Source organism: Schistocerca nitens, chromosome 1 (assembly GCF_023898315.1).
Source record: "Schistocerca nitens isolate TAMUIC-IGC-003100 chromosome 1, iqSchNite1.1, whole genome shotgun sequence".
In the NCBI taxonomy this organism is placed as follows: domain Eukaryota; kingdom Metazoa; phylum Arthropoda; class Insecta; order Orthoptera; family Acrididae; genus Schistocerca; species Schistocerca nitens.
The window spans coordinates 71,974,202-72,046,290 of NC_064614.1; positions in this window are offsets into that span (position 1 = coordinate 71,974,202).

Here is a 72,089-nt window from a genome sequence, read left to right on the forward strand (position 1 = left end):
TCGGAAGTCCTCGTCGCCAGTTTTGTGACGGCCTTCGTAGCGACAACACTTCGCTGTAGAAACGGCCTACGAAGTCACCGCCACACTTTTAATAGCGGGCCGACCGGTCCGCTGGAACAGTGAACAGAAAGATGAAAACCCAAACACTCGGATTAAATGAAAGTCGGTACTTATCTTTATTAACGACGATACAGAACACAGTGGTGAACATGGTCTACAGAAATCTGTCTAGTTCGAGTCGGAGCGGCTAGGTCAGCGTCGGCTGACGACAAACAACAACTCTGCTGCGATGAACACAATAGCAAGTACACAATTCGGTGGCGAGTATACAACTGAGCGGCGAATACAGAACTGTCCTAGCGCTCGCGACTCCAGCGCTTAAGAAGCCAGAAGCCAGCAGTGGCGCGCGCAGACTTGCGGCGATTTCCTGTATCGCGGGCGCTGCTTATGCGGACGGCGTCCGGACTTTGATGCTGCCAACCTTTTTGGCAGCGGGCTCGGTTGGCATTACTGGCTAGGATATAACAGTTTTAGTTGGGCCACTTATTTCGCTTTGTGATAGATGGCGCTCTAATAGTCACAAACGTAACAGTAAGTTGTATCACGTAACATTCTGCACTGCGGACGGTATTTGCTTCGTGATACATTACCCGTGTTAAAATGGACCGTTCACAATTGCGGAAAGATCGATATCCTGTTGATGTATGGCTATTGTGATCAAAATGCCCAACGGGCGTGTGCTGAGTATGCTGCTCGTTATCCTGGACGACGTCATCCAAGTGTCCGGACCGTTCGCCGGATAGTTACGTTAGTTAAGGAAACAGGAAGCGTTCAGCCACATGTGAAACGTCAACTACGACCTGTAACAAATGATGATGCTCAAGTAGGGGTTTTAACTGCTGTCGAGGCTAATCCGCACATCAGCAGCAGACAAACTGCGCGAGAATCGGGAATCTGAAAAACATCGGTGTTGAGAATGCTACATCAACATCGATTACACCCATACCATATTTCTATGCACCAGGAATTGCATGGCTACCACTTTGAACGGCATGTACACTTCTGCCACTGGGCACAAGAGAAATTACCGGACGTTGACAGATTTTTTGCACGCGTTCTCTTTAGCGACGAAGCGTCATTCTCCAACAGCGGTAACGTAAACCGGCATAATATGCACTATTGGGCAACGGAAAATCCACGATGACTGCGACAAGTGGAACATCAGTGACCTTGGCGGGTTAATGTATGGTGCGGCGTTATGGGAGGAAGGATAATTGACCCCCATTTTATCGGTGGCAATCTAAGTGGTGCAATGTGTGCTGATTTCCTACGTAATGTTCTACCGATGTTACTACAAGATGTTTCACTGCATGACAGAATGGCGATGTACTTCCAACATGATGTATGTCCGGCACATAGCTCGCGTGCGGTTGAAGCGGTATTTAATAGCGTATTTCACGACAGGTGGATTGGTCGTCGAAGCACCATACCGTGGACCACACGTTCACAGGGTCTGACGGCCCCGGATTTCTTTCTGTGGGGAAAGTTGAAGGATATTTGTTATCGTGATCCACCGACAACGTCTGACAACATGCGTCAGCGCATTGTCAATGCGTGTGCGAACATTACGGAAGGCGAACTACTCCCTGTTGAGAGGAATGTCGTTACATGTATTGCCAAATGCATTGAGATTGACGGACATCGTTTTGAGCATTCATTGCATTAACGTGGTATTTACAGGTAATCACTCTCTGACAGCATACGTTCTCAGAAATGATAAGTTCACAAAGGTACATGTACCACATTGGAACAACCGAAATAAAATGTTGAAACTACCTACGTTCTGTATTTTAATTTTAAACAACCTACCTGTTACCAAATGTTCGTCTAAAATTGTGAGCCATATGTTTGTGACTATTACAGCGCCATCCGTCACAAAGCGAAAAAATTGGTCCAACTAAAACATTCATATTTGTTTACGTTGAAAGGTGGCTACACTGAGCCACAGCGCCAGAGATCGCGCTAGAGAGTATTGTTCCGCCGCCTCCACTGGCAGTGATTATTGAGATGTCGTAGTGGGCAGTGGTTGTCGAGAACTCGTGGTAGTCTGTGCTCGCTGAGATGTCGTAATGAAAAGTGTTTGTTCCATGTTTTTTGCAGTTGTTTGATGGGATAGACAGCAGATGTTGTTCTAATTGAGATATTGTAATGATCAGAGTGCTATTCGTCAATATAGATGAAGGTAACATAATTTTCTGTTGTTTTTTCATTATTTTAATGTCGTAAATAATGCGGCATTACAGGTTCAGTCAACAAAGCATCTGGCTTGTGTTCTTGGATTGGAGTGTAATTCTGGTTTTCTTGAGTAATTATGGTATTTCTATTTTCTTTAATTAATGTAGAATAAATGATATTTAAAATTTCTTGTGTTATTGAAGAAGAACCGTGCCAGATGCGTACGTTGAGTTACACTTCCACACACAGAACAGTGACACTTGTGCTTTGGTTTCGTAGGTTTTATAGTTGCCAGGGACTTAATTAATTAATTGTGTTAACGAAAATTTTCATTTCATTCTTTGTTGTTGTTCTATGCAGTCAGATTGCGTAATAATACTAGTCAGGACCAACCGTTTACGAGACCTCGTAACCGGACAGACAGCTACTAAAAGCAAAAAAATTAAAAGTATTTGCATTTTATTTTAATTAAGCCCCCATGCACGTGGCGACCGCAGCTTCGGATCGTCCCTTGGAATTCTTCTGATTGTAAAAATAGTAGACAGGAGTATTGTTGTAGTAATTTGTAGTTTAGTAATTGTAGTCTATATTGAATGTGTAGATTTGGTAATTGTCATTCTTCTAATGGTATTTTTTTTCCAGAATTTAATTTTGTTGCCTTGTCTACGGATTTGACAATTTAGTGCAATTATTTCAATTGTTCGTTAATCGTGTTTGAGGGAAACATTTCGTGTGAATGGTATTGTTGGAGATAAAGTGTCATTGTGTGTAATTTTCATACAGTGACGAGTTTTGGACATTTTGTAAATGATTACGCGGTCGATGAAAAAGGCAAAAATGATGGACAGTGAGAATGACGAAATTGTTGACATGGCGAACTCGCCAACACAGGACAACAGTATGATGAATAATGAAGTTGAAAACAATTTAATAAACAGGGAAAATAGTCCAGAACCATTTCAAAATTTTTCACAATCACAAAATTTTCAGAATACGAGATTAACGACAGAAGATTCTGTAATAGTATCGAACACAGATAGCCTTACAGCTATGACGAAGGAAGCTGGTTTTGCGGGAAATGTTAGGGGCGAAAAGAATTTCGAACAAGTTAATATGGAGCAGTTGATGAGTGCAATATTAAATTTTCGATCTGAATTTAAAACTGAGATGGGAACAATGGGATCACAGTTACGATCTGAATTTAAAACAGAGATGGGAACTTTGGCAACACGGTTAGACTCACAAATGGAAACACGGTTAGACTCACTGGGATCACAGATGGGAACTTTGGCAACACGATTAGAAACTGATATGGGAACAATGGAAACACGGTTAGACTCACTGGGATCACAGTTGGGATCTGAATTAAAAACAGTGGGATCACAGTTACGATCTGAAATTAAAACAGAGATGGAAACAATGGAAACACGGTTAGACTCACTGGGATCACAGATGGGAACTTTGGCAACACGATTAGAAACTGATATGGGAACAATGGAAACACGGTTAGACTCACTAGGATCACAGTTGGGATCTGAATTAAAAACAGTGGGATCACAGTTACGATCTGAAATTAAAACAGAGATGGAAACAATGGAAACACGGTTAGATTCACGAATAGGGACATGTTTCAAAAACATGAAAGATGAATTAAAAAAAATAAATTAGAGAAGAAGTGCAACCGATTTTCAATTCTCACAATAATAGATTAATTGCAGTAGAGATTAGACAAAGGGAACAGGATAGAGAACAGGAAGAAAGAGATCGCGTGATAGTACAAAAATTTTCAGAGTTGAATTTACAACGTGTACACGATAAGGAAGAAATATTTGAGAAAATCGAGGAATCCGTACCAAATGACAGATTAAATAACCTAACACAACAGTATGAACAGTAACTACTAAATGTGTTAATACTGAAACCCGAGTCGCGACACTTACGGAAGACGTAAATAAACAGAAAGAAAAAATAGGTGACTTATCGGAAAGAGTTGAGGAGATTTCAGATAAATTGACAAATCTTAGTTTACATGGGGACAGAGATTCGGATGATACAGCTCCATTACCATTTGCAGAAACTGAAGAGTACCAGAACATAAATAAACATGTTGAAAATCAGGGAAAATTTAATGAACGCGTTAAAAGGGAAGTTGAGGCATTACGAAACCAAGTCAAACAAATTGAAGGCGAAATTGTAGGAAAAGACATCAAAAGAAATTTGGAATCACAGATAGCAGAGGGGTTTGAAGAAAATAATTTCTTTCATTTACGGGATGCAACAAGAGAGCGCCAGGCGCGCGAACTTGACGATAATCGACATTCAAACTGGGACAGACGCGGTAGGTCTTTGTGGCCACGAGGCGAAAACTTTGACTATAAACACTTTTTGACTGTTCGGAAATCTAAGATCTTCCGCAATTCTAAGAATGACATACATCCATGTTCATGGTTAGATCAATTTACGTACGTGCTTCCGCTAAATTTGCCACTAGGTCACAAACTGAAATTTATGTGCAGCTATTAAAGTCCTCAGGGGATTCACTATACTAAGTGAATATGTGCCGTAGCGTTCACAGGGCCCTGAGCTGTAGTGGTGCTATTTCCCTTTTAGTTTTCTGCACCGCTGCCTACTCTTTCACTATTCTTTGTGTCTATAAAAACAACTCTTCTACTATCAATCTATCTAGACAGTAGGTAAAGAATAACCGGATTTGACTATTTTACCCAAAAGTGACTTTGGAAATTACCGTTTGGACTTACTATATTTTCTGCAGCATTCATTCGTAACTTAAATGAAATTTTACCTGTTTATCTTCGTGACAATATTACTTCATATGTTGACGATATTCTTATTGCTAAACATTCTTGGAGTGAGCACAACAAAATTTTGGATTCATTATTACGTATTTTTGCAAGAGTTGGCATTACAGAGAACTTGGAAAAATCTGAATTTGGTCGTTCTCAGGTGAAATTTCTCGGTCACATTATTTCTACAGAAGGTATTCTTCCAGATCCAGAGAAGCTAGACGCAATTCGTAATTATGCTGTTCCTACCACAAAACGTGATGTTCGTAGTTTCCTTGGTGTCTGTAATTTTCTTAGACGCTTTGTTAGATTGGATGATTTGGCCACACCTCGTTTACACATTTCAGTTATGCACACTTTGGTCCCAGAAAATGCTTTCATAAATTACGAGAAAATTGCTACTTCAGTAATATGGAAAAACGTATTCGATCTGTTCTTGCCAAATGCAAATTATGTTAATAGGCTAAGCCGCCAACTGTTTCTCACAGAGCACCGTTGTTTCCTATCATTCCAGCGAAATTAAAGGACATGGCTGCAGTCGATTTGTTCGGTCCAGTGGTTCGTTCTACTAATGGTTTTGCGTACATTTTCGTAGCAGTGGAATTAACATCAAAATATGTGTGTTTTACACCATTACGCAAAGCAACAGCTCGTTCAGTATCTAACGCTTTCATCAAACATTTTCTTAAAGGAGTTGGTCATGTTGATAAGGTTATATCAGATAATGGATCACAGTTTCGCTCTAAAATTTGGCTTCGTACTCTACGGCGTCGTAAGATTAAACCAATTTTTATTTCACTTTTTCACCCTCAATCTAATGCTTCAGAGAGATGGATGAAGGAAATCAATAAATTGTGCCGTCTTTATTGTCATCAGAATCACAGAACGTGGGATCAGTACCTTCATATTTTTCAAAACATTCTGAATGAACTTCCTAATGATTCAACTTCTTTACCGCCTCGATTGATATTAAAAAATATAGCACCGACAAATCGCATTTCTCAAATCGTTCCTTTTCCGCCTTCACGAAAACTGCGGTATTCTGAAGTTGTGAACCTGGCTCTGCAAAATATTGCATCTGCGGCTGCTAGAAGAGAGAAATCAGCTAAGTGTCCTGGTCGTTTAAAAACTTTTTCAGTTGGCCAAAAGGTGTTAATTAAGTCTCATCGTTTATCTCACAAAGGAAAAGGCTTGTGTCGCAAATTTTTTCTGCTTTATAACGGTCCATATAGAGTTCGCAAAATTATTCATGCTAACACTGTTGAAGTAGAAACTCTTAAATCACGACGCTCTAAGGGAATACATCATATATCTAACGTTAAAATTTTTGTGGAATGACATACTTGTGAGAAACTAGCAGCTACGTAAACATGCGGAGAGTACAAGGATACCGCGCCGTGTTCCGGCGGCGGAGCGTACTCAAAGCAACAGTGAAGTCTGCGCGCCGCACAAGGCTGTCGTTGACCGCAAACAATCACTTCCTACGTCACGCGTCTACAGCTGATCGAGCGCTCAGTGCGAATGCACTGACATACGTAAACAAATACACAGTCTAATTTCTCGGATTAAATTCAGTATAAAGCTATGGTGACTTTATAAATTATGTTTTTAACGTTCAGTATTTTTCAGGATACGGTTGTATAAAATATTTAAGACCTTCAGGTAAATTCTGTGCGTGTCCGACGTTAAGACGACTTGCTATGGAGAAAATTTCAGGAAGAATGTAATTTCGAAAAAAAAAGTAATAAATTAAAAAGGGTAACTATTAATTGAGTTTATTTTTCAGGTAACATAATTCCACTTAGGTACGTATTTTAGATGTAATTTGCTGCTCGCGATTACGTGATTTATACTTTGTGCTAAATTTTATGTTCTATGAATTTACTTGTGAAGCGACGTGCTTGCGTACATTAACTGATCTTGACAATGTTTTATTAATGAACACTGTTATTACTTGCGTATACATCGCGTATACATCGCTTGGCTGCTATGACTTTTCACTGATGTCATATTTTTTTTATTATGTGCCTGTTGTGCTTATTTATTTAAATTGTAATTGTCAACTGATTAATTGTGCTGACTGTGGTTATGTATGTAAGTTATACTTTGTGATTTATCTGCTTGCGCCTTCATGTTTACTTATTAAGATTACGTATGAACATTTATTTGCTTATGCTGATATGATGATAATGACCTGTTTATTATGTAAGATACATATTTGCTGCTTTGCGTATGGATTGCATATTAACACATTTCCTTTTGTTGTCATAAGTACTCTTTAATTTGGTGTATAGAAATGCTGATATACTGTGTGCGAACATGGAGGTTAGGTCACACTATGGTATTAATTATAGATTGTTCGCTTGGCAGAGCCTTGTTGTAGGAATTGTGTTGCATCCACTTGTTGACATTCTGTTCTCTACTGGTATATTTACTCGCTATTGCATGTTTTGCTTACGCTCAGTGCCTTATATTTTTAAGATAAGAAAATGAACTGCTATAATTCTACGAACGACATTGGTACAAGAAACTGCATAGAAGTCACATGAGCTGGAGGTTTTATGGAAGCTGTATAAATTTATGCTAATAGGAAGGAAGCTAACGACATGACATACCAACACTAGGTTTAGACCATTGACAGTTATTACACTGCATTCTTTGTGAGCAACTGAAATAGGAAGTGATACTTGACACAAGAAATACTCCACATGTTTGCTTCTGTTTGCCATAATTTTTGAAGTGGTGTACACACTGAAATATCACGATCATTAACACTTCGTAATCGTACTTAATTACTGAGAGTTATTCGAACTAAGTCTGTTAGAGGTCAGGTATGCATTTCTTTTATTTAAAGATGGACAAGGAACCAAAATGTATCTTATAATTTATAATGAGTAGAAGATTTGGGTCAGATGGCTTATACAGAGGTTGTGTGTGGACACTGTGTCTTCGGATTGTATGGGATGATGAATTGAAGTTGCACTAGGATTTTGTCTGTACTTGTTCGAGGAGACTGGCTAGAGGAAAGAGTTGTTATGGAAGTGAAATGATATTGGTGCTGAGGTTTATATGTATCGACGTATTGAAGAGGTATTATTGAAGTATTAAGATTAAGTGATGATGATGATTATTGGAGTTTTCGTGGACAAGAGGTAAGGTAAATGATATTGATGATAAGGTTTATATGTATCGACGTATTGAAGAGGTATTATTGATGATATTGATGATAAGGTTTATATGTATCAACGTATGAGGTATTATTGAAGTATTGAGATTATGTGATGCTGATGATTTTTGGAGTTTGGTGGATAAGAGGTAGAGTAAGTGAGGAGCATATTTTTTTGTTGGTCTATATGGAACAAGGAGGATGAAGATGGCAGACTAGAACACTTAAGTAGAAGGAAGATTGTCTACACATACACTTTGTTAAATCACTAAGCAGTATATATATATATATATATATATATATATATATATTTTTTTTTTTTTTTTGGAGAGAGGAAGCATTTGCATATCTTGGCACACTGACAGTTGTTCAGCAACCGTACATTTTGATCTGGCTTGGCAAACATTGGTCTTGACATGATGACTATGACGTTGACTAACTATTATTGACTGTTATACATTGCTGCCACTACTACTTGATACACATGATGAACATAAAATTTTGACAGAATTGCATTTACACAGTTAACACTATTCAATTACACAGTAGCACTAAATGTGGATGAAAGATGAGTGAGTGTGTTTTGTGTGTTTTCCTTTTATAATCGCAGAGAAGTGATCCCAACCTATCTCCTAAATATTATTTTACTTGTTTGTTGTGGCTTGCACTGACACCCATAAATATTATAGGTTTACTGCTATTTGTGTCTTGTAATAGTTAATATGACAACTACCTGATATCATTTGTGCGTTTATTATGATTTGTATGTTTAGTGTAAGAGCATTGATAATAATTTTGTTAATTGTGTGTGCACTCAAACTATTGTTCATGACTGAACTGTCTCATTAGTGATAGTGAATATTATGGACTGTTACCTGCACTTGTTGAACATAATGGGTGCCACTTGGAAATGTTTAATTTGTGCTAATGAACTTTGATTAACTGACTGATTAGTGATAGGGAAATTATGGACTGTTATTTGCACTTTTTCTACATGATTGGTGCCACTAGGACATGTTTAATTTCTGCTGATGAACAGTGTGATTAGTGATAGTGAATTTTATGGACTGCGGTCAGCACCTGGTCAACATTACTGGGTGCCACTGATGGACTGCTTCTACTGAAAAGATGTCACCTGTTGCTGTGTGCACCTGCTCAACATTGCTGGTGCCACTAATGGAACTGCTTATACTGAAATGGTGTTACTTGTTGATGTCTGCACCTGCTCAACATTGCTGGGTGCCACTGATGGATTGCTTCTACTGAAAAGATGTCACCTGTTGATATCTGCACCTGTTCAACATTGCTGGTGCCACTAATGGAACTGCTTATACTGAAATGGTGTTACTTGTTGGTGTCTGCACCTGTTCAACATTACTGGGTGCCACTGATGGACTGCTTCTACTGAAAAGATGTCACCTGTTGCTGTGTGCACCTGCTCAACATTGCTGGTGCCACTAATGGAACTGCTTATACTGAAATGGTGTTACTTGTTGATGTCTGCACCTGCTCAACATTGCTGGGCGCCACTGATGGACTGCTTCTACTGAAAAGATGTTACTTGTGGGTGTCTGCACCTGTTCAACATTGCTGGGTGCCACTGATGGACTGTTTCTACTGAAAAGATGTTACTTGTTGGTGTCTGCACCTGTTCAACATTGCTGGGTGCCACTGATGGACTGCTTCTATTGAAATAATGTTACTTGTTGGTATTTGCACCTGTTGACCATTGCTGGGTGCTACTGCTGGAACTGTCAACTGCTTATTCTTGAGCTATGGACAGCGTTTATGTGAATATTTGTATAAACTGATTTTTTGTGTATTACTGTTTGTGAAAAGTTATGAGACTCTTACCTGCACATATTCGTCATTGCTGACGCTATTGATTGAATTGTTTAACCACATAATACTTGTGTAAACTATTATGTAAAGTCACATGTATGAAAGGATTTGTATTGCTTACTGTATTTTATATATTAGGTTATTGATAGGTCAGTGCAAAGCCAAAATTTTATCTAGTTATATGATATCTACGCATTAATATCATCTTTTATTTTTGTCTGTATTTTTTTTGACGAATTTGGTGGTATTTTCACCACCAATGCTGGCAAAAATACCATCAAATTCTAGCCTGTGGAGGAGGGGCATATGAAAGGTGGCTACACTTAGCCACAGCGCCAGAGATCGCGCTAGAGAGTATTGTTCCGCCGCCTCCACTGGCAGTGATTATTGAGATGTCGTAGTGGGCAGTGGTTGTCGAGAACTCGTGGTAGTCTGTGCTCGCTGAGATGTCGTAATGAAAAGTGTTTGTTCCATGTTTTATGCAGTTGTTTGATGGGATAGACAGCAGATGTTGTTCTAATTGAGATATTGTAATGATCAGAGTGCTATTCGTCAATATAGATGAAGGTAACATAATTTTCTGTTGTTTTTTCATTATTTTAATGTCGTTAATAATGCGGCATTACAGGTTCAGTCAACAAAGCATCTGGCTTGTGTTCTTGGATTAGAGTGTAATTCTGGTTTTCTTGAGTAATTATGGTATTTCTATTTTCTTTAATTAATTCAGTATAAATGATATTTAAAATTTCTTGTGTTATTGAAGAAGAACCGTGCCAGATGCGTACGTTGAGTTACACTTCCACACACAGAACAGTGACACTTGTGCTTTGGTTTCGTAGGTTTTATAGTTGCCGGGGACTTAATTAATTAATTGTGTTAACGAAAATTTTCATTTCATTCTTTGTTGTTGTTCTATGCAGTCAGATTGCGTAATAATACTAGTCAGGGCCAACCGGTACGAGACTTCGTAATCGGACATACAGCGACTAAAAAAAAAAATTAAAATTATTTGCATTATATTTTAATTAAGCCCCCATGCAACGTACTACACGAATATGTAATAACAAATCGGGGCTCCTATTTAAAAAAACACGAATTTGATATCCGTTTGACTTATGGCAGCGCCATCTAGCGGGCCAACCACAGCGCCATCTGGTTTCCCCCTTCAAGCTAGACAGGTTTCGTTCTTTGCAGTTTTTTCGTTTGTCGCTTATTTCGTGAGATATCTGGCGCCGTCACGATCAATGGACCACCCTGTATATCTCTCAACTGCTGTCCATACTATCTCTTTAAAAACATTCTACATCTTTTCTACACTTACATGATCAGATCGGAAGGAGTGAAGACTGTCTCTTGAAAAGCCATTAAGAGTATTTTTATCAGGTTTTTAAATTGATATACTTTGCGTTTCTTTTCGATGGCTGTAGGTGTTACGGTATTCAGCCTAGCAGCAACTGCCTTGTGGTCGCTAATCCCTGTATTCGTCATAATACTCACTATTTGTCCAGGATTATTTGTTGCTAAGAGGTCAAGTATGCTTTCGCAACCATTTACGTTTCGAGTGGGCTCATCAACTAATTGTTCAAAATAAATTTCTGTGAAAGCATTCAGTACAATTTCGGATGACGTTTTATGCCTGCCGCCGGCTTTAAACGTATAATTTTTCCATCATATCTAGGGTACATTGAAGTCACAACCTACTATAATTGTATGAGCGGGGTACTTGTTTGAAATGAGACTCAAGTTTTTCTTTGAACTGTTCAGCAACTTTATCTTCTGAGTCGGGGGTCGCTAAAACTATCCAATTAATAGTTTAGTCCGATTGTCAGGTATAACCTCTACCCATACTATTTCACACGAACTATCTACTTCAATTTCGCTACAAGGGAAACTACCTCTGATAGCAATAAATACTCTACCACCAACTGTATTTAATCTATTGTTTCTGAGCACTGTTAGATCATTTGAAAATTTCGGCTGAACTTATTAAATATGCTCTTCAAATTCCTATCATATGCCCGAAGAATCATGAAAGAAGGTTGTACACATGGAAGAAACCTGGAGATACTAAAAGGTATCAGATAGATTATATAATGGTAAGACAGAGATTTAGGAACCAGGTTTTAAATTGTAAGTCCTTTCCAGGGGCAAATGTGGACTCTGACCACAATCTATTGGTTATGACCTGTAGATTAAAACTGAAGAAACTGCAAAAAGGTGGGAATTTAAGGAGATGGGACCTGGATAAACTGAAAGAACCAGAGGTTGTACAGAGTTTCAGGGAGAGCATAAGGGAACAATTGACAGGAATGGGGGAAAGAAATACACTAGAAGAAGAATGGGTAGCTTTGAGGGGTGAAGTTGAAAGAAGGTTGTACACATGGAAGAAACCTGGAGATACTAAAAGGTATCAGATAGATTATATAATGGTAAGACAGAGATTTAGGAACCAGGTTTTAAATTGTAAGTCCTTTCCAGGGGCAAATGTGGACTCTGACCACAATCTATTGGTTATGACCTGTAGATTAAAACTGAAGAAACTGCAAAAAGGTGGGAATTTAAGGAGATGGGACCTGGATAAACTGAAAGAACCAGAGGTTGTACAGAGTTTCAGGGAGAGCATAAGGGAACAATTGACAGGAATGGGGGAAAGAAATACACTAGAAGAAGAATGGGTAGCTTTGAGGGGTGAAGTAGTGAAGGCAGCAGAGGATCAAGTAGGTAAAAAGACGAGGGCTAGTAGAAATCCTTGGGTAATAGAAGAAATATTGAATTTAATTGATGAAAGGAGAAAATATAAAAATACAGTAAATGAAGCAGGCAAAAAGGAATACAAACGTCTCAAAAATGAGATCGACAGGAAGTGCAAAATGGCTAAGCAGGGATGGCTAGAGGACAAATGAAAGGATGTAGAGGCTTATCTCACTAGGGGTAAGATAGATACTGCCTACAGGAAAATTAAAGAGACCTCTGGAGATAAGAGAACGACTTGTATGAATATCAAGAGCTCAGATGGAAACCCAGTTCTAAGCAAAGAAGGGAAAGCAGAAAGGTGGAAGGAGTATATAGAGGGTCTATACAAGGGCGATGTACTTGAGCACAATATTATGGAAATGGAAGAGGATGTAGATGAAGATGAAATGGGAGATACGATACTGCGTGAAGAGTTTGACAGAGCACTGAAAGACCTGAGTCGAAACAAGGCCCCCGGAGTAGACAACATTCCATTGGAACTACTGACTGCCTTGGGAGAGCCAGTCCAGACAAAACTCTACCATCTGGTGAGCAAGATGTATGAAACAGGCGAAATGCCCTCAGACTTCAAGAAGAATGTAATAATCCCAATCCCAAAGAAAGCAGGTGTTGACAGATGTGAAAATTACCGAACTATTAGTTTAATAAGTCACAGCTGCAAAATAATAACACGAATTCTTTACAGACAAATGGAAAAACTAGTAGAAGCCAACCTCGGGGAAGATCAGTTTGGATTCCGTAGGAACACTGGAACACGTGAGGCAATACTGACCTTACGACTTATCTTAGAAGAAAGATTAAGGAAAGGCAAACCTACGTTTCTAGCATTTGTAGACTTAGAGAAAGCTTTTGACAATGTTGACTGGAATACTCTCTTTCAAATTCTAAAGGTGGCAGGGGTAAAATACAGGGAGCGAAAGGCTATTTACAATTTGTACAGAAACCAGATGGCAGTTATAAGAGTCGAGGGACATGAAAGGGAAGCAGTGGTTGGGAAGGGAGTAAGACAGGGTTGTAGCCTCTCCCCAATGTTGTTCAATCTGTATATTGAGCAAGCAGTAAAGGAAACAAAAGAAAAATTCGTAGTAGGTATTAAAATCCATGGAGAAGAAATAAAAACTTTGAGGTTCGCCGATGACATTGTAATTCTGTCAGAGACAGCAAAGGACTTGGAACAGCAGTTGAATGGAATGGACAGTGTCTGAAAGGAGGATATAAGATGAACATCAACAACAGCAAAACGAGGATAGTGGAATGTTTTCGAATGAAGTCGGGTGATGCTGAGGGAAGTAGATTAGGAAATGAGGCACTTAAAGTAGTAAAGGAGTTTTGCTATTTGGGGAGCAAAATAACTGATGATGGTCGAAGTAGAGAGGATATAAAATGTAGACTGGCAATGGCAAGGAAAGCGTTTCTGAAGAAGAGAACTTTGTTAACATCGAGTATAGATTTAAGTGTCAGGAAGTCATTTCTGAAAGTATTGTATGGAGTGCAGCCATGTATGGAAGTGAAACATGGACGATAAATAGTTTGGACAAGAAGAGAATAGAAGCTTTCGAAATGTGGTGGTACAGAAGAATGCTGAAGATTAGATGGGTAGATCACATAACTAATGAGGAAGTATTGAATAGGATTGGGGAGAAGAGAAGTTTGTGGCACAACTTGACCAGAAGACGGGATCGGTTGGTAGGACATGTTCTGAGGCATCAAGGGATCACCAATTTAGTATTGGAGGGCAGCGTGGAGGGTTAAAATCGTAGAGGGAGACCAAGAGATGAATACACTAAGCAGATTCAGAAGGATGTAGGTTGCAGTAGGTACTGGGAGATGAAGAAGCTTGCACAGGATAGAGTAGCATGGAGAGCTGCATCAAACCAGTCTCAGGACTGAAGACCACAACAACAACATGCCCGAATACTGACCATTCCTATGTAACACTCTGTATGTGTTGACTGTGAAATTTGGACATAATATTGACTTGTCGGGGAAGAAAAAACTACATTTAGCTGGAATACAGTGTGCAGAATTGAAGATGGAAAACTATATCTTAAGTTCTTCAAAAAAACGGACGTTGTACATAATATATATATATATATATATATATATATATATATATATATATATATATATATATATATATATCCTAATTCTCAAACGTAGGTATTCACTTTCTGTGAACTATAGTTGCAAATAGGTCACTGTCACCCTCACATAATGCAATATGTGATTATTTCGCAAACAAGTATTCAGTTACTTCCTACTTGTATTCACATGAAGCTTCCAGAGGATCACATAGTTATTCTCAAAACAGGATGCTGGTCTTGGAAGCAGTTTCACAGTAAAAACAAATCGCAAAACCCTTAACTGAAGCACTTTGTATGTATTTCTCGTGTAAACTGTGTTGAAATTAGAACTTTTGTAGTAAGCGAAGTGCCTCAGGCAAAACTGGTGCATAAACGCATACCTCATCTTCATATGAACGGGAAAGTGCTGGAAAACCAATAGGGGAAACTAAAACTAAAAACACCAAACTTGTAAAACTTCAATCAAAACTGGAAGATTTACGCGTAGACTGTATCAGAACAGTAGTACATAGATCATCTCGCCTTAGTGTAGTGACTGTCATGTTGAAGGGTTTATCGTTCACTATATCTTAAAAGCAAGATCTGTAAAGTTCTGAGAAGAACTTTCTCCAGCTATGCTAAATGTATACACCACTGGTGGCGGATGAAGGAAGACAGAGCCTCTAAAGCGAAGCTATGCTCATGCGCCTCACAGATTAGCTTGCGTAGAACGTCGCGGTTCGTAATTTTCCCTGTTTGCTCTACGCACGCGCCGCAAAGCCTGTGTACTCAACATGTGGATGAACGAAAGCGCTTACAAATTCTCGCTTACAGAGAAAATTATCCAACCTTATAAAACGGTGTGCAAAGTTAAAGCCTAGTCCTCCGGCCTTTCATACGAGACGGTAGAGCAAATATGGGCGCTTACAAAGCTACAGCATTTCAGCAAACGCCGTTTGCGTCGCTGTGGGTTTACTAGATACATCGAATGCAGGTAGTGTTGCGATATACGTGGCTCACATTCCATTTTCACTAGATCAAACGGAGGTAGATATGTGAGATATGTGATGTTTCCATGCTCTGATTCGAATAACTGTTGCTACTTGGTGGAATTTATTTTTTAGGAAAAAGAGAGTGTGACATAAACTGTGAAATTACTTGAAAAGCAACAGTCAGCGCATTCCACGTATTTAACTGAAGCATAGTCTGCCGAAAATATGTTTCCTTGCAACTTCACTTAGCCCGGGCAACAGCATCGTAAAACTAATCCCCAAGCAACACCAGTTCGTTGCATTCTGACGAGTACAGGGCGTGCATATGAGCTTAGATTTTAACACGACACATAAAGTCAAAATGAGTTCCGCCATGCGCTGTTCCCTTCTGCACATATAAACGCACGAATTATTCACGAAACTCCTTAGCAGTATTAACAAACGAAATAATTAAGTAAATGAACATATGGATAGTGATAATTACAAGAAGAACTTTAATAAAATATCTCGTCGGATAATAATGTGGGCTACAACAGGCTATCCCTCATTGTAGCTTTATTCAGATAATGGCACACAAGAATGGTGATCTCACACAGATTATTATCTCATCACGATTAAATAAAAATATTGCAGAACGTTAAGTTTGTAACGTAAGCGGAGCATTTCGCAGTCAGCAGCAAGCGAGGTCTAATTGTAATGAAAGAGCAACCTAATCACAAAAATGTTTACAGCGATAACCAGAAAGTTGAACATCTGCATACAAGTCTGAAAGACTAACAAATTTTATAGCGGTCGAAATCTTTCAGTCATAGTTTAAGAACTAGTCTTAAAAACCAGAGTTTAATTGTAGTAAAATTAGTATTTAAAATAGAACTTCAGAGTTATTGAGAAACCTGACGAGCATATGTCATAATCTTAAAAATATAATATTTAAGAACGATAACTTTCCTCCGATAACGAACTTTGATGGTTTCGGTTTGCGGTCCTAGATAGTCTTGCCCAAATCTTGCAGTTATTAAAAGTCTACTTGGTTCCGTTACACATGCTGAGTAGTTACGTTATAATCTTGGTTGAACAACCAATCGTCTTCCCCGTGTACATATTGTCCGGAAAAGAACTGAGTATTCCCATTTTTGAAAGCCGTAGTTTCCCCCATTGCGAGATGGAACTGTGATAATTGGCTCAAAGGTGCCCACAACCTTTCTCTGCAATGCTACAAAAGCGTTCTGCCTTGCGACGTCATTCTAGGGTTCGGCGATGCTTCAAACTGAAAAACAAAAAAGAAGCAAACAAAACCAGCCTTAGATGTTCATGTGAATGCAGTGGGCTAAGGATGTCGCATTGGTACCAAATCAACATAATTCTGTACAACACCTCCGTGAACGTGTACGTGTCACACTATAGGAAAGTCGTTACACCCACCTTATCCTCATTTCATCCCTTCATTTGACTCCTTAGGCAGTGGAGGTCAGAACCGCGTCACCCAGCATTGAAATCAGACGGCTTTCTTATGGGTGACCAAGGGAAACGTTTCTTCACATCGCTGCTCAGAATCGACACGGACAAGGCCTTAGCGGATGTCATAAAGGATGTCGATGAAACTGCTCCTTTCCTTGGGGCGTTCATTTACACACATTTTGCACTCTAAGACGAAACTTCACAGTGTGATGTGAAAGAGAATAATCATCTTGACAACCTTTGATGGTCCTGACAACTCCCGGACGAATCAGCCCTTCTCTAAGAACATCTTGGTGCTGCAACCTCAGTGAGCGTCGTCTGACAGTTTGGGTCGTAATGCAATCGCAATTCTTCCCCTGATCTGTAGGGTGGACTTTTCAAAATTTTTCCGACGAAATCTGAACGTGTTATGAAGCAGCAAAGGGTATTTATGCTTTTTCAGCCCCTTTGTTTCGCCCTTTTCAGCAGTTTAGTTTATACCACAGTTAGCGATAACCTAGGATTTTACCTGAAATGGTTCAATAGTACACTATTGGCCACTAAAATTGCTACACCAAGAGGAAATACAGATCATAAATAGGTATTCATTGGACAAATACATTATACTAGAACTGACTTGTGATTACATTTTCACGCAATTTGGGCGCATAGATCCTGAGAAATCAGTACCCAGAACAAACACCTCTGGTCGTAATAACGGCCTTGATACGCCTGGGCATTGAGTCAAACAGAGCTTGGATGGCGTGTACAGGTACAGCTGCCCGTGCAGCTTCAACACGATACTACAGCTCATCAAGAGTAGTGACTGGCGTATTGTGACGAGCCAGTTGCTCGGCCACCATTGACCAGACCTTTTCGATTGGTGAGAGATCTGGAGAATGTGCTGGCCAGGGCAGCATTCGAACATTTTCTGTATCCAGAAAGGCCCGTAAAGGACCTGCCACATGCGGTCGTGCATTATCCTGCTGAAATGTGGGGTTTCCCAGGGATCGAATGAAGGGTAGAGCCATGGGTCGTGACACATCTGAAATGTAACGTCCACTGTTCAAAGTGCCGTCAATGCGTATAAGAAGTGACCGAGACGTGTAACCAATGGCACCCCATACCATCACGCCAGGTGATACGCCAGTATGGCGATGACGAATACACGCTTCCATGTGCGTTCACCGTGATGTCGCCAAACACGGATGCGACCATAATGATGCTGTAAACAGAACCTGGACTCATCCTAAAGAATGACGTTTTGCCATTCGTGCACCCAGGTTCGTCGTTGAGTACACCATCGCAGGCGCTCCTCTCTGTGATGCAGCGTCAAGGGTAACCGCAGTCGTGGTCTCTGAGCTGATACTCCATGCTGCTGCAAACGTCGTCGAACTGTTCGTGCGGTGGTCTCGCGGTTCAAGGCGCGCAGTCCGGAACCGTGCGACTGCTACGGTCGCAGGTTCGAATCCTGCCTCGGGAATGGATGTGTGTGATGTCCTTAGGTTAGTTAGGTTTAAGTAGTTCTAAGTTCTAGGGTACTGATAACCACACCAGTTGAGTCCCATAGTGCTCAGAGCCATTTGAACCATTTTTGAACTGTTCGTGCAGATGGTTGTTGTTTTGCTAACGTCTTCATCTGTTGACTCAGGGATCGAGACTTGGCTGCACGATCCGTTACAGCCATGCAGATAAGATGCCTGTCATCTCGACTGCTAGTGATACGAGGTCGCTGGGATCGAGCACGGCGTTACGTATTACCTTCCTGAACCCACCGATTCCATATTCTGCTAACAGTCATTGGATCTCGACCAATGCGATAAACCGCAATCGCGATAGGCTACAATCCGACCTTTAGCAAAGTCGGAAACGTGATGGTACCCATTTCTCCTTCTTATACGAGGCATCACAACAACGTTTCACCAGGCAACGCCGGTCAACTGCTGTTTGTGTATGAGAAATCGATTGGAAAGTTTCTTCATGTCAGTACGCTGTAGGTGTCGCCACCGGCGTCAACCTTGTGTGAATGCGCTGAAAAGCTTATCATTTGCATATCACAGCATCTTCTTCCTGTCGGTTAAATTTCGGGTCTGTAGCTCGTCATCTTCGTGGTGTAGCAATTTTAATTTCCAAAGTGTAACATGCCATGATGACTTTATTCGCTGAAGAATTTAATCTGATTACTTATCGCTAGTTCATTTGCGAAACAAGCTACAAACATATACTGTGAAATGAAACAGCTCCATGTCTCAGGCTATGTTAGGGCAGAATTAGTAAAAACATCAGTGTCTCATCGAAGCACTATATTTGTATGTATATTGTATTCACATTTACTTGCAAGCCACACAATTACTTACCTTACGCAAAATGTAAGAAACCTCAAACACAACTAAACACTCAACACCGATGAACCATACGTTCCAAAACTCCAATTGTGTATTCTTCGTGGCAGGACACTGTACCACCCCCACTGCTGACTTCACTGCATTGTGCACTCACTATTCACCACGAACTCCGCTCATAGAGAATTTCCTCCACGGGCCTCAGTTCGGCTAGATGTCACTCTTTCGCTAGAGGAAGGATACATCTAAGCCTCAGCGACACGAAGATCCACAATAGTGCTAACCCTGTTACGTAAACGAAATTAGTGCCACCAATAGGACATCATTCACATTGGTAGTTATTCTTTACACAGTTCCTGTCGCTAACACTACACACTGCAGGACCCTGAGACAGAAGGAAGAGTATCTTACACATAGTCCTATATAGTCGACTAGAGACTATGCAGTTCCATACATTCAAAAAGTTGTAATAACATAGAAATTTAGGACATTATTTCGCTGTCTTTGTAGTCACCTTACGGTGATTTAACAATGCCTCGAGTCCAAGATAGACGAAGGCCACTTACAGAAGAAGAAGAAGAAATATAGCTCCTTACTTCATCAAAATTGACTATGAATCCGATGATCCTTGTGATAATTTTGAACAAGCGGACAGTGATGGAGGTAATGTTAGGCTTTTCATATCGTACGGTATCTTGTAAGTTGTGTAGCCTAGACGCAAAGATCGCTAACTGCATGATAAGTGGCACTGAGATATTCACGAAATATGCGTCCCATCCAAACGACAATGCATTGGCAGCGACAATGTTATCGTTGCGTACGAATTTTGTTACCTAGCAGCCAACCTAAAAGTGAATAAGAAAAATATCCATTCGAATCGTAACTGAATGAAAGGTGGCTTTGAATGTCCAGATTGGTAAGTCTGATATCTGCTCATATGCTTTGCATCCGGACATGGCAGGACAACAGCCACGCCTATTGGGCATTTAGCGGGCTTTGCACCCGAAGACAACATGCAGTTAGCTACTCTTGAAACCGAACACGATTTTCGACAACCATTTTCGACGGTTTATAGCCAATTTTGCAACCTGAAACATTTTCCATCATGTAAGCACTGACAGAATCGATACAGCCGTGTGCCCACATCAAAATAGACATAAAATGAACTTAGCGGCATTTTCATCTGGGCTATTCAGACGTGCGTGTTTATGAGCATCTTTTACTATGGGTTCTGGGGACCCCATTACCGTCAGAATGAGGTATCCTAAAAATAAACCTCATGATTTGCTTCACTTTACGGCAAGTGAGGCTAAAGTACTGACAAAAATAGATACGCCATCTTCCAGGAAAAAGAGGTGTCACACTAGTGATAGTCCAATGCCATCTCTAAGTACTTCAAAACGAGCCAGTTCGGAAGTCGTCCAGAAGCTGATGTTCGTTTCGACAATGTTGGCCATCTTGCAGTGGTCAGCGACAAAATATCATTTGACAGGTGCAAGAAACCGGGTTGCAAAGGCAAAACCAAATTTTTTGTGTAAAATGTAACATTCACATTGAAAAAAAAATGTTTCTTTGATTATCATTCTTCTCAAGTATAAAACCACAGTTTATGCATATAATCATTAAGTAAGCTTTGCGTAATTTATGTATGTTGGTGACAAAAGAATAAAATGTTCTGTCGCACCTTGGGGAGCACCTCAGAATATTTTATACATTTGAAAAATCATAATTTATGTCGAAGAACTGGACAACAAAGCCATGATTTTTTTTTCAGGAAAAAAATAATTCGTGACCGAAATGGATAAAATTATATCAAATCCTCCTCCATCCTCGATTATTGGGTATGTGCTTAAGTTCATAGCGTTTGTGTTGTGTTTAATGAAATTATTTATTTATCGATGAATTTATTTATCGCTCGTCATTTTTTGTTAGTTTTATTCAATCGTGTGGTGATTTTATACAATATACAGTTGATACAAGGCAAATGATTTTATACAATATGCATATGATATTAGACAAGATTAAACCTTAAAGTCCGCGTTTTTAAACCAGTTAATTAAGCTGAGGGTGAGAGTGAACATGTCATCGGGAATTCCAGGGTATGAATGAAGTGGACAGCATTGGACTAAATGTTTCAGTTGTCTGTTCTTGTTCATTACATTCACACATTGGTGAACTGATCCAGCCCAATTTATACCTGAAGTACCTACAACAACCATGTCTAGTCCTTAACCTTTTGAGGCGGCACTAAAGGTTCCTCGTTAGGTCAAAACCTTTTGGCTTCCTTGTGGGATTAAGGTGATGGGCTCTTGTTCCCAATATTTTTGTTGACCATTCATGCTTCCAGCTTTCATTTAGATCAAAATCATCAGCGACGAGTTGCTGGTCTTCTTGATCGCAATCGTTGCTGTGGCGGATGACAGAATTCCTGGTGCAGTGGTAGGAAGGGTGATGCAGAGATTTTCTTGACCTCCCTCAGTCGAACTTGTTTCCGCCTTAAGTGAGGTTGTGGGATGTGACTCAGTACAAGTAACCAGTGGCATGGGGTTGATTTGATGGAACCAGTAATGCAGCGCATTGCGTCGTCAAGTTTTGTGTCTACCTTCTTCACATGTACACTTTCCAACCAGACAGGTGCACAGTACTCGGCAGCAGAGTAACAAGACTGATGCCAGCTAAACGCAGACAGTCAGCAGGGGTTCCCCAGGTGGTACCACTGAGCTTATGTAGTATGTTGTTCCTTGCAGCAACTTTATGAGAAAGCTTGGTGATGTGCTCTCTGTAGCTCAGGGTTCTATCTAGAGTGATTCCGAGATAAAAGGACTGTACCTCAACGTTTGTCCATTGAGCAGGACTCTTGGTTTGTAGTTCGCAGCACGATTCGCTAGATGCAAACAAGAGACTTCAGTTTTTGATTTGCTTGTGATCAATCTCCAGGTCTTAAAGAAAGTTGATATCTTCTCCAGATCCTCCGTAAGAATTCGTTCACCATCTTCGAAATTACTGCTCTGTGCTACTAGTGCGATGTCATCAGTATAGATGAATTTAGTAGATATTGTGGTAGGTAAATCAATAATGTATAAATTGAATAGTGATGGGGCTAAAACAGATCCCTGTGGTAGTCCATTGTTTAGTTTCCGTTTGTGACTTTTAGAGCTGCCTAGGAACACTTCCAATTGCCTTTCACGTTTTATTAGTACTTCAATATTGTTTTTTGAATCCACATATTGTCATTTTCTCATTTGCAGACAGTGAGTTGGTGTAGACGTTAGAAAATGGAGTGCCAGGTGGAGAGATCGGAATATTTTCGATATATTCTTCACTTTTCGTTCAGTTAAGCGCTGACTGCAGGGGAGGCAGCCAGAAATATGGGGATAATGTCACTGGACAGAGCATTGCAAGAAAATGTTATTTCGTTTTAAGGAGGATCGTGTTGACAATAGCTCACATGTTGACAACAGTTCACACAAATCATTTAAACGCATTAATCCACAATGATCCACGTAATTCACTCCAACATAATGCGACATTTGTATGCAATGGGGAAGGTTCAAAATCGGGTGTACAGGTACTGTATGCTGCAAGTGAAAACCACAAAAATCTGCGGGTGGCCGCATGTGCATCCCTCCTTGCTCGTTATCAACACCGACAACACCTATCCCGTACAGTGACTGGCGAGGAGATATGACGTCTTTATTCTAACTTAAGGAAAAGAAACGAATGGTTCGGCCCAAACGCTGCAGCGACTCCCTGTACAACGACCTGGCCACATCTATAAAAGATAATGCTATGCAACTGGCGGAACAGTGAGGTGCTGTGTACTACGAAAAGCTTCCCCGGGATGTAACCATCACTGCGGACATTTACTGTCGTCAACTGCGATGTCTGCAGACGCAATTCAAGAACAACACCTGCTCGCATTCCGCTACACTGGCACAAAAACTCTACACAGGAACTGGTTTGGCCAGTCTTTCCGGACCCACGTTATTGACCTGATTTTGCACCTACCGATTTTCATATCTTATGCTCCCTATCGAAGAACCTTCAAGGAACCTCCTTTCCGAACATGGCTTGACGAGTTCCTCGTCTCAAAACTACGTAATTTCTACAGTCGCAGAACTTAGGTGTTATCCCAGCGTTAGCACACTGTTGTAAATAGTGAACGACAATATACAACCGATGACTAAAAATCTCCATTATGGGTATCTATTATGTTTATTAATGTTATAAAGGGAAGGCAGAAAGGTGGAAGGAGTATATAGAGGGTTTATACAAGGGCGATGTACTTGAGCACAATATTATGGAAATGGAAGAGGATGTAGATGAAGATGAAATGGGAGATACGATACTGCGTGAAGAGTTTGACAGAGCACTGAAAGACCTGAGTCGAAACAAGGCCCCCGGAGTAGACAACATTCCATTGGAACTACTGACGGCCTTGGAGAGCCAGTCCTGACAAAACTCTACCATCTGGTGAGCAAGATGTATGAAACAGGCGAAATACCCTCAGACTTCAAGAAGAATATAATAATTCCAATCCCAAAGAAAGCAGGTGTTGACAGATGTGAGAATTACCGAACAGTCAGTTTAATAAGCCACAACTGCAAAATACTAACACGAATTCTTTACAGACGAGTGGAAAAACTAGTAGATGCCGACCTCGGGGAAGATCAGTTTGGATTCCGTAGAAATACTGGAACACGTGAGGAAATACTGACCTTACGACTTACCTTAGAAGAAAGATTAAGGAAAGGCAAACCTATGTTTCTAGCATTTTTAGACTTAGAGAAAGCTTTTGACAATGTTGACTGGAATACTCTCTTTCAAATTCTAAAGGTGGCAGGGGTAAAATACAGGGAGCGAAAGGCTATTTACAATTTGTACTGGAACCAGATGGCAGTTATAAGAGTCGAGGGGCATGAAAGGGAAGCAGTGGTTGGGAAAGGAGTGAGACAGGGTTGTAACCTCTCCCCGATGTTATTCAATCTGTATATTGAGCAAGCAGTAAAGGAAACAAAAGAAAAATTTGGAGTAGGTATTAAAATTCATGGAGAAGAAGTAAAAACTTTGAGGTTCGCCGATGACATTGTAATTCTGTCAGAGACAGCAAAGGACTTGGAAGAGCAGTTGAATGGAATCGACAGTGTCTTGAAAGGAGGATATAAGATGAACATCAACAAAAGCAAAACGAGGATAATGGAATGTAGTCAAATTAAATCGGGTGATGCTGAGGGAATTAAATTAGGAAATGAGACACTTGAAGTGGTAAAGGAGTTTTGCTATTTAGGGAGTAAAATAACTGATGATGGTCGAAGTAGAGAGGATATAAAATGTAGACTGGCAATGGCAAGGAAATCGTTTCTGAAGAAGAGAAATTTGTTAACATCAAGTATAGATTTAAGTGTCTGGAAGTCGTTTCTGAAAGTATTTGTATGGAGTGTAGCCATGTATGGAAGTGAAACATGGACGATAACTAGTTTGGACAAGAAGAGAATAGAAGCTTTCGAAATGTGGTGCTACAGAAGAATGCTGAAGATAAGGTGGGTAGATCAAGTAACTAATGAGGAGGTATTGAATAGGATTGGGGAGAAGAGACGTTTGTGGCACAACTTGACTAGAAGAAGGGATCGGTTGGTAGGGCATGTTTTGAGGCATCAAGGGATCATAAATTTAGCATTGGAGGGCAGCGTGGAGGGTAAAAATCGTAGAGGGAGACCAAGAGATGAATACACTAAGCAGATTCAGAAGGATGTAGATTGCAGTAGGTACTGGGAGACGAAGAAGCTTGCACAGGATAGAGTTGCATGGAGAGCTGCATCAAACCAGTCTCAGGACTGAAGACCACAACAACAACAACAATGTTATATAAAAACTCTACCAATTTTTGCACCAGCTTAATACATATCCTTAAATGAAAACGAAAATTCCTTCTTAGTGCGGCACGTCCGCAATCCGAACACCTCACTCTGCCCCGACACATCACTTTCTCTCGTTCTCTACGACTCGACGCCCACTGCCAACAACTGGAACATGATTATGCTCCATTCAGTACCACAATCTCTGGTAGCCAAAGAGTACGTCACTCCTGTGTTCTCTAATGTAAAGATAATCGTAGCTCCAACATTCCGAATAAACTGATATTTCTCACGGTATTTACTTTTTCACTACCGTTTCTGGTAACGAGTACACCTTTCGAAGTAAAGCATACACTGAAGTGTCGTACCTCCTTTTGCCCGGAGTAGTGCTGCCACTACATGTGGCATGGACTCAACAAGTTGTTCGAAGACTCTGAAGAAATATTGAGCCACGCCGCCTCTATAGCCGTCCATAATTGCGAGTGTTGTCGGTGAAGGGCTTTGTGCACCAATTAATCTTTCGATTAAGTCCTACAAAAGTTCGATGGCTTTATGTCGAACGATCTGGGTCACTAAATAATTTCCTCGAATTGTTCAGGAAACACTTCAAACCAACCGTGAACAACTGAGCACCAGGGAAGTGGCGCATGGTCGTCCATAAAAATGCCGTCGATGTTTGGGAACGTGAAGTTGCAAAAGCTCTCCAAGTAACCGAACATAACAAGGACCCAGTCCATTCTGGTGTAAACCACAGTGCCTTGTTGACAACTTGGGTGCCTGGCTGCGTGGGGTCTGCACCACAGTCGAATCCTACTATCAGCTTTTACCAACTGAAATCGGGGCTCATCTGACTAGGCCATGTTTTTTCAGTCGTTTACGGTCCAAACAGCGAAATTGCGATCCCAGGAGAGGCGCTGCAGGCGGTGTCGTGATATTAGCAAAGACTCGTGTCTGTCGTCTTCCACCAAAGCCTAAGAACGCGGAATTTCGTCGCACTTTCGTAACGGATATGTTCGTCGTACGTCGCCCATTGATTTCTGTGGTTATTTCACACAGTGTTGCTTGTCTGTTACCGCAGACAACTCTATGCAAATTCCGTTGTTCTCGGTCGTTAAGTGAAGCCGACAGCCACTGCATAGCCCATGGTGAGAGGTAATGGCTGAAATTTGTTTTTCTCAGCACACTCTTGACAATGTGGATCTCGAAATACTGAATTCGCTAACGATATGCGTAATAGTATGTGCCATGTAACTGGCTCCATCTAGTATTCCTTGTTCAAAGATTGTAAATTCCCGTCATAAGGCCATAGTCACGAGGGAAAGCTTTTCACATGAATCATGTGAGTGCAGGTGATAATTCCACCAATGCACTGACCTTTTATATCTTGCGTATGTGATACTGCCACCATCTCAATATGTGCATATCGCTATCCCATGTACACCTTTTAAGTATAAGTGAAGGGACAAAGATAATTACACTACTGGTCATTAAAATTGCTACACCACGAAGATGACGTGCTACAGACGCGAAATTTAACCGACAGGAAGAAGGTGCTGCGATATGCAAACAATTCGCTTTTCCGAGCATTCGCACAAGGTTGGCTCCAGTGGCGACACCTACAACGCGCTGACATGAGGAATGTTTCCAACAGATTTCTCGTACACAAACAGCAGTCAACCGGCGTTGCCTGGTGAAAAGTTGTTGTGATGCCTCGTGTAAGGAGGAGAAATGCGTACCATCACGTTTCCGACTTTGATAAAGGTCGGATTGTAGCATACCGCGATTGCGATTTATCGTATCGCGACATTGCTGCTCGCGTTGGTCGAGATCCAATGTTAGCAGAATATGGAATCGGTGGGTTCAGGAGGGTAATACGGATCGCTGTGCTGGATCCCAACTGTAACAGATCGTGCAGCCACGTCTCGATCCCACAGTCAACAGACGGGGTCGTTTGCAAGACAACAATCATCTGCACGAACAGTTCGACGACGTTTGCAGCAGCATGGAGTATCATTTCTGAGACCACGGCTGCTGTTACCCTTGACGCTGCATCACAGACAGGAGCGCCTGCGATGGTGTACTCAACGACGAATCTGGGTGCACGAATGGCAAAACGTCATTTTTTCGGATGAATCCAGGTTCTGTTTACAGCATCATGATGGTCGCATCCGTGTTTGGCGACATCGCGGTGAACACACATTGGAAGCGTGTATTCGTCATTGCCACACTGGCGTATCACCCGGCGTGATGGTATGGGGTTGGTTACACGTCTCGGTCACCTCTTGTTCGCATTGACTGCACTTCGAACAGTGGACGTTACATTTGAGATGTGTTCCGACCCGTGGCTCTACCCTTCATTCGATCCCTGCGAAACCCTACATTTCAACAGGATAATGAACGGCCGCTTGTTTCAGGTCCTGTATGGGCCTTTCTGGATACAGAAAATGTTCGACTGCTGCCCAGACCAGCACATTCTCCCGATCTCTCACCAATTGAAAACGTCTGGCCAATGGTGGCCGAACAACTAGCTCGTCACAATACGCCAGTCACTACTCGTGATGAACTGTGGTATCGTGTTGAAGCTGCATGGGCAGCTGTACCTGTGCACGCCATCCAAGCTCGGTTTGACTCAATGCCCAGGCGCATCAAGGCCGTTATTACTGCCAGAGGTGGTTGTTGTAGGTACTGATTTGTCAGGATTTATGCACCGAAATTGCGTGAAAATGTAATCAAATGTCAGTTCTAGTATAATATATTTGTCCATTGAATACCCGTTTATCATCTGCATTTCTTCTTGGTGTAGCAATTTTAATGGCCAGTAGTGTAGAATACCGAACACGTAACTGACAATTCACTCTGGGTACAACACACACGCATTGAAATCCTTATACTAAAATAATTAGTAACTAGTGGCAGCGACATATAAAGCTTAAAGAAAAATAACCAAATCAGCCGTGTCTCTATAAAAACATATCAAATCCTCCTGTGTCGTTAATTAAATATCGTGGTACATCTCAAATGAAAATTCCTTCTTTATGCGGCACCTCACTTTGCCATGACAGAACTGCCTCTCTCGTTCTCTATAGCTCGATATCCATTGCTGACACCTGTAGCTTGACTGCGCTCCATTCAATAATACAACCTCTGGTATGCAAAGAACATGTCACTCATGTGTTCCGGCTTGCGGAGATGCTCGTAGTCGCAAACACTCCGAACAAACTGGTATATCTCACGACGTTTACATTTCTTGCTACCATTTCCCATAATATTTATACCTTTCAAAGTAAAACGTAGCTCATCTTCCCTAGCACAAAGGCTTGCTGAAAATTTCAAAGATTCCAGCATTGTCCTGCAGTAATGGTGTGCGAATAAGCACGAGCCTCCCAAACCAGACTACCGAAATCCCTGTTGTATACGAGGTACGTGAGTGGGAGGAATTAGCAGGCTGGAGAGGATTATCAGCTCGGACCAAGTGCGCAGACCGCAGCGCGCGGCGTCCGGCGTCTGCTGGCAACAATGGCGGCTGCGCACAGTAGTTGGCGTCCCCAGGGAGGGCCGGCGCGGACAGCATGGGCGGAGGGAGTCGACGGCCCCAACTTGCAGCCGGCTAATATACGATTAGGCGGCCACTGCGCGCCGCCCGCAGCTGCCGGCTGCCACAAAGGCGCAGAGGAGAGGCGCGGCCCTTGATTAGCATCGCTGTCAGACGTCGGCGTGTCGCCGCGCGTCCCAAATCCGTGAGGCGACCGCCCCTAGTTAGGACACTTTGTCCCTTTGGGAATTCCATACCAGGCGATTAACTCCCGCACAACAGCAGACCGGAAGCTGCTTTCGAGCCACCACCGCCACACGTCCCGCTTGGGTGTGTTCCATTATTCATCCTTGTCCACCACCCCTGTAAAACACAATGACACGTGCTTCATCGTTTGTGAGACCAATTTTCTTTGTCCTTACTATCCTCGTTTTTCCTCTGGGAATACTGCAGACGATGGTGTAATTTTTCTCAGGTGGCTTCGAGGGTCATTTTCTTTACACTGCTCTGATTTTTAGTGTATCTTGTTTACTAAGGTCACTTGAAACAAAATTCATGGTGATAGCTTACGTAGTGTCACATTAAACAAAATACAGGTTATATATTGTTCAGTGTGGCATGGAGCACAGGATACAAGATGGGTGGGGGGGCGTGTCATGGAACTTTGCCATTCATCGAAAAATGCTCTCCGACATAGAGTAGTATGGCTACAAGCCTTATGGCTCACTTTGCACTGAATGGGTACTGAGGTACGCAATTGCAGTGACATCACAATCCAAGATGTTGTGCCTGTGCACTTTTCAACGACAAGTGGTATGGCAGTGTACTGCCTATTTCGACCAATCGTCGGCCCTGCAGTCCCAGTGCTGCATTGTGAGAAGCAATTAATTTCAAGAATGCAAGGTGGCAGGAAATAAAAACAAATTTTTAAAGACTTAAGATGGCTGATGTACTCTAGTTGTACATGGTGGCGCAGGGAAACGGGAGATCTCGAAATAACGTCATTTCCATGAATAAATTCAAAAAACTAGTAATTTATTAACGAAAGTAAATGTATTCAGTATGTCATTATTCAGTATGTCTTTACAATCAAAATGTCCAAAAGTGTCTCTTTTCTTTTTAAAGATGACATCGGAAAGATGTGCTCCCATTCGGCGTTCACACTCTAACAGCCTGTTATGAAAACTCTGGAATGCGCGGTGTAGCAAATCTTGGGGAATGGCAGTGATTTCGTTTTCAATGTTCTCCTTCAGTTCATGGATTGTTGCAGGACGTGTACGGTACACCTTGCCTTTAAGATATCCCCACAGGAAGAAGTCGCACACACTAAGATCAGAGGATCTCGCAGGCCATGCAATGTCACCGTCACGTGAAATAATGCGTCTTACAAACAATTGTCGAACTGCAGCCATCGATTGTCGAGCAGTGTGAGACGTGGCTCCGTCCTGCTGAAACCACATGTTTTCGACGTTAAGATTAAGCTCGTACAGTCTCGGTGTAAAGAATGTTTGAAGCATTTCAACATATCGAGTGGATGTTACTGTCACTGCAATACCATCCTCACGTTCAAAAAAATAAGGGCCGATAACACCACGACATGATACAGCACACCATATTGTGACCTTGGCGCTATGTTGTGGTCACTGGTGAAACTCTCAAGGATTGTCCTGTGCCCAATAACGAAAATTCTGTTTGTTCACGAATCCATTCAGGTGGAAATGGGCTTCATCTGATATCCATAAGTTACCAAGGAAATTCGCTTCCTCTTTGATTTTAGCCAATATCTGGCTACTAAACTCCATACGTAACGTTGGTTCTCGTTCGTGTAAGTGTTGCACAATCTGCAGCTTATAGGGATGGAAGTCTAATTCGTGCAGTATTCTTTGTAAGCTTCGTCGCTTAATCCCTAGCAAAGATGCATGCTGTCGAACGGAGCGGCGAGGACTCCTCTCGATTGCAGTTCTAGCAACTGCAATGTTCTCTGGGGTACGTACCGTTAGAATGCCACCTGGAGGTTTCTTTTTCAAGGCAGATCCTGTTTCTTAAAAATTACGTACCCACGTTGTAATCGCATGCGCAGATGGGACACGTCCATGACGTCCAAGCTGGTAATGCTGTCGAAATGTTCTCTGCGCGGCAGTCGCACTATCACCATTTTTGTAAAACGCTCTCACAGCTACTGCACGTTCCGCACCAGTCCAATTCTCCATGATTACTAAATGGCAATGCGTTCACATCAATTGTGCAAAGTTTCGAACATCTGCCGGCGCTACAGTGCTGCCAACAGTAACGTTCAAAATTTCCCGTTCTCCTGCGCCACCCTGTACTTTCTACCTTCTTCCTAACTTTATTTTTATCTTCGCAATAACCTGTAAATTTACCATGATTACATCCTCAATTTGTAATACGCACACAACTGCAGCGCCAACTAGCGGTGGCCCAATTTGTACGTTGGAATGCTACTTCACAGCTATTGAGAATTGACTGGAAATGTACTCTTACAGCTTCACCTTTGCCAGTATTTTCTCTTGCACCTACTGAACTTCTGAAAAGTTCTCCTACATACCTTGTGAAGCTAGCACTACTGGGAGAAGTTATACTGCATAGCAAGGGCCTAGGGTATTGTTTCCTGAAAAAATTTTCACTTTGCACTGTAGTATATGCTGATACTAAAATTTCTGAAAGGTGAAAACTGTGTGCTAAATGGAAAATGAGTCATGCTTAGACATATGTATCTGTAGAACATTTCTCCGAGTAAGAGAAAGGTCCAAGTTTAGATTTTCCATTTAGCACACAGTTTTGTTGTTGTTGTGGTCTTCAGTCCTGAGGCTGCATCAAACCAGTCTCAGGACTGAAGACCACAACAACAACAAAACTGTGTGCTAAATGGAAAATCTAAACTTGGACCTTTCTCTTACTTGGATAAATGTTCTACAGATACATATGTCTAAGCATGACTCATGAACGGTCTTCACACGTGGTAGAGCACTTGATTATGAAAGGCCAAGGTACAAGGCTCCAGTCCTGGTGTGCCAACATAGTTTTAATTTGGTAGGAAGTTTCCCCTTCCGTGTGGAAGTTGATTCAGTAATGCTGAAAGATTTATAAGATTTCATATAAAACTCTTGCACTGTGAAAATTCATTCTGTCATGGCGAAATAGTTTTGAGATTCCACAGCAAACAGCTCTGGGTATGGGGACAGCTTAGTATCTATGTCATGATCTCGGTTTCTTCAAACAACATGGAAAGGGGGAGGAGGAAACAATAAGATCTGAGCCGGCCGAAGTGGCCGTGCGGTTAAAGGCGCTGCAGTCTGGAACCGCAAGACCGCTACGGTCGCAGGTTCGAATCCTGCCTCGGGCATGGATGTTTGTGATGTCCTTAGGTTAGTTAGGTTTAACTAGTTCTAAGTTCTAGGGGACTAATAACCTCAGCAGTTGAGTCCCATAGTGCTCAGAGCCATTTGAACCAATAAGATCTGAGAAGGGAAACGGTAAAATTAATTATGGATATCATGGGAGTTAATGAACTAAAAGATAAACAGAAAAAGCTGAATTGAGGGTGATATCAGGGGAAGTAAAAACATTGCAAGATTTCGTTATGAATAGAAATGTAGGTCTGAGAATGACTTACAGCGATCTACATGAAACTGACGGCAACATCACAAGCAGAAGATGAAAATATAGAGGAAGTGTATGAGGATACTGAACGTGTAGTTCAGTTTGTTAAACGGAAATGGAAGCCTAATAACCTCTGATGATCGGAATGCTGTAATAGGGAATGAACAGAAGACTGATATAGGGGAGAATATGGGCTGAGTTGTGGGAATAAGAGAGAAGAAAGGCTTAATCAGATGAGGAATACATTTCAGCTGGTAACAGGGAATATGCTAAAAATCAGGAGAGAGGAGGTATATTTGGAAAAGAAATTTGGGCTCGAAAAGATTCCAGGTTGATAACAACATCGTCAGAGATTCCCATATCAGATATTAGGTTGTAAGGCGTAGCCCTGGAGCAGATGTAGACTCAGGCCACAAATTCCTAATGATACAGACCAGACTGAAGTTAAAGAAATTCCTGCAGAACAGCCACTTTGAAAGAAAGTGGGATGCTGGGATTGTGAGACATAATGTACTGTGTTCGAAATTCTTTGAGGCAGTAGTCACTGTGTTAATGAATGGATGTCGTAATTTGCACTTTAATAAAAGGGTAGTGACTTCTGTATAGAGCACATACTGGTACAGTCCAAATAATCTTTGACTTACAGAAGAAGTACTGCAGTTGATTGATGAAAGGAGAAAATACAGACAGTTTCAGGAAACGGCAGGAAAATTGCAACATAAGTCACTTAAAAAAAAGCATTCCGCCTTCAGGCCACGAGTGGCCTACCGGGACCATCCGACTGCCGTGTGATCCGCAGAGGAAGATGTGGATAGGAGGGGTGTGGGGTCAGCACACCGCTCTCCCTGTCGTTATGATGGTATTCTTGACCGAAGCTGCTACTATTCGGTCGAGTAGCTCCTCAATTGGCATCATGAGGGTGAGTGCACCCCGAAAAATGGCAACAGCGCATGGCGGCTAGATTGTCACCCATCCAAGTGCCGGCCACGACCAGCAGTGTGTAGGGAAGCAGCCTACTCACGCTGTAGTAAATTCACATCAGTCTTTCCATTGTGTGCCAGCCAGTCCGCTGTAACTAGCTCTGACGTCATAAATGTTGAGCAATACTTTAAAAACCAAGCAAATTACCTAAAACTTTTCTAGCATGTCAGGAGTAATACTAAACTAATGTGTGTTGAATATCAGTTCGATAACTTAAGGCATTTTCGAAATTTGGACGTTTTTCTGTAAAAATCATTGGCGCAACAGAAAAGAGCTAGAGACTTAATAATTGATAATTAGATTCATCTTTCATAACAATTTAATAAAAACAGTACTTTGGATTTCACAAATTAAAATTTTAGTGGAAATTCATGATTTTCTGGTTTTCGTCTCAAAACTTAAGGTAGCAAGATAGATTAAGTAGGCTAATAAATAAGGCTAGGATGTTTAGATTTAAATAGGTTGGAGATCCGCTATAACTATGAAGATGTGAAAAGTTTCATTTGAATACCTATAAAACAATAGCGATAGCGTATCCCCAAAGGGCCAGTTCAGAGCTCATCTACTGCGTGCAGTGTAATTAAATTAATTCTCTAGCCCAAAATATTTAACTTAGCCACGTCAAAATTTTATTATCAATACTTACCTGTGTGCTGAATGCACATTTAAATTAAGAGCTTCATCGGCCATCAGCAAGAGAAGCTATGATTTATTAGGTAACTTAAAGTGGTGCATTACTAGCCCAGCGGCTAGTCGGGAGAGCCGATTTGATCAGGCGTTCCCTCAGCCGTCCGCACCGCGGTTTTATATATAAGAACGCTGCGCGAAGAACCAAGGCCCCAGTTCTCTCCAGACGCTGAATAACACGCCATCTGTGTCGGGAGTCGCGTCGCGTCGGTATCACTGCTACAAACAGCCTCGGGTGCCGTATTAAGTTACTCGAGATGCGCGTAACCAGGAAATCATTTTCAAGTGAAGTGTTAATTCTGGGATGATTTTCATTATCTAGCTTCAGTTTGCGTATTGTCGTATTTTCACGTGCCGTCGCGGGACAGACATTCTACCAATTATTTAGCGTGGCGTTTGATGAAATATTATCATCAAATTATGGCGAGCATTCGTTTAAACATTTAATTCGGACATTTATAGTTGCATCAGCGCATTAGACTCTGAACTGCTCTGTTAGTTAGGTTGTATGGATACTTGTGTTTTTCATCTGTGACTTTCAGAATATACTCAACTATTTTAGAAAATCGTTTTTAATTATAAATCCCGGACAATCTCCTATTTCCTCAGAGCGATGAGCTGCAGCTATAATTGTATTCTCAGATGAAGTGGGCACTAGGAAATCTAATTACAGGCTTCACGTTTTGCTAAATCACTTTCTGGTTGCTAAAGTGTAATTAGAGAGCCAGTGTTGAGAACGGCGAAAGACAGCATAAATAACATTAGAAATAATAGGAACTGATTTTACATTCAAACACTTAAACAGCAATTATATTAATTTTCAATACGCCGCCCCACAAGTGCTTAACTTCGGTCATCTCACGGGAAGCGGTGTATCCACTGCGGCAAGACCGTTGCAAGTCATTTAGGAATACAGTAAATAACCATCATTGTGATTAAAGACAATGGCAGCACCATTAAGAATACAAGTGGAACGCAGAAGAGGGAGTGGCTAGGTGGAGGATGTACTTTGAGGGTCTCTGCTATGGGAGGCAGTGTCTGATGACGAAATGTGAGTCGTTGTGGATAACACAGGCCATACAGCGCTACAGGTAGAGTTTAGCACAAGCATTTAAAGACTTACCATCGAATAAGCTCAAGGAAATGATAACTTTCTACCGAGATTCTGTAATCATTGGTGAGAAATCACAAACAAACGGTTATTCAAGATGGTTTCTAGAATCTACGAGACTAGAGAAATATCATCAGATATCAGGGGCAAATAAGTGCAAAAGCACAATATGCTCAACATTTCAAGCATTCGAGTTAACAAAGGAATAAAATAAGGAGGAATGGAAAATAAAACTGAGGATGTGTTAAATGGGCATCAGTTTTACTGTATAGAAGCCGTTCTTACGTCATTGTTAATTACGTGATTGCTAAATGAAAGCTGGAAATAAGAAAAATCAAGACATTATCATAGGATATGCAGTTTCAGAAAAAGCATCCATAACACTCAACAAAATGGGTGTAACACTTATAGATAGACGGATAATATGAAATAAATACAATAACCAAGAGGGGGAATTACGAAGGATATAAGAGAGGGATGTAGTCTTTCGCTCCTACTGTTCGGTCTATGTATCGAAGAGGCAATGACGGAAATATAGATCCAGGAGCGGTTTTAAAATGAACTGCGGAATGCTGCTAATGATAAGTTTCATTCATGACTTTGCTGTCCTCAGGGAAAGCAAGGAAGAACAGCAATACTTGTTGAATGAAATAAGCAATTTAATGTACACACGCTATAAATTGTAAACTGAAGAAAGACGAAAGTAATGAAGAGTAGAAGGAACAGTAGATGAGATAAGATTAGCAACAAACTTAACATCAATATTGTGGATGAGGCGAAAGCCGCAGTTGGGATGTAGTCATACGTTAGAAGCAAAATAACACATGAAAGACGAAGAAAGACGGCCGTAAGCTTACTGGCACCAGCAAAACGGGCATTCCTGGACAGAAGAAGTCTAGTAGTACCAAAAATCAGCCCTAATCTGTGAAATAAATTTCTGAGAACGTATTTTTGGAACACACGTTGTTTGGAAGTGAATCGTGAACTGTGGGACAACCACAAGAGAAGAAAATTGAAGCATTTCAGACGTGGAGCTACAGAAGGGTGTCTAAGATCAAGTGGACTCATAAGATAAGAAGTGAGGAGATTGTCTGTAGAATCGGCGTGGAGAGAAACGTGTATAAAACTTGGACAAGAGGAACGGATAGATGATAAGACACATGAGCTGATATTAAGGAATAACTAATAAGTATCGTGGTACAGTACTTGCCGCAGCCGCTGAGCGTTAATGCTGCAGGGAAAAATGAGGCTGCAATGTTTCTAACAAATAATTAACGATGTTTGGCATAACTGCTGTTTTGAGATGAAGAATTTGGCACAGGATAATAAACATTCTTAGCGTGCCGCAGCAAACCAGTCACAGAAGCGACGACCTCTGATAATAAAAATAACAACATTAATAATAGTAACAGGAATAATTAAAGTACACTTACGCTTAAAGATATATTTGATTTATTATTCATCACAGCAGTTGCTGTTGTATAAGCTTCAGATGGCACTCGTCCTCTATTTAACACTGTTTCAGTAAATTGATATTAGTGTTGCGGGCTGAATGAGCCACTTCTAATATTTAAATGCGTTTTGCCGTACCTGGTTTTATGACATCAGACGATGAGTCCTGAGAACTTTTTTTCCGTATAGTTCTGTTTAATGTATCTATATAGTTTGGAGAGTACGGCAGATCTCATATATGTGACATGTTTGGTGGAGAAAAAACCCTCGCGATACGGTCAGTCCACGTTACATGAAGTCGAATCGAGCGATGTTTTCCAATGACTGTGGGTTGGGTACGCACCGTTGAGGAGCAAAGGCCATAGAACGACAGCCAGTCCGCTAAGTAAACAGATGTGAGAGTTACTAGCAGTGTGGTTTTGTCCGGTTAAGCCTAGCTACTGTACTAGCTACAACAATACACAAAAGAAATGAGAAAGGCTGAAGTAGAAGAGGCAGCGAATTGAACCTTACAGGGTTTCAAATGTCATGTGATGTTATTTTACTCATTGCAATACTGAATGAAATTTACAAAATAAAAATAAAAACTTGACATAATTGGCCTGTTATTGTGACGATGCACCTCCTCTGTGACCATGAAGAGAGTTGGATATCTTGCTCCCACAGCAATGTCTCAAAAAAACAAGTTCTCTTTTGTGGACGAGCATTGTTGTGTTGAAAAATAGCGCCACATTAGTATCGCACGAGAGGTAACACATGAGGACGCAAGATGTCTGTGGCATATCATCACACTGTCACAGTTTTCTCGGTCACTAACAGCCATGAGCTGTAGTCATACCAAATGGTTTCCACTCAAAACACAAGGAGTAAAATGGCTGTGCCGTTTCAACACCTTAAAAAAATAGTATCTCTCCACAGGCCACAGCAATAGTCGCCGATAGTAGTCATCTGGGTTAGTGCAGAAACGCTACAGCATTCATCAGCTGTCTACACATCCCTGTCATAGAACCATTCCAGACGCACCCATTTGCATGGTGGTGTTAACGACAGCCTGTGCACGTGATAGTAATTGCGAAATCCTGCACCTGTTAGTCTTCGAGCAATGGTGTGGGATGACACAATCAGCCGATAGACAGTGACAGTGAAAACTCGAAACACTGAACTTGGCAATGAAGAGGCCGACGAAAACAGAATCCTTGCAGGTGACAAACTGTAAAGAAAAACAGACACTATAAGAACGCAATACAGTAAGAAAACCACAACATGTGGTAAGAAGCCATAACAATAAAAAAAAACACTGTTGATACTGCAACTGCAGTGAAACCTAGGTGGAGCCCACTCAATAACATATTTTATGGAATGCTGAATCATAGCTAGTGAACAGAATGCTGAATCATTGGAGATGGTCAAATCCACAGATCAGTCATTCACCAGAAAGCGCAGTCGTGAGCGAGTCCTCGGTGAGTCCGCTTGTTGTTGCTGTGGTCTTCAGTTCTGAGACTGGTTTGATGCAGCTCTCCATGCTACTCTATCCTGTGCAAGCTTCTTCATCTCCCAGTACCTACTGCAACGTACATCCTTCTGAATCTGCTTGGTGTATTCATCTCTTGGTCTCCCTCTACGACTTTTACCCTCCACGCTGCCCTCCAATATTAAATTGGTGATCCCTTGATGCCTCAGACATTTCCTACCAACCGATCCCTTCTTCTAGTCAAGTTGTGCCACTAACTTCTCTTCTCCCCAATCCTATTCAACACCTCGTCATTAGTTATGTGATCTACCCATCTAATCTTCAGCATTCTTCTGTAGCACCACATTTCGAAAGCTTTTATTCCATTCTTGTCTAATCTATTTATCGTCCATGTTTCACTTCCATACATGGCTACACTCCATACAAATACTTTCAGAAACGGCTTCCTGACACTTAAATATATACTCGATGTTAACAAATTTCTCTTCTTCAGAAACGCTTTCCTTCCCATTGCCAGTCTACATTTTATATCCCCCCTACTTCGACCATCATCAGTTACTTTGCTACCCAAATAGCAAAACTCCTTTACTACTTTAAGTGTCTCATTTCCTAATCAAATACCCTCAGCATCACCCGACTTAATTCGACTACATTCCACATTCCATTATCCTCGTTTTGCTTTCGTTGATGTTCATCTTGTATCCTCCTTTCAAGACACTATCCATTCCGTTCAACTACTCTTCTAAGTCCTTTGCTGTCTCTTACAGAATTACAATGTCATCGGCGAACCTCAAAGTTTTTATTACTTCTCCATAGATTTTAATACCTACTTCTAATTTTTCTTTTGTTTCCTTCACTGCTTCCTCAATATACACATTGAATAGCATCGGGGAGAGGCTACAACCCTGTCTCACTCCCTTCCCAACCAATGCTTCCCTTTCATGCCCGGCCCTTAATTCAAACTTAAGACTCTCAACTGACCGCACGACCCTCAGTCTCGGCTCTCGTCATCGGCATGGCTCATCCGGATGTATAAACCTTCAATGCCTCGGACTTGCACTCACGGTCACGCACCGGCTCAGCTGTTTACACTGAAAGCTTGCCTCCGATACAACTCCAACTGCATACCCTAGTCCCACCCTGCCAAACATTTTCGTTTCCGCCAACTGTCATCACCTCTCGCGGTCGACCATCCGCTACGAATATTCGAACGTGCCACTATATCTGTGTTAACCTCCAAATACATCGGTATAGCTGACGCACGGCACAGTTTTGTTGATTTATTGCTCATATGTTATCCAGTAAACCTCATACGAAGTTCCTGTCCTACGTAACCAGAAACGGACAGAAGCTTTAACTGTTGAGCTGAAACCTTTACCTTAAGCTACTTTAATTGCTAGCTGTCATTTTTAAAATAGCAAGTAATATATTAGTGAAGTCAGTTTCGATAGCAAAATGTTTATTCACATGACCGGTTTCGGTTCCTCTATAACCATCTTCAGATCTGAAATGACAATGGTACTAATTTACTATTTGACAAATGCAAGGCTATTTCGTCCTATCTGATCAACATCAAATGTACCAGAACGTACCTGCAATTTCGGTTATAGGAGTAACTCGTCCACACTCAGCAACCTTCACATGTTGCGTCAAATTTAATTGGTTGGCGGAATGCACGTCATTTATATTAATTATAAAACTCTTACCGAGAGGTGGCGTCTGGTACATTTGTTACGTTACATATGCACATACTGTATTAAGCAGATTTTTCTAATTTGCTTTTATCTCTAAAAATACTTACTTAAGATCAATAGTTGTCAAGCTTAAAATCTGTACTTGTCAAAATTAAAATAAATAATAAAATTATCGTTCTTGTACGATCGAAAACAAAGGGCGATTTCTATATCCATGGCGCTGGTGTAGACTTGTTTTCCTCCATGGTCTGCTTCCATGGTTCCCGCTATTTCGGTGTTGTGTCGCGATCCGTTCGGTACGCATCTTCCAGCTGTTTCCCCGTGCACCGTCTCTCATCCTCCGGCTTGGACTTCTATTCGCAACAGGGATCATTCCAGTAAGTGGTCATAAACACTAAAATAGGCATTATGATTGAGCTCGCTTTGCCCGTTGAGGATTAAATCCGGGTCTTTCTTTTTGTGGGTGTATATTTCAACTTCTTCTAAAATGTTAAGAAACCGTCCCTTATGAGCTCTATGTAGGATTTCTATCTTCAATATTCGTGACTGAGTGCTTCAAGGCAGCCATATGTGCCCCAAACGCTGTTTTGTTTTGAGAGTAGGTGTGCTCACTGAATCTAGTTTCAAAGTTTCTACCTGTCTGCCCTATGTATTGTCTACAGCAGTCATCACATTTGATCTTATCGACACATGAATCCTGGAAAATCTACTTAATACAGTATGTGCGTATGTAATGTAACAAATATACCAGACGCCACCTGTCGGTAAGAGTTTTATAATTAATATAAAAGACGTGTATTCTGCCAACCAATTTAATGTGACGCAGCATGTGAAGGTTGCTGAGTGTCGACGGGTTACTCCTGTAACCTAAACTGCAGGTACGTTCTGGTACATTTGATGTTGATCAGATAGGACGAACTAGGCTTGGATTTGTCATTTCAGATCTGAAGATGGTTCTAGAGGAACCGAAACCGGTCATGCGAATAAACACTTTGGAATCAAGACGGACTATAATTAACATTGTATAAAAAGTGTTTGCGGTACCCCGCAGAAATTATGTCTGTTTTTGCGAAGTCAGTTTCACTGTACATACTTCCGCACGTTGCTACTGATTAGCTATCGTTTTCCGTGCTATGCTTAGTGAAATAATTTTTCCCATTGGACGTTCCCTTACTTGCTTTAATTTTATCAGGATGTCTATCTCCACTTTTATGTGCAGCCATTGTCTGTGCAAAAAATGTTCTGAATTCTGTCTTTGAAATGGTAGCTGCAAGGTCATGCATTCATCACTAATGTTGCTGAAACTATAGCTTTATGAAGCTCTTTAGCAGCGGTCTCAGAATGTGGCAGGTGAGTGACATTCCAAATGCGGCGAATTAAAAGTACGGGAGCGGTCCAGCGACGTCTTTTGCTCTCCGGCTGTCAGTCCCGGTGACGACGAAGCCTTCCATTGTCGGACGAGGCTCGTGACAGAGCCGGTCGGGTCTCTGCTCTGCTCAGCTTTCTTCCGAGGAAGGCGACGTCGCCTTGACAGGAGGGGCGCCGGGGATCAGTCCAGAAATTAATTAACTGCGGCAGCCACGAGCTTCCCTGTGTTAATGTCAGGCCTCCTCTCTCTCGTCGGGAATTAATGCTAAGCGAGACATAAAAAGCAGATCCAGAGATATTCCGAGAGGCGAAACCTCCGAGCGACTTGCGCTGCGTAATAGGGTCGTTTCACGGTTTTAATTTTTCTGTTAAAGGCAGCGGATAGAGAACTATTCGCGAGGAGAGAAATGTTGGACTGGAACATCGCGCACAGTACTTGTACTGTAATTCCTCATGGCAAAAAGTCAACTAGACACCTAATGAAAGATTCATTCAGCCGGGAAGGAAGATCCTTCGTAATTTTTTCTGACTTAAAATTACATGAATGATGAGTACAGTCTGTACTGTCTCTACTGTAATTTTAACCTTCGATGGGCGTAATAGTAAACCAATAAAGAAGAAAAAAATTGGTGCCATATTTGTGATACTAAATGTTCACTATATATTGTAATTATTATTATTATTTACGTCGAGACCCTTTAGGATTACGCAAAGCATTCTGCCTCATTTGAGCGTTCTTTTTGATCTTCCACTATTCAATCATTTTTTCTCCATGGAGTCTCTTTCTATTCAGTCTACTTTCGCAGAGGTTGAAAATACCGCTTCAGTTGTAAATTACTTTATTTTCACACGACCGGTTTCGGACTGTTTTAAGCCCATCCTCAGGTGTCGTAGCTGTGCTGTGGTCCCCGACCTCCGCGTGTACCAGGCACTGTGTACTCCTTATGAGCGCATAACTCTGTCCCTGGTTTCTTTCCGACTTCATTTTCTGACCTCACATTCCACTTGTGTATCTTGTCCCTGTCACATTTCTTTCTTGAATATCTATTGGATTGATGTTTGCTGCTTCTAGGTACAGTTTGACTTGTGTGATTCATGGTACTGCTGATCTGACCCCTTGTATGTATGCTAGAATTCTCTTGGTGAGTCGTTTTGGCGATAGCCTGATGATGTGCTCATAGAACATCAACCTTCATTTTCTAACATCTGCTGCTATGTTTGAAATATTCTCAGTGGTTTTCCTAAACTGTAATCTCCATCCCTCATCTGTTACCTTTGGGCCGAGAATTTTCTTCATGATTTTCCTTTCCTCCTTCAGTATGCTTTCCATGTCACTTTTCGTATGGAGTGTTAACGTCTCACTTGCATACAGTATTCCAGACTTGATTACTATCTTTTAGAAGCTGACTTCTGTGTCAATGGCTCTTAAAAACCTTTTTGTTGTGAAAGGTGTTCATTTTACGTTGAACCTCACACGTAGTTGTCAAGTGGAAGAAAAACAGCACATCATAATGTTTGTCATAACTACAGAAATTAAAAACGGAAAGAATTCTCTAATATGTAACTTTTGAGAATATTTATCGTGGAGAACATAGATTTTTCTTAGTACTTATAATGAACATAAACAAACTCGATCGCAAGAAACCTTTATTTTTGTGGTTGCGGGTTTCGGTCAGTTACTGACCACATTCAGACCTCATACCGTAATGGTAGGCGATGGCGGAGAACTGAGCAGGCATTACCAACTCCACGAATGTGCTTATTTCCATCCACTTGACAACTTGGCGTGAAATTTAAAGTAAAATGAATACGTTTCGAAACAAAAAAAAAGTTAAGATTGAAGGTAACAGCAAAATCTGTCGAAACCTCTTGTCATAAAGAAATAAATATTTTATGCGTTCTAGGCTAATGAATGCTTTTTAGCCAGTAAAATAAATCGGAGCTTCAGCACTCACTCTGAGAATTTCTAACAACTCCTTGTCGTCTTTCCATTTAATTTCACTGACGCCCGCGACACTTACAATGAGCATTTGCATTTCGGTTTTCAGACTTCTGACATAACACGCCCAGAGTCGTAGAACATTATCCTTTCGTTGATTGTTCTTTTTCTCATAGTCACCTCTCCTTTGGCAGTCCCCTGCCGGATATGCGAATGGGGTATTATTCCGAAATCCTTTGCCAAAGAAGAGACAGTAGTGTTGCTTTTCAATTACTGGCCACATATCCTGTAGATACCCATTATGTATCTTTAATGCTTTGGTTTTCATTGCTTTCAGCATCTTTCTACAGAGTACCCTGGACTTCTGTCCGCTCCTCCTGCCTCTTTAACGAGACCGATGGATACATGAGGGTGACATCTTATGCCGGTAGTCTTCGGCAACCATTACTGATGATTTTTATTCAAAATTTAATCAGTAGTGGGTTTCGAACCCAGAACTGGCGTTTTGATTACTAAACGAAGATGCAACCCCTACACCACGGGAGCTGATTCCGACGTTTTATGGGAACAAAATAAGCGCCTCAGACGCTGCATTGGTACTTGAAGAACTATGATACCACAAGCCTTACTGCGATGATTTAACAGGAAAACGTATTTATTTCTGCGAAACAGTGTTAGATGTTCACATAGGTAATACAAGCTAAGTGAAAGCCTTTTTGATATGTGTATTTCATCCTCAGTAGATGAAAACTTCAAAGTCTTTCTAAGACTCACTGTCGAATGCTTTCCTAGGAAATGGCATCTTGAGTACGGAGGCCTGCTTGTCAGAGTGAAAACTGTGGGCTTCGATTCAAAGTTGCAACGATAGAACTAATTGTGTGTGTACATGTGTCAGCGAGTGGTGCGAATACTTTTTGAGGAGGACAGTGCTTATTTTTTACCTAATACTATCGTTTACAGGAAGGGGAAACGGTTACATTCTGTGGCTGGGACCACCCGTAAAGGTAACTGGCGGTATTCGTCAGAAGAAGAGGTAGAACATTGTGCAATTACTGTCTCGCCTTCAAGATGATATGAAAACTTAACTGCATCTCACAACGTCCAAGGTGTCTGCGATTTTCTGTTTCTCACCTTGCTAGTCTCTCTTCTTGGGTGATGGAGAATTATCCATTTACTCTGCGCACCCATAGATGGCCCTGAAGGTCCCGTTAGAATCTGACGATGTAGGTCGTATAATAACGTTTTGTCAAAAGCTTGACGAGTCTATATGGCTCGATTTAAATGCATTAAAGATAGATACTCAACAGCTGAAACCTAGATCTGTAATTAAATATACATATTGGATTTGTATATATTTGCTGAAACCCTTTTTCTTTTTGGAACGTACTGTACACTCGCTGTGCACAACGGTTCCAGTAGAATCAAGTTTGATTCCTTTATCCAGTATAAATATTCAGCATGGACTGTAAGGCAGTGAATCATGCCTCTAAATGGATATGCATGGTTCATAAGCAGCCTCTGCTTGATGTTTGGAAAAGTACCAGCATGTGTGTATGTACCACCATATCAGAGAGCCTTACTGTATGGGCGCTGTGGTTTTTGCTGTCAATGGCCGTGGTAGAGGTGCAGCAGAGTTGGTTGGTGCAGGTGCTCAATCTCGAGTTGGCTTACGAACTGGAAGGAAACACATGGTCCGCTAAAGTGCCTTGGCTAGCTGTCAGCTAGTGTATGGGAGTTATGGCCACTACCATGAGCGACAAGGGCAGCCCTGAACGCAAGCTGTTTATTTGTGTGCCACATGTCCATGGCACATATGCAGTATGGCGCCCATATGGATGTTGTGGCGTAATGTGCACCGAAGGCGGGCTTCTGTCTGTTACGGCTCCGGTGTCTTGAACCAAACACAACACCTGGACAGACTCTCAGGACCCAGGTGTAAATGGTGTAAGCTTGCCACTTTCTCGTAGTTGTGTGTGGGGTACATCGCCCGGTTAAATGCCACGCTTTTTCATGTGCATATTGGTGTGAATGAAGTCACAGCATCAGATTAGCATGGTGCTCAGCTGCCACTAGAAGAAGACGATCATGTGTGTGAGCATGGCGTTCTGTCAACTGTTGTTGTTCCGTATGGCGTTGTATTCTTTTCTAGTCATTGTTGACTGTGTCACTGAGTTTTGCTATCCTTGCCTGCCGTGCCTGAGCTAGTGTTCGTGCTAAACTGTGTATCCCAGGACGTAGGGCTTCCGTACAAGTGAGTAGCCTGTTTTCAAACGTGTTACTCATTTTCTTATTTGCCCCTGTCGGCGGATTTCAGTTTTTAGTTCGGCTTGTCGTTTGTCTACCTATGTCTGTATCCATGGGCAATAGCGTTTTATTGAGAGGTTAAACTGTGGAGCTTACTGCCACCGCAATACGTTTAATTGTTTGTTACGATGGTGGTGCTGAGAACGTCCATTACATGTTTCCACATTTGTAGAACTACACTACTGACCATTAAAATTGATACACCAAGAAGAAATGCAGATGATTAACGCGTTTTCATTGAACAAATATATTATACAAGAACTGACATGCGATTACATTTTCACGCGGTTTGGGTGCATAGATCCTGAGAAATCAGTGCCCAGAACAACCACCTCTGGCCGTAATAACGGCCTTGATACGCCTGAGCATTGAGTCAAACAAAGCTTGGATGTCGTGTACAGGTACAGCTGCCCATGCAGCTTCAACACGATACCACAGTTCATCAAGAGTAGTGACTGGCGTATTATGACGAGCCAGTTGCTCGGCCACCATTTACCAGACTTTTTCAATTGGTGAGAGATCTGGAGAATGTGCTGGCCAGGGCAGCAGTCGAACATTTTCTGTATCCATATAGGCCCGTACAGGACCTGCACCATGCGGACGTGCATGATACTTCTGAAATGTAGGCTTTCGCAGGGATCAAATGAAGGGTAGAGCCACGGGTCGTAACACATCTGAAATGTAACGTCCACTGTTCAAAGCACCGTCAGTGCGAAGAAGAGGTGACCGAGAGGTGTAACCAATGGCACCCCATAACATCTAGCCGGGTGATACACCAGTATGGCGATAACGAATACACGCTACCAATGTGCGTTAACCGCGATGTCGCCAAACACGGATGCGACCATCATGATGCTGTAAACAGAACCTGGATTCATCCGAAAAAATGACGTTTTTCAATACGTGCACCCAGGTTCGTTGTTGAGTACACCATCGCAGGCGCTCCTGTCTGTGATGCAGCGTCAAGTATAACCGAACCATGGTCACTGATAGTTAATGCTGCTGCAAACGTCGTCAAACTGTTCGTGCAGATGGTTGTCGTCTTGCAAACGTCCCCATCTGTTGACTCAGGGATCGAGACGTGGCTGCACGATCCGTTACAGCCATGCTGATAAGATGCCTGTAATCTCGACTGCTAGTGATACGAGACCGTTGGGATCCAGCACGGCGTTCCATTTTATCCTCCTGAACCCACCGATTCCATATTCTGCTAACAGACAATGGATCTCGACCAACGCGAGAAGCAAAGTCGCGACACGATAATCCGCAATCGCGGTAGGCTACAATCCGACATTTATCAAAGTCGGAAACGTGATGGTACGGATTTCTCCTCCTTACACGAGGCATCACAACAACGTTTCACCAGGCAACGCCGGTCAACTGCTGTTTGTGTATGAGAAATCGGTTGGAAACTTTCCTCATGTCAGCACGTTGTAGTTGTCGCCACTGGTGCCAACCTTGTGTGAATGCTCCGAAAAGCTAATCATTTGCATATCACAGTATCTTCTTCCTGTCGGTTAAATTTCGTGTCTGTAGCACGTCATCTTCGTGGTGTAGCAATTTTAATGGCCAGTAGTGTATTAATCTCAGGCTGCTACTGTGCCAGTGTGTAGGGTTCAATGCACCAGTTGCACTAAGGCTATTCGTAGATTTAGGTGTTTGTTAAACTAACTGATGTTCATTCGGATTACCGAAGAATAAATTTGCCCTTTGCAATGGAACCACACTCGCGTCTGACTGGAGCTGTTTAGGGAAATCAATGACAAGGTACATTTGGATGGCCGGCCGGGGATTTGAACAGTCGATCTCCCGAATGAGACTCCATTGTGCCTAACCACTGCGCTACCTATCTCTGTTCGTTAGTACAGTAGAATCTGAATAAAAGGTATTGGATCGTGTGTGAGAAGAGTCGTGAATGGACTACAGATGTGTCGTCGGTCCAACTTCAGCTACACTTGAAGGTCGCGTCTGATTCTAGTAAATGATCGGCGACCACATTTTCGTCCACGTGCACTAATGTGCTACATTTGTTTGTGGTCAGTCAGCTCTCAACATTTGGACAAGGCTCTGATAATCTACGAATCCCTTTATATTTCATATTCAGTTCTAATGAAGCTATCTCGCTCTTTAGTGACAACTACGTCTCAGTGAAGAGCGTCATTAGGCTACAGATGCACCTAACCAGTTTATACATATCGCTAACAGCGGCCGACCCATTAGAGCACCGTCAGATTCACTTCAGATGATGAGTCTGATTTTTTTTTTTTTTGGTCATCAGTCTACTGACTGGTTTGATGCGGCCCGCCACGAATTCCTTTCCTGTCCTAACCTCTTCATCTCAGAGTAGCACTTGCAACCTACGTCCTCAGTTATTTGCTTGACGTATTCCAATCTCTGTCTTCCTCTACAGTTTTTGCCCTCTACAGCTCCCTCTAGTACCATGGAAGTCATTCCCTCATGTCTTAGCAGATGTCCTATCATTCTGTCCCTTCTCCGATCAGTGTTTTCCACATATTCCTTTCCTCTCCGATTCTGCGTAGAACCTCCTCATTCCTTACCTTATCAGTCCACCTAATTTTCAACATTCGTCTATAGCACCACATCTCTTCTGTTCCGGTTTTCCCGCAGTCCATGTTTCACTACCATACAATGCTGTACTCCAGACGTACATCCTCAGAAATTTCTTCCTCAAATTAAGGCCGGTATTTGATATTAGTAGACTTCTCTTGGCCAGAAATGCCTTTTTTGCCATAGCGAGTCTGCTTTTGATGTCCTCCTTGCTCCGTCCGTCATTGGTTATTTTACTGCCTAGGTAGCAAAATTCCTTAACTTCATTGACTTCGTGACCATCAATCCTGATGTTAAGTTCTCGCTGCTCTCATTTCTACTACTTCTCATTACCTTCGTCTTTCTCGGCTTTACTCTCAAACCATACTGTGTACGCATTAGACTGTTCATTCCGTTCAGCAGATCATTTAATTCTTCTTCACTTTCACTCAGGATAGCAATGTCATCAGCGAATCGTATCATTGATATCCTTTCACCTTGTATTTTAATTCCACTCCTGAACCTTTCTTTTATTTCCATCATTGCTTCCTCGATGTACAGATTGAAGAGTAGGGGCGAAAGGCTTCAGCCTTGCCTTACACCCTTCTTAATACGAGCACTTCGTTCTTGAACGTCCACTCTTATTATTCCCTCTTGGTTGTTGTACATATTGTATATGACCCGTCTCTCCCTATAGCTTACCCCTACTTTTTTCAGAATCTCGAACAGCTTGCACCATTTTATATTGTCGAACGCTTTTTCCAGGTCGACAAATCCTATGAAAGTGTCTTGATTTTTCTTTAGCCCTGCTTCCATTTTTAGCCGTAACGTCAGAATTGCCTCTCTCGTCCCTTTACTTTTCCTAAAGCCAAACTGATCGTCACCTAGCGCATTCTCAATTTTCCTTTCCATTCTTCTGTATATTATTCTTGTAAGCAGCTTCGATGCATGAGCTGTTAAGCTGATTGTGCGATAATTCTCGCACTTGTCAACTCTTGCCGTCTTCGGAATTGTGTGGATGATGCTTTTCCGAAAGTCAGATGGTATGTCGCCAGACTCATATATTCTACACACCAACGTGAATAGCCGTTTTGTTGCCACTTCCCCCAATGATTTTAGCGAAATATTGTCTTCTTTTCATTTGGAAGATTTCAGTTCGTTCGGATGTCTGTTTACAAATTTTGTATGTTCTTCTTTTGTTTACTAGGCAACGATGAGACACCATACCGAGTTTTCGTTTATTGACGTTGTCGGAACTCACACCGAAACAGATACCAAAGGATGTGTCTGAAACAGCATAAGTAGAAAAATAACTGCCTTTTAGTGTAAATGAATTTAGTGTAACATTAGGTACTATAATACTAATCTGAATCAGAAACTAAATTTTGTCGTTAAATTATTGCAAGTGTTTACGGAAAATATGTGCAAATTTTCACCAATGCAGCGATGACGTACAGACGCTTTCCTTGTGAAACCTTCAACTCTGCCCTCCATTGACAGCTAGGTGATAAACTAAAAGAGGTACACCACCCGAAAGATCTATGTACGAATAGAAAATTGAGTTGTAGAGCCAAAAAAGGGTTGGACTTAAACAGAGGAATAAAATTTTGTTACTGAAGCCGACGTTGGTAAGCACCACTGGCATAAGGTGGCCTAGGAGTGGAACAACCTGACAAAGTAAAGACTGAACATTATTCGTATCAAGAGTTTTATTAGCACATTTCAGGAAAAGTAATTTTACCAATTAGGTTGACAAGACCTTGCCATATTAACACAAAACAATACTATTTAATAAAAGTTACTGATAATCGATCAAGTGAGATCAAATAGCAAGGAACTTGTAGTGTTAATTGAAATACTTGCACTCAAATCTCCAAAAGTCATTCAAGGGGATATGAGGGAAAATAGTTCAACTTTACTACAAATGTTACACTCTTTCCAAAAGTATAAAAATTTTGTGTGGCGCATGTTACTGTCGTTGAAATATTTACAGCAAATTTCAGTAAGAAAAGCTAGATTATATTTCACCAGTTGAAGTCAAATTATAATCTCTTCAAAGCTTCTAAGGAAACAGTCTTCAAAACAGGCCAGCCACAAACTTCCTTAGAATGTGTGGCTAAAATACAATAAAAAATTCAGGTTTATGAGAAAATCAGTTCATTTAAAGCAAAGAAATACAATCAAGGCTGGTTGATATGGATCCAACACGAATCGCACAGTGTGGTCTGATCTTTTGTAAGCAACCAGCGAGAACACGCCCCAAGACGTAAACGTACAATGATAGTCTTATGAACAGCGATGTAACCTTTAACTAAAATTAATAAAAGCCTAATGCATGAGATTACACGCAAACAGCGTAGCCAAAACAGTTATGAAAAGTCGCCAAAAGATAAGGTAATTGGGCTACACAACCACCCTCGCTTACATCGAGCAATAAAGAAATTCAGCGGCCAATCGAGATTGAGCTTCAAATTGATTGCTGATGAACCTCACCTTCGTAATCACAAGCTTTGCTTGGAAGTATAACCCGCCAAAATTCATGCAATAAGATTCGCCCCGGTACGGCGCAAAAGCTTGAGGGTTCCCAATAAGAAAAGAAGATGACATGGTGATTAAGTGCATAACGTGATTGGCTCTGAAGTATAACCCGCCAAAATTCATGCAATAAGTTTTGCCCCGGTACGGCCGAAAGCTTGAGGGTTCCCAATAAGAAAAGAAGATAACGTGGTGATTAAGTGCACAACGCACCAGGCAAAGAAAGGTGTCTTGGACAAAGAAAAAAAAGTGGCACTTCGAACATAAAGGAAATTTACAAAAACCCTAGAGCTTAAAACACGCATTCAAAGCACAACTCTTTCAGAATACTAAATGGAAGCTGCTGTCTTTTGGTGCAGGCGACACGCTCCTCAAATCGCCTGGCCAGACACAAGAACAGGGAATAATAACAACAGGACGCTGAACCGATTCCGATACAGGAACAGCAGGGCACAAACACGCGCAGGAAGCGAACTTGTCAAAATTATCACGCTCACAGCGGGTGACAAGGTCAGTATTTACGAATGCTCCGTGGTCTCGGCATCGAAGCAACGAAGTAAAAGTAGCTCACTGTGAATACAGCGCCGCTGTGCGATGACAGACAGTGGAAAACTTGGAGCTCGCTCCAGATTAGTGGATGACGACGACACATAGCTCGCCTCCGGTCCGAGTCGCACAAAGGAATAAAATATTAAATGTATTCGCAACTGCGAATATGGACAACCACCAGCTGTAGAATGGAATGACGACAGTGAGAACAGTGAGAATTTGTGGCGGCTCGGAACTCGAAGCCCTATTTTCCACTTATCGCCAGCGGTCGCCTGACAGTTTGATTATTCGTGCATGACTCACGACCAGACCCAGACTTCCATGTGACTTCAGCCATGCGTCATAAAGGAATAATGTATTCACTTTTGTTTCCGGTGCGTGTCTCTCGTGCTCAGCCAGACCAAGTTCTAAGTCACGCTGGCGGTACGACAAACAGCTAGCCTGTCGCCTCGCAGACCTGCGCCATCCGTGCTGTTTTACTGGCTGCCTCCACCGGAAAATGGCCTCAACGACGCTGGCGGCAACAGTAACTCGTCCTCTTCACGTCAAAGATTGTGTTCCAGGAGACGGGCACGAACCATCAATCGCGCAACGGTTCGGAAGTCCTGCTAATTAAGATGTTCTCAATTTATGAGTCATAGTAGGGACAGCCCACTAGAGAATGTCTTTTACTAAGGAACAAGGGTTGTTCTAAAGGCACTGAACGATATGATATTGTAAGTCCCGTAACCATGACAGAGATTGTTTTCTATGATTGGCACAAGGATTACGTTAATAGCGAGTAAGGACGTTGGTTTATTGTTACTTGTGCTCTTTTAAAATGTGTGCCAATATTAATTATGCCACTCAGTGTGTGCTTCGTAATGAAATGCGGTTTCTAAATACAAAAAATGTATAGACAGATACCTGGCGGTTACTGAAATGTGATGAATGAAGGTTTAGTTTGAAGTTAGTGCATCATGTTTCATGACGAATGAACGAATATTCATCATGAGGAAAGTTCTAACCGATCTTCAATTGTGACTGACGAACTCAAATCAATGACGGAGAAAACATTCATTAGGATACCTTGAGCTTGTTTCTTTGAGTTTCGACAAATGAACGCAATAAACAACGATTGGGAGGTCCATTGACTTGCCTCGTTCCAACAACGATAGCGTAGAACTTTTGAATCGAATTATTAATAGAGATAAAACATGGTTTTCGCCAGAATAAATCCATATATATAGCGCCAATCATTGAAATGGCACAATTCACGATCCTCAACAATAATAAAAAATGGCCAAACAATTTCCAAGTACCAAAAAAGTTATGTCTTCAGTGCTGTGGAAAGAAATAGTCGTCCTGTTCATCGACTCTCTACCTAGTGGAAAGACTATAAACGAACTGATCTACTGCCACACCCCCCAGCAACTACGTGGCATCGTTCGAAAAAAAACGGCGTGGAAAATTGTCCACCCTCACCGTTGTTCTTCAGGGTAACGCTCGTACGCATTCCGCTGCGATGACGAAGAATTTGCTTTGGCAGCTTAAGAAGGACGGTTTTGAACGCGTGTGTTTTAGACATGTCATGGTCTCGAGTGCTTACCATCGTTTTCGCAAATTGAGACTTTTTTTTTTAACGAGAAGCACTATGATGATGTCAGTGAGCTTAAAGAGGATGGTAATGGCTTGTCAGCAACTCGGCTGCAACTGCTTAAGTAAAGGCATTACAAACCTTTGAAAGGCGTCTGCTATAGATGTATTTGGCGCTACGTATTCACACGTATATCGATAAACACTTGCCGATCTGGAAGAACCTGTACTTATATTCCGTCCGCTAGAGTAGCTTCAGCTCTGGTTAACAACTGTAAGGGTACGTCTTAGGCACGTCGTTCAAACTCTGAGCTTCGCAGCCAGTCGCATTACTTGGCGAGGAGAAACAGCAAGGCTCCACAACGATTGTGGACAGAGGTAGACGCTTCGCTTCGGCTTGCTGCCGTGAACACGCTCCTCTTACCAGGCTGGACGTGTCGCACTGTATACATTGGCGCTTTGTCTTGTTATATTGAAACGGGTCGTTGAAGCAACGACTTCCAGGATTGTTGTGAAATGGTTGGTTGTTTACTTGCGCGGCCTTTTTTGTAGTTATACGTTACGTGGTTTTTTAGATTTGCAATTGAATTTTATGTGACCAATACTAGTTCCTTTGACCGCTTTCACAGTTGCAATGGAACATATGAAGATCAATATCCGTATTCTGTTCGGTCATCCGAATCCGGAAGTCATTTATCTCATTGCTTTCCCACTCGTTTAAATAATGTTATGGGCGTTAATATGAATATAGGACTATCTTTCTGCCTTTTGTAAATGTACCGTGGTTTAAAGTCACGTGGGTCGATGAATGACATTTGTTTGTAAGGCGAAACTTTCTATTAATTTTCTGTAGAATATGCTCATGCTAATTTGGTATTTATATGGTTGGCGTCCCTCACGAAGCTATTTTCCTTTCCTCTGATCTTTATTCAAATCGTCACTTACACTTAACAATCTCGCTCACGAGAGTGTTACATTCAGTTTCGTTATATTTCAAGACAAAAGAGAATGCATTACCTTCGGCAGAAATGACATTTCCAATTTAAATGGAATTTTCGGTTAACGAGGTAAGTGGATGTTGCAGACTCGTTTCAACGCACGTGTTTGCAAATGATGTAGACGTAGTCATTTAACTACCCAATTTATTATTTGTTATAGCATATTTGCTAGAAGGAGTGATTCAACAACACAGAACGAGGATATCTACGTAAGACGCGTTGCAAAGATTATGGTTTCAGTTTTATTTAGTTTAAACTAATTAAAATCTGCAATGATTCCCTCAATGCCACGCGATGTCGCTTATTTTAAATCTGCCTTTCATCCCTAAGCGCCATGAGCAGGTTCCTAGTCATTGTATAAGGTAAAGTTACTCAGAACACATTATTGTTCACTTTGACATGCATCAGACACGTTTGAACTGATACGTTTCGTATTTCCTTACTATTAAATCAGTTTATCAAAGATCCGTATGACGATTGCACTGTGTCATAGATATCTGTGTTAACTCATGGACCTATCAATGACGCAAAATGGCTCAAATGGCTCTAAGCACTATGAGACTTAACATCTGAGGTCATAAGTCCCCTAGACTTAGAACTACTTAAACCTAACTAACCTAAGGATATCACACACATCCATGCCCGAGGCAAGATTCAAACCTGCGACCGTAGCAGTAGCGCGGTTCCAGACTGAAGCGCCTAGAACCGCTCCGCCACAGCGGCCGGGAATCACGGAAAAAACGAGCAACTAACTGGCATATGAGTTGCTTTTTTATTTCGTACATTTGGTTTAGTTGAATGTCGTCTATTTACCGAATTGCACTACTCGGCAGAGGCGAGTGTGGGACATATCAGGCTGCATAGTAGAGGCGACTTGTAAAGCAAGGGGTGCTGGTAATGGCAGAGGGCAAGCTGCAAAGGACGTTTAGCATTGTCTGCTACGTTGTGTAAATGGTCCGCCTAAGTCGTTGATATCTTGCTAATTGCTGTAAACGCACTATTTCACTCCCATTTACGGAGCTTGTTAGCACTTGATGTTAGGTTGGCGCCATTACAATGTATTGTATTGTAGTAATCGCTGCTGCTTGCTGGATCGCTGCTGTGTCTCGTTGCTGATGCTGGCTCTAAATCTGGTTGTCTAGGGTAAACACATGAGGTCCCGTGTTTTTCATGTGCTTTTGATGATAAAGAACGAGCGAAACCAACACATATGTAAATATCAAATATTTATTACTTTAGTGGCCATATTAATTCCACTGTCCACCAAAGACCATAACACAACACAAAGTAGTACTTTCTTTACATGTTCTTTGCATTGTTTTGCCAAACAATAACACAGAAACACACTTCACCAAAGTGACATTCCGACTGCCCTCGACTGCCTCCGACTGGTTTTCGACCCTTCTTGCTGCTTGTATTTATAACATTGTCAAAGAACTACTAAAAAGAGATATAGTTTATAAGTCACATGTACATCTGTTATCATAATTTGTGCAGAAAAGTTATTAATTTGCATCGAGTGACATAATTTAACATGTTATTAAAATGACAGACAGATTTGTTGACTTGACAGAATAATTCTTTGTTACAAAAAGGCCGTTTTTTAGAAGTTTGTCAACTGACTTCTCTAATTTGCATAAATAAGTAAGTAACATGAATTATTAAGAATTACATTGGTTTTCGTCTAAAATAGGATTGATTACGTGAATACTGAGAGAAAACGCTCCTAGTGAACAAATAGGTTTCACTGGGTGATTTTTATTTAAGGAGATCCAAAATACTTAAGTTGGCCACTATTTTTCGTACTTCATATTAATTATTTAAGATGAACTTAGTGTTTTTACATGATGACATTTGCTGTATCAGTGATCAAGTGATATTAACTTTTGTGTGGGTCAGTTATTCAGTATAATTTAATGGGTTGACTGTTTATGGAGACATGTTATGCAATCATTGTTAACATACACAATAACTTTTCTATAATCATAAATACTCATTAAACTGGTTGAATTTGGAAGGGATCGCATACTTCATTCAAGTAAAGCCTTTAATATGTTCCGTTACAATACCCCCCTCGGGTAATATCATTTACAGTATGTTAATGATATTAGCCGACTAGGACAAATGTGTCAAATGGTTAAAATTTGGAAAAGTACTACTTTAATAATTTTTTGTTTGTTTTTGTTTTACTATGCATAATGTGTATGTATACAATGACCGTTACATCGTTTCAAAATGACTTTTTCCTGCAAATATTTTAGTTGTGTTGTTTCAAATGCACTTTGTGTTATGGCTCTCAGTATGACAGCATAATAAAAATATTTAGTAATATATGAAAGCAAAAAAAAACTGTTAATCTTTGCTCCCAGTGAGCCACATGGAAAATGATCAAAAACAGACACAAATATATCACATGCGATTTTAAGATATATAAAAAATATATGTAAATTATTTCAAAGTCAGCTCTCATTGAGTCACAGAATAATCAAGATAATAGAAGGAACATAAATATATTACATAGATGGACAGGTCAGATGTCCATAGGAAAATATTGCAACTGTCTGCTCGTTTAGAGCCACATAATGGAAATGAAAACAAAGAACATAATTATAAGTATGGACATGATATATAAACACAAACACTAGAGAAGTCACATGTATGAATATAATATGCAATTTAAAAAAAAAGAAAATATTTAAAAAAACTTGTCTCCCATTGATACACATAGTCAAGATAGTACAAGAACATATTAATACCAAAATTGCACACTTAATTTGGTCACAACATAACACAAACATCAAACTTGGTAAACATCTGATTGGCTGTAGAAAATTGTACACAAATCTTATGCCTAAGAAAAGAATAGTAACAAAATGATGGGTCTTGCACAACAATTTTTACATTGTCTTTTATATTTGGTGCAGGTATGTCCCATATTCAACAATACAAAAAGAAAGTAATAAATGTTGGTCACCTTCTTGCCCATTGCAAGTAAAGAAGATATCACAATGTTTAATATTCAATAGTGACAATAAAAATATAAAAACATTGTCTCAGATATCTGGAACTTTTCCAGGGTCTGTAGGATGAGTGGTAGTTGCTATCTGACACACCCAGTAAATCTTTCGCTGATAACATGCTTTACGGAAAATGGGTAAGTAACTGTATTCAAACAGGGAAATGTGCTTAATCATGTTTAAATGGTTTCAATTCAGTGATGTTTCTTAATCCAAATAACCTTCTTGATCTGGGAAAGATTAGTCTATACGCATTAGGATGTGGGCTTTCTTTTATTTCAAATGGACAACCTAGCTCAACATCTTTGTCTATTTCAGTATTCTCAAACAATAGATCATTTTCAATTTCTTTAGTTCCTAAGTCTAATGTCTCTTTCCTACACTTAGACACATCCCTCTCTGTTTGCAAAGCATTGACATTTAAACATAAACATTTGTTTTCATCTGTTCCTCTTAACACTGTGTTGCCACTCAACAAATTATTGTTTTCACCCCATTTTTTATAAAGTCCACTACGGATTCGTATCCACCATATAGGATACAAGGTTGCACTTACCTTTGCTAATACTTTCCAAAAGGCATCTTTGTTTATACAGTTTCCATAGTTGTTCCACAAAACTTCTAAAAACTTTTCCCCTTTTTCTTGAAAACACACATTTACATTCCATCCCTTAATATTTTCTTTAATATTATTATTATTACCATTCTCATAGATTAGCATTTCATAAGTCCCAATAGGCAATAGCTTGTCCTCAGATACACATTCCCTAGTCTGCATTTCACTTAAATTAACCTCATTATTACCCATGTTCGTCACATCACTTACCTTTACCACATAATCACTTTTCAATTCTGCAAATACTTTTATTTCTTCCTTCACACTCTCATCAATAACATCACTTGATTTAGGATCATTATTTAAATGTCCCTCTATTACTTCTTCCTCCTCCTCCACAACAACCCCATCTTCAGTTTCCCCCCTATGTATCTGAATCTCAGCAATTGAGTCTTTGGCTCCATTAAACACATCGTCATCCCCCTTCTTATCAAATAAACCCCCCAAAATAGATTCTACTTGTGGTGTGTCTGACTTGTTATTCACACCAGTATCCTTTTCAGCCCAACTATGGAACTTTGCAATACCTTCAACTTCTGCACTTTCACTAACTACCTGTGCTTGAACACAGTTTTTATTAACTGTATCACTTTTACTCATAGTATCCCAAAACCTTTTATTAAATTCTAATTTATTCATTCTAACAACTTCAGTATTTTCATGGTATTTACTCTTTACATTGTATCCTCTCCTTTTCCAGTTTCGGTTATGTGTTGTCCTGTCATAATATTGTCTAGCCCCAAAACTACGGACATCTAGTGGGACTGTCCACCGTTTCCCGGCTGGTTTCCTCGGTCTGTCCGTTTGTAGTTGTCGTTTTGTTCACTAGTTTCAACAAACCCCCTTCTCTCTTGTTCTCTTCCCCAATACCTATTTCTATCATTCCTGTTATCTCTCCTCCATCCTCCCTCCTGTGTATAGTTTTTGAAATCATTTTCATATCTCCTATCTCCCCTATTTGGAGCATTATTTCCAGAATTTTCAAAGTCTCTCCTCCCATAATAATAATCTCTATTTACATTCCTGTTCCACCCCCCATACTGGTTGTTGCCAGAGCCAAAACTTTGGTTACTTTCTCTTTCCAAGGCCCTATCTAATATATCTACAAATTTCAGGAACTCTTCCATTGAATCATCTGGTCCATGGACCAATTCCCACTGCAGTCTCTCTGGTAACCTTCTTTTTAAAACATCAATTTGTGTCATAATATCAAAAGAGTTATTTAAATGAGCAAGTTTTTTCAATTGATCTCTGCAAAATTTTTGCATTCCCCCTACTTTCCCTCTATACACTGGTCCATTTAGAAATTCTGACTTTAATCTGGCTTGTATGGATTGTGACCAAAATTTGCAAATAAATTTAGCTTCAAACTCTTCAAACGTATTCCAAGAATCATTATTCTCATTTGCCCAGGATAGGGCCTCCCCTTCTAGAAACCGTTTTACTAACTTAATTTTTATGTTATCTGACATTCCTACAACAAACATATCTTTACATTGGTGAATAAAGTCAATAGGGTGCAGATTTTCACCAGGAAAGCATTTCACTTGGATGTGTCCATACATTGTATTTTGATTGTAAAACATTTGTTTTGACATCAATGCATCTTCCAATTGTGTATATTTAGTGTGTATATTTTCTACTTTTGTATCTACATTAGTGGTGTACAGGTTGTATTCCTGTTTAAGGTTTTCTGATGTTTTGTCTATTCTCTGATCTAATCTTTCAACTTCAGTATCTACTCTGTTGTAGATGACAGCAATGCTGTCTGTGTTCGCTTGTATGTTTTCATTTAAATTTTCAACTTTAACTTGAAATTCTTTTCTGAAGTGTATCAACTGTTCGCTAGTGTTCTTACTGAGGGTAGTTTTAATTTCCTCACACTTCTCATTGAGATGGGTACTTAATAGATCAAAATCCAAACTTAACTTATCCAGTCTATCTGTGTTTTCTTTAAGTTTCAAACTTACTTGTTCATTTGATTGTTTAAAATCCAAACGTACTTGTTCACTTGATTGTTTGAAATCCAAACGTACTTCTTCACTTGATTGTTTAAGTTGCGAGTTTATTTGAGTTGCAAACCCTGCTAGCCACTCTGTTAAGTTTAATTGTTCACCACCCCCTGGTTCAATTTTTACATTTCCTACGATCTCATCCCTCTCAGGTAGAGACATGTTCACTATTAATTATTTTAAATGACAACAACAACAAAATACCTTGCTTTATGGCTATGCTATGATGTCGTGGTCGGTGTTCTTGTTGGCTTTCTTCACTTATATTCGGTTTTATTGAAGCTGAAGTCTTGATTGATGAAATCCATTGACATAATCCAGACGTTAATCTTCCGAGCGGTGTGATGATAGTTTTTCGTAGTCGCACAAACACACTTTATTTATTTATTTATTTTTGACATATTTTCACTGTTGCCACAATGCACAAATAAAACTTTTTTTGGAGTGCCAAGCACTTACGAAATTTATCGCTGCACTATTATCATCGATGCACTTAAAGATCCCGGACGAGCCCCCACTTTTGTAAATGGTCCGCCTAAGTCGCTGATATCTTGCTAATTGCTGTAAACGCACTATTTCACTCCCATTTACGGAGCTTGTTAGCACTTGATGTTAGGTTGGCGACATTACAATGTATTGTATTGTAGTAATCGCTGCTGCTTGCTGGATCGCTGCTGTGTCTCGTTGCTGATGCTGGCTCTAAATCTGGTTGTCTAGGGTAAACACATGAGGTCCCGTGTTTTTCATGTGCTTTTGATGATAAAGAACGAGCGAAACCAACACATATGTAAATATCAAATATTTATTACTTTAGTGGCCATATTAATTCCACTGTCCACCAAAGACCATAACACAACACAAAGTAGTACTTTCTTTACATGTTCTTTGCATTGTTTTGCCAAACAATAACACAGAAACACACTTCACCAAAGTGACATTCCGACTGCCCTCGACTGCCTCCGACTGGTTTTCGACCCTTCTTGCTGCTTGTATTTATAACATTGTCAAAGAACTACTAAAAAGAGATATAGTTTATAAGTCACATGTACATCTGTTATCATAATTTGTGCAGAAAAGTTATTAATTTGCATCGAGTGACATAATTTAACATGTTATTAAAATGACAGACAGATTTGTTGACTTGACAGAATAATTCTTTGTTACAAAAAGGCCGTTTTTTAGAAGTTTGTCAACTGACTTCTCTAATTTGCATAAATAAGTAAGTAACATGAATTATTAAGAATTACATTGGTTTTCGTCTAAAATAGGATTGATTACGTGAATACTGAGAGAAAACGCTCCTAGTGAACAAATAGGTTTCACTGGGTGATTTTTATTTAAGGAGATCCAAAATACTTAAGTTGGCCACTATTTTTCGTACTTCATATTAATTATTTAAGATGAACTTAGTGTTTTTACATGATGACATTTGCTGTATCAGTGATCAAGTGATATTAACTTTTGTGTGGGTCAGTTATTCAGTATAATTTAATGGGTTGACTGTTTATGGAGACATGTTATGCAATCATTGTTAACATACACAATAACTTTTCTATAATCATAAATACTCATTAAACTGGTTGAATTTGGAAGGGATCGCATACTTCATTCAAGTAAAGCCTTTAATATGTTCCGTTACAGTTGCCAGTCATATGCATGCACCCAAAATTCTTTAGAACTGCAGTCCCTTTATGTGCAGTCATGGACGTCGTCTGAAAAGTTCTCTCTGAGGGACAATGACACGCTTCCGGGTCTAAGCTAAGTAAGCTATTTTAAAAGTCGGAATCGCTGGTGCTGTCTTCGGCGAATGGCATTCCGAGAAAACTGAGGGAAATGGGGCTGGTAGAGACATAGCCATCTTGTTGCCTTCACATGGGGAGTTAGCGGCAGTAACTGTAAAAGATACCATTTTCCTACTTGTGGGGGTTGTTCGTGAATTCAGATGCCATTCCACTTGAAGTGCAAATTTCTGTCGCTCACAATGTGTGTGTGTGTGTGTGTGTGTGTGTGTGTGAGAGAGAGAGAGAGAGAGAGAGAGAGAGTGGGTGGGGGGAAGGGGAGGGCAGGTGAACGGTTAACTATGAAAAATTGCAGCAGGATCTACTATGTGGGATGCTGGAGAACAGCTGAGAATAATCTTATTGATTAACCATTGACTGAACCATTCCAGTTAGTGGATGTTCATTTGTCCAGACATTTGTGAAGCAGAAAGGAAATGCTGAATTTCTTAGGACGCTCTGCATAGGTACGCGGAAAATAATACCCTGGCTAGAATCACGGAAGGACTCTGGCTGGAGGTCCAGAAGTAGAAGGGCTCTCTGTGCAGAGGTAAATAAGTCGACAGACTTGGCTGAGGAGCACATCCTGCTATCACAAGACTCAGCTCATCGCAGCCTCACTGACAAATAGCTGTTGCTGACAGCTGCAGCACATGGAGGGCTCATAGCCTTGGGTCGTTGAGTCAAGTCAGAACAACCTGCGGAATGGGTTATCCTGAGAGGACAATGGTAAGGTGTTTTCGACTCATTTCGTATTAAACTTGGTTAGTCAGTGCGATATAATCTCTTGTCTCATAGTCGAGGGCTCATTTATGACCGAGTGGGTTTAATCATTTGAATGTAGAGTCTACGCTTTGTCTGCTAGTACAGTCGGAGAAATCATTGTGATTCCAGCCACGATTATGCATTATACCTTATCTATTGCTTGAGACCTTTTCAAACTGATTTAGTACTTAGTTAAATCGTTTCAGCTTTCAGTATTTATAATTCCTTTTGTTTGTTCTTGCTCCCTTATTATTCATACTGATGTATAGTTTTCCTTTTTTATGTGTGCATTGACGAAGAGCAAATAAAACTATGGTGGTTTGAAAAGTTTGACCGTGCATTAACCTAACAGACAGAGGGTATCGAACGAGAACTTTGTAAGGGTGGCAAATGGTAGAAAGCAGAAAGACTATCATCTAGAAAATATTGAAAGTAGTAAAAAAATTACGCAAATTAAACAAAAATAAAACGGTCACCAGCCTAATTATGCATAATAATGTGAAACATTATTCTTAAAGAATTTAAATATACTCTTTTGAAAGGGGACTTTCATTAATTCTTTCTTAGTAAAGTGCAATGAGCACTTACAACGAGCAGACGAACTACACAGTGGGTAGCAGTAGTTATCAACAGCGTAGGTTAGCAATCACAGAAATGTAAGAGAGACTTTACCCCTATTAACTACAATCATTACTTCAGCCTTTAACTAATTCAGCACAAAAATGTTCCCAAAGGCAACACGAGACTAAGTAGTACCTGACCAGAGTTCAAGCTTAGCTAACTTACATATACACATCACAAAAGCAATAATATGACAATGAAATAACGCATTTCATATTCATTCCACATTGGTACTGTTTCAGATTGATGAGCAAAAACCAGATTGAAATTAACTTTCTCCTGCTGGCAAAATTTAAAGTAGGGGACCTTAAACTGTTCCTTCCTTTATCATCAACTATGAACATCAAGTTAAATTTCAAATAAGATCAAAATTAAATGCCTTATAACACCACTTGTGAAGCAAGTGATTTTAACTAACCACAATTATGTTCATTAGTACTAAAACTTTGGCATTTTCAATGTATAAACAGTTCATAGCAGATTAAAGCTTATCGTAAGTTTAATATTGTGTGCCTCTTTTATTACTTATGAAGCAAGTAGTTATAACTAACAACATTTATGGTCTTTAGCACTGAAACTTAGGCACATTTAAATTAAAAATAAATTATTAGTTCTTCACAAACAAGATACTCGGTCTTTAGCACTGTTAGAATAAGACCCTACTTGGTATCATGAAGTGGACAATTTCAATGGCCAAACACAAATTCTGAAACACTTGAATTATTATTGCAAAAACACACACATGCACACTGGTTCATACTGGTATACGTATCTGTTTTCCAAAGTAGTCGAAGCAGTGGTGCAATAGCAATGGCAAGCACATGGCACCTATCTGGTCTCTTATCTGGCTCTAATTCATTTCTTCTTGGCGGCGAGGTAATCATTTTGAGAGCAAATCCAAATACGAGAGGACCATATTACAGCCGGAACCACATCCGAGGCCTTTCCATCATAGATTTGACTTCAGAACGCCTCGCTTGGCACATTCGGCGTTGACTATTCGACTGCTGGCCACTGACTGCCTAACGTGCTCTCTCTCTTGCCGCCAAGGTAGACCGCCACTTTCTTGCGCGCCAAGCCCCTTCTGTAGGGGATTGGGTTCCCTACGCTTTTAAGTTACATCTTATAATTTCCCTAAGTATGAACCAATAATTTAGATACAATTTTCTTTTAACAAACAGGCATATTTAATAAAGATTTCATTATTTAAACACACAGTTAAGCTGAACACATTATACGTCATAAAGTTCCATTTCCCTCCAACAATTCAAAGATCTTAACTCGTAAAGAATAAATACTACATTGTTACATACAAATAATTACACTGTAACAATTACTCACAATCGGAAATGGTGTTACACCCTCCGAAAGATAGTGTGAGAACCGACACCAAGGACTCATTCTGAGGGGCCAATTTTTGTCATTATTCTATCCGTTGTACGACAGTTTCATGGGGACCAATCTGGAACCGATAATAAAAATAAGATATTGCAGTGCCTGTGTTATTCTGATTACGATGCAAAGCTCCTTTGGATAGGCAGCCGATGATTGTCCTTATTCGCAATCGCGAATACATTTAACCTAGATAACTAAAACGACTGAAGGGATTGTTAGCTTGTGTCGGCTTCTCAAATCTTAAAGCTCACATTTAATTTAAAGAGGATGAAACCTTCCCGTCTTCTCTATATCTCTTTTGTTACGCAACCTTCCCTTCTACAATAGCCTATGAAACCTTCCCTTAGGATCTCTATCTCTTGCTTAGTAATAACACATGAAATTTTCCCTTTTAAATTAATTCTCTTTGTCAATCTTCGCATACAAATTTAAATGCTGCTTATTAAAAGTGATTTTCTGATTATTTCGACGAAACATAGAATGTGTCGTCGTCGTGGCCCTAAGTCGTTACCTGCAATAACCCCAAACTTTTCCTTACCTTTTTTACTGTTACTAGATCGCCATCTGACAGCTACATCGAACTGCGACATGAATATACTTTCTCTGTTTTACTATATTACCTGCTGGTGGGCTGTCATAATAAGTGTCTGTATTTATTACCAAAGCTTACGTTATTCTTTATTAGCAAAGCTGACGTTTTTCTTTAATTAATTTGACTGAATTTACGTAACTCATAGTTAAACCTTTTCTTGACAACAATAAAATTTTGCAAAGTTTTCCGTTGATGATTTTTGTGGTGGATTATAATCAGTAATGCAATATTGCTGGCAAAAATTAATTATATTCTGAATGAAATGATTTTACAAACGTTGAAATGGGACTTACTTTTTACAATAATCTTACAACTAGCAATGCGCAAAAATACCTTCAATAGTCTTGAGTTTCTCAAAAAAATAATTCAATAATATTAGTTCCTCTTATGATAATAGTTAGCTGATGTCTCTGTACATCCGTTTATAATCTCTTGTAATTCATAGCTGGTGGCTGGCAGGCACACCGCTCCTCTCAACCTCTCGCTTCAGACCTGCTACCGACTCGCTTCACTTCTCGCTTACTACTGACTTCCTACGAACACTAAAGTGCGGTCTCTCCCGCCAACAATGCTTTCTGCTGCAGACAGTCCCTGCTACCATGACAAAATGTATCATTGCGCGGTCTTTCCTGTTCTTTTCTTAAAATGTATCGACACGCGGTCTCTCCCGCCCTTTTTAAAATTATATCAATGTCCGCTCTCTCCTGCCAACAATACTATGGTTCAGACATTTCCTGCTACCACAATTATTTCCAACATGACAAATATTAATTATTCCTACTTAATCCTATTAACAAAATATAAACATCTTTCATAAATTGTGTTTTGACAATAGACAATAGAAATATACACGTCTGACAAGGAATGTTTCAGGGCATTCACATCCGCAACAAGGTATCTTATGATTTCTCAGGTTAAGGCATAATGTACTGAGGTTTACATGACAAAATGTATAAAATGGAGAAATGAGCTTGTGTCGGCTTCTGAAAACTTAAAGCTGACATTTAATTTAAAGACGAATGTTTCAGGGCATTCAAACCGGCAACAAGGGATCGTATGATTTCTCAAATGGCTCTGAGCACTATGCGACTTAACTTCTGAGGTCATCAGTCGCCTAGAACTTAGAACTAATTAAACCTAACTAACCTAAGGACATCACTCACATCCATGCCCGAGGCAGGATTCGAACCTGCGACCGTAGCGGTCACGCGGTTCCAGACTGAAGCGCCTTTAACCGCACGGCCACACCGGCCGGCTATGATTTCTCAGGTTAAGGCATAATGTACTGTGTTTTACATGACAAAACGCATAAAATGAGGGGACGATAATGGCTCTAGTACTATAACCGACAGAACTTGACGTCAGTTTCCTGTACCTAAGAAAAGGAATCCGGATTTAAATATAGTGGCATTCAAAGAGGGGAAAAGCGAAAATGAGGTGGAAGATGAGCTGTATTTTCTGTACCTCGTTACAATGTTTTGATTTTTTTTTTCCATTGAATCTAACGAATGCTGCCTGAGGGGTAGGCGCCACACTGTGCCTTCAGCATTTGTAGTCTGGCGCGCACGCCAGTGGCGTGTGGTAATGGGTGATTAGAGGCAGCCCTGGACCCTACAGAAGGGGGCGGCGCAGGGGGTTCGCGGCTAACGACAGGGAACCGCGCGGAACAGCGCCGGGCGCCACCCTACGCCAGCCGTGAGTGGTGGGGGATGACACGCGACGTCAGTCATTTCCCCACCCCCCCAATCCACCCACTGCCAGATCACGCAACGCAGTGACGCACTTCCGCACGCAACACGTAGCTCCCCCAGCTCTGGGCCCGCAACTCCCCGCGCTGTTATTAGGGGAAGGGTCCGGTGTACTCAGGCGAAATAAGGGTGGCGCACGCAGGTCCATCCGGTAGCGGCCGCTTTCAACTTCATCACCGCACCAGGGTGGATTGACTCCCGCCTAAACAGGCCGGGGAGATAGGCTGTGCGGAAACCCTGCCTATTGACTAATAACTTTAAATAAACAAAGCCCCCTGCAGGCAATGCACATCATTCTCTCTCTCTCTCTCTCTCTCTCTCTCTCTCTCTCACACACACACACACACACACACACACACACACACAGTGCACTGACGTGTATGCCTAAACGTAAAACTTCAATTTCACTTAAATGAAGTCATTTTGCTGCATGGAATGTTTTATTATTCCGAAATAAATACTTCACTTGATTATTTAGCGGACAACTAATTTCACCCGCTTTGGCTTAAGCAAGCTAAAGCTTAAACATATATCACGTTATAGTCCACACATGCTTATGGGTAAAGTGACATGACAGCATCCGTAATAAGGCTTTAGCAGACCATGACAGTTACCCCCATAACTGAATAAAATCTTCTCTGTTTTCATGCCGCGTCAACTCGAATAAAATTCTCGAGCTTTCGTTGTGTATCACCACCGTCGTCGTCAAGAGTGAAACTACTGACAACGGTGTTCATTCCTGACGACGACGGCGGGGATAGACATTGAAAGCTCGAGAATTTTATTCGAATCCACGCGGATTGAAAACCGAGAAGTTTTTGTTCAAACATGCCGCCGTGAAAGACTCCGACGACACTTCCATAACTATCCCTCGCGTGAAGTCAGTATACATAGTAAAACAAGAATCTATACGCGAACAGAGGGAGAAATGACTTTCTTTAAGAAATGTACTTCTTTTGGGGATGTGTACATACAAAACAATATTTGTACGAGTTTCGCCCTTTCCGAGATGATCGTTACCAGACGGAGGTCCTTAGCAATCTGCCCTTTGTCAAAGTCGCTTATGCCAGTGGATTTCCCACTTCGAAGCTACTATCATCGCTTCAACGACTCTCAGTTTGTCTCTACTCCGTTTATCCACTTTTCCTTACCACGACACTTGTTCACAAAGCCACCGTCTTGCACTCTCGTGATGGGCACTTCTCAAAATGTTTTGGCTCCTCGTTGTAAATAACTTCGTATAGGATTCTGATTTATTATATATCTGTGACTATCTCGTAGGCAGACTGTATTAACATCGTAACCTGTTTCCGGGTTATACGAGGGCTAATGGGAAAGTAAGGGTCGATCGGGTGCGAAATGGAAACCATAGCGAAAAACCGATGAAGTTTTGCACAGATGTGTTGGGCAGAGCCTATAGTATGCCCATTCATCGCGTCGTGTCGCTCTTTTCTGCCGCGAAATATCAGTGGCACTCTGCAGGGTCAGTTAGGATGGGAAGTGTTTGATCACACGCTATATGTCCGGTAACTGTCCTTCCACCCGGAATTTGATCTCTCCTCTTATGAACCGCTGGTTGTGAAGACAACATTTTAACACAGTCAACGAGCTACACCAGCGCAGAGAATTGGCGGAAAGCACAGGCGGATGCCTTCTATGGACGAAGGCATTGAAACGTTGGTACAACGATCCACACATGTGTAAGTCACAGCGGCGATTATGTAGAGAAGTTGCTGGAATTTGTCGCTAGCTGTTGCAAATAAAACGTTTTTTTTATTTTTCTAGTGCTTTCCATTTCGCTCCCGATCAAACCTTACTTTTCAAATAGCCCTCGTATGTCCCTTCATTGGTCTAGAACAAAGTGATCATTTGCTCTTGCCTGTGTCGCATGAATTATATTAAAGGTGGTATCGTATTACTCACTATTCTCCACTCTCCTTACAACCAAATTGATATTTTGGGAACCAGTTGTGGAGATGAAAACATACTGCAGACTGGTAACGAATCTTTTCGATAACACAACCTGCGTGAATGAGACACGGTTTTGTTCGAAACATGAGTTTTCCCGAGCTGCTGAAGGACGCAGTAGGAGAACCAGTTTACCAAATAAATGCCGTAATATATTCATGAAACGGGAGTAGAATACGTCTAAGATATGAAAGCCCGTCATATGGAAACCTCATACACATTCATATTTTATTTTATTTCATTTATTTTGTATTCATAGGTGTTGGCTTTGGTTTTTGGCTCGCCACGAATTTCTCCCCTGTGCCAAACCTTTCTTTTCAGAGTAGCATTTTAACTCTACATCCTCAATTATTCGCTGTATGTATTACTATCTCTTTCTTCCCCTTGCAGTTTTTGCTCTATACAGCTCCCTCTAGTACAATGGAAGTTATTCCATCACTTCTTAATGCCCTATTATCCTGTCCCTCCTTCTTGCTACTGCTTTCCACATGTTATTTTCTACACAGAATCTGCGTAAAATCTCCTCATTCCTTACCTTATCAATCCGTCAGATTTTAAACTTTTTCCGAAGCACCACTACTAAAGCGATTCGATTCTCTTCTGTTCTGGTTTTGCTACGGTCCATGTTTTACAGTTCTGTACTTCAAACGCACATTCTCTGAAAATTTTCCCGAAATTAAGGCATTATGTTTGATACTAGAGGACCTCGTTTGGCTAGCAATGTTCTCTTTGCCTGTCCTAGACTGCTCTTCATGTCATTCCATAATTCACCAACACCCTCACTGAGGATAGCATGTCGTCAGCGAATCTTGTTACTGATATTGTTTCACCCTCAATTTTCATCCCACTCTTCCGTCTTTGCCTTCTCGATGTACAGATTGACGAGTAGCAGCGAAAGACAGAACCTCTATCTTACCCGTATTTTAATCGAGCAATTCGTTCTTAGTCTTCCAGTCCTGTTGTTATCTTTTAATTCTTCTACATACTCTATATTGCTAGTCTGTGCCTAGAGCTCACTCCTATTCTGCTCAGAATTTCGAACATATTGCATCATTTTACATCGTCCAACGCTTTTTCTAGGTCAAAAAATGAGTTATGAGCGTGTCCTTGGTTTTTCATCTATCTTGCTTCCGTTATGAAACACAATGTCAGATCTGCCTCTCTGGTGCCTTTACTTTTCCTCCAAACTGATAGTCATGTAACAGCCCTTCAATTTTCTTTCCTATTCTCCTACTTCTGATTGTTGTCAGCAACTTTAATGTGTGAAGCATCAAGCTGATTGCTTTCTTCGGAATTGAATGAATAGTTTTTTTCCAAAAGTTTGATGGCATGCCACCGGTCCCTTAAATCCAACACACCAACTTGAACAGTCGTTTGGTTACCACTACCTGCAATGACTTTAGAAATTCCTATGGAATGTAATCCCTTCTGTCTTATTTCGTCTGATGCTCTGTTTTATCTCCGTAAATAAAAGAATCTAATTCTAATGCTTATTACTGTTGTCCAGGCTCTAATGTCGGATACAGCCAAGAAATTCAAGCGATATGTGCATCTGAGTCAGCCTTGCGTTCAGGCAACCAGCGAGTCCAGAGCGTGCTGCAGTTTTTCGGGACTCACAGGGGATCGTTTTTCGCTCCAGTAGCGAGTGATAAAAGAGAGATAAAAGAAATTATTCAGGTAGTGAAGGGAGACGAAAATTTAATAGTCATGGGTGACTGGAATTCGTCAGTAGGAAAAGGGAGAGAAGGAAACATAGTAGGTGAATATGGATTGGGGGGAAGGAATAAAAGAGGAAGCCGCCTTGTAGAATTTTGCACAGAGCATAACCTTATCATAGCTAACACTTGGTTCAAGAATCATAAAAGAAGATTGTATACCTGGAAGAATCCTGGAGATATTAAAAAGTATCAGATAGATTATATAATGGTAAGACAGAGATTTAGGAACCAGGTTTTAAATTGTAAGACATTTCCAGGGGCAGATGTGGATTCTGACCACAATCTATTGGTTATGAACTGCAGATTGAAACTGAAGAAACTGCAAAAAGGTGGGAATCTAAGGAGATGGGACCTGGATAAACTGAAAGAACCAGAGGTTGTAGAGAGTTTCAGGGAGAGCATAAGGGAACAATTGACAGGAATGGGGGAAAGAAATACAGTAGAAGAAGAATGGGTAGCTCTGAGGGATGAAGTAGTGAAGGCAGCAGAGGATCATGTAGGTAAAAAGACGAGGGCTAATAGAAATCCTTGGGTAACAGAAGAAATATTGAATTTAATTGATGAAAGGAGAAAATATAAAAATGCAGTAAATGAAGCAGGCAAAAGGGAATACAAACGTCTCAAAAATGACATCGACAGGAAGTGCAAAATGGCTAAGCAGGGATGGCTAGAGGACAAATGTAAGGATGTAGAGGCTTGTCTCACTAGGGGTAAGATAGATACTGCCTACAGGAAAATTAAAGAGACCTTTGGAGAGAAGAGAACCATTTGTATGAATATCAAGAGCTCAGATGGCAACCCAGTTCTAAGCAAAGAAGGAAAGGCAGAAAGGTGGAAGGAGTATATAGAGGGTTTATACAAGGGCGATGTACTTGAGGACAGTATTATGGAAATGGAAGAGGATGTAGATGAAGATGAAATGGGAGATAAGATACTGCGTGAAGAGTTTGACAGAGCACTGAAAGACCTGAGTCGAAACAAGGCCCCGGGAATAGACAACATTCCATTAGAACTACTGATGGCCTTGGGAGAGCCAGTCATGACAAAACTCTACCATCTGGTGAGCAAGATGTATGAGACAGGCGAAATACCCACAGACTTCAAGAAGAATATAATAATTCCAATACCAAAGAAAGCAGGTGTTGACAGATGTGAAAATTACCGAACTATCAGTTTAATAAGTCACAGCTGCAAAATACTAACGCGAATTCTTTACAGACGAATGGAAAAACTGGTAGAAGCGGACCTCGGGGAAGATCAGTTTGGATTCCGTAGAAATGTTGGAACACGTGAGGCAATACTAACCTTACGACTTATCTTAGAAGAAAGATTAAGAAAAGGCAAACCTACGTTTCTAGCATTTGTAGACTTAGAGAAAGCTTTTGACAACGTTAACTGGAATACTCTCTTTCAAATTCTGAAGGTGGCAGGGGTAAAATACAGGGAGCGAAAGGCTATTTACAATTTGTACAGAAACCAGATGGCAGTTATAAGAGTCGAGGGGCATGAAAGGGAAGCAGTGGTTGGGAAAGGAGTGAGACAGGGTTGTAGCCTCTCCCCGATGTTATTCAATCTGTATATTGAGCAAGCAGTAAAGGAAACAAAAGAAAAATTCGGAGTAGGTATTAAAATTCATGGAAAAGAAGTAAAAACTTTGAGGTTCGCCGATGACATTGTAATTCTGTCAGAGACAGCAAAGGACTTGGAAGAGCATTTGAACGGAATGGACAGTGTCTTGAAAGGAGGATATAAGATGAACATCAACAAAAGCAAAACGAGGATAATAGAATGTAGTCAGATTAAATCGGGTGATGCTGAGGGGATTAGATTAGGAAATGAGACACTTGAAGTAGTAAAGGAGTTTTGCTATTTAGGGAGTAAAATAACTGATGATGGTCGAAGCAGAGAGGATATAAAATGTAGACTGTCAATGGCAAGGAAATCGTTTCTGAAGAAGAGAAATTTGTTAACATCGAGTATAGATTTAAGTGTCAGGAAGTCGTTT